Raw genomic sequence first — 72,089 nt, 5'->3', positions numbered from 1 at the left:
CTCCAGTAACATGCACCCCACCATGATGATTATGAGCCAAACTGCAGAAACTATAAGCCACTCTTCAATTAAATGTTTCATTTTATAAAAGTTGCCTTGGTCATGGTTTCTCTTTATAGCAACAGAACAGTAACTAAGACAGTACCATTTATTGATAAATTATTGCCTATTCAGCATTATATTTCCTTCCTTGGTATAACACTCTGAGATATGCCTTCCTACAATGTGCTTTCCTTTTCTATACATATTATTCAACCATATTCTAAAATCTATTTTAGGTAATATATATATTATATATATATATAATATATATAGTATTTATTCCTGGAGAGGAAACTATAATTTTCGTGTTTGTCTGTGCTGCTACAAATTCTGATTATTATCTTGAAGGAAATAATGGGCAGTTAAAGTAGGTGCTAAAAGAACAAGTGTCATCTTGCAACATAATGCCCTATCATTGGAAGTGATAATAGTTTTTAAAGCTATCATAAGCCCGGTTCTCATACCAAACACGATAGCAATAATTAACTTCATTTAACATCCTTTTCTTCTGGAAGAACCTTCAATGTTGTCAGAAAGAGAGATATCATAGAAGCTTTTACTACCATTTTTCTATTATTATGATGATTCCTTTTAGATTCACAATCACTTTTATATTATCCTATACCTCACCACATTACGTGATGCATTGCCTTGTAGGGATTAGTAATGTCTTAACACTAACAGCAGGAACCAACTATTTCTAGTCAATCTTCATTCAAAGTCTCTACCAGTAAATGTCTGTTTGCAAGGGACACTTAAAAACCGAGGTATACTCAACTGTAGTTTTCTTACAGTTATATCCTGAGAGTTGTATCTTAGTTTCCTTCAAATAACAGCTTGAGTTGAATGTTAAATGTTTGTACTTGGTACTGCTAATCTTTATTATCAACTCAGGCATATTTAAAACTGGCTGTGCTTGTGACATAGTATTTGAAGATAATTAGGTCATATGGGCACCAGTTCAGTGAGTGGATAACTCCCTTGATATAATCATAATAGATGACATTATACAGAGGTGCTGAAAAGTAAAGCGGAGACACAGATAAATGATCAGGCCATTAGGGTTGTATATTTAAAGGCTACACAATGCCTTCAATTCTTCCTGCATTTCCTTTTCTCTACTTTATGGGCTAACTATTCACGATGTGAAAGTTCTACTTGCTCACACCCACCCCATTGTGAAAACACGAGCAAAAATAGAACTTTCCTCCTTTTAGTTGTTAATGTCAGGTATTCTGTCACCACAAAGAGAAATCTAACTAACACAATATTATAATAGAAAATTCAACTCAAAGCACATAAAAGCAGGAAGCAGTGAAAAAATAAGAAAGGGAGAGGAAACATGGATTGGTGAATTATGAAGCTACATATCAACAAAAATATAACAAAGCTCTCAGAGCTCTTTGTCATTCAGGCATTTCTAGCTAGGCTTTTAGAAAGAGAGAGAAACAATAATGGACTATGGGTTGTCTGTCATCTCTATGTAAGCTGTCTGAAGATCACTTACAGTGGCTATCCCACATCTTCTGCATTTCAGCTTCTGAGCCCTTTCTGGTAAATTCTCAGAAGAGTGACATATCATTCTATGCTTTGGCATTTCACCCAAGATTGTTGGAGGTGTGGGGATAAGTTTGAGCAGTCAGACCTGAAACACTGGGAATCTAGCATGAATGAGTGCTATAGCTTCTGGGATTCTAGGACTAATGCAAGTGCTAGAATCTTTCTAACACTCTTTCTTGGAAGGAGTGTATTTAAGCTTATTCTCCTTACTTTGTTATTTCTATTTGTTCATGGAATCACTCAAGTTCAGGGGTGGAAAAAATAAAGTTCAGATCCAGGCATGCAGCCATTTTTTCATATATATATATATATATGTATATATATATGTATATATATATGTATATATATATGTATATATATATTTAATTCACTTTTTATCTCTGCTGTAGCTCCCTTCCTGATCACCTCCTAGTCCCATCCACCCACTCTTTTCTCTCCCTATGTTCTTTCTCTAGTCCTCTGGTAGGGGAGGACCTCCTTCTATCTGACCCTAGCTTCTCAGGTCTCACCAAGGCTGACTGCATCATCTTCCTCTGTGGCCTGGCTAGACTCCACCCCACAAGGGGAAGTGATCAAAGAGTTCATGTCAGAGATGGCCCCTGCCCCCCTTATTAGGGAACCCGCTTTGAAACTGAGCAGCTTATGGGCTTCTTCTGAGCAGGGGACTAGGTCCTCTCCATGCATGGTCCTGACATGAACTCAGTGGTTAGCTCTTTGATCACCTTCCCCTGAGGGGCAAGCAGCCTTATCAGGCCACAGAGGAAGACAATACAGCCAGTCCTGATGAGATCTGATAGCCTAGGGTCAGATGGAAGGGGAGGAGGACCTCCTCTATCAGTGGACTGTAGAAGTGTCATGGGAGGAGAAAAGGGAGAGAGGGTGAGATTGGGAAGGGATGAGGAAAGGGACTACAGCTTGGATACAAAATGAATGAATTGTATTTAATAAAAACAAATTAATTAAAAATTATGTGTTTAGGGTATCTGCCCACATATGTGCATAAATGTCTGCTGAGGTGAAAGGAATCAGAATACCATTGGAAGGAATTACTAAAGATTATGAGCCACCCCAAACGGATGCTAGGAGCACTCTGCACTTTCAACCACTGAAGCATCTCTCTAGCCCCAAGTAGTACCTTTCTTAAGCAGAGAAAAAGCAAGACGACAGCTGGTTACACTTGAAGTATCCTTCTGAAACAGAGATGGACACTCTCTTATTCTCCCAGTGCAATTTTTAAAATCTATTTGGGATTATTTCAGCCTACTCTTATGTTCAATTTAAAGAACTGTTCTTTAATTAAGTCTATTAAAATTGCTTAGTTTAATTGGATTCTGAATTCCCAGAGTGGAAAGAAGCCAGTAGATGTTCTGGTTGTCAAGATATAAAGAGAAAAAATTTGTCATGGAAACTTTATCTTTTTAACTGTATTTCTTTACATTTTCATGAGACTTTCATGTTATAAACAGAAACTGAAATTATTACCTACCATCCAAATACATATCAATATTTCAGTCAGAAAGAGGTCATCTAAAATATGTTACATACTTTAAATTAAACAAATTAGGAGTCTAAAAATAAAATGTTCATTTAAACCATACATATCAGTAACAAAGAATTCTGGATGACCATTTTCACATCTATCTTAATAATACAGAGTAGAAATTGACCAATTAATGCCATCTTATCCATCTTGCTTATAGTAGAGGATAGAAAATTAAATAGTGTCAATCCTGAAATACAACATTGACATTTACCAGAAACAAAATCAATTTTCTCATATTAAAAAATAATTAAAATCAGTAAATGGATTTTTGTGGAATTTATTATTTTAATAAATACTTAGGTAGTATTTTTGTATAATGAATGTTATGCCTGACATTGATTCTTCAACAGTGAAGTAAATTACTAGTCATTCACTTTAAGTGTGAGAAAAAAAAATTGAAACAATCCAGAGAACTGAACTTGGAAGAAAAGCAAACACTATTATTCTGATGCCACGATAAAATAGCATTGCTACAGGAATCTCCTCCAGTCATGAGGAGGAATGAAACATCTACAACAGAGCAACAGTGGATCCCTGTCCAGCAGAGGGCAGAGGGACCAGAATTAACACCTCTGACCTTGTTTTATCACCCAAAAGGAAAAGATATCTAGACAGTGAGGTTTGGAAGGGCTGTACAGTTCTGTTACTGGTACTCTGGTTAGACATTGAAGGCAAAGCAGTGAATGTGGGCTGAGTCTCAGTGGCATGTTTTCACCCACAGTCTCTGTTGCTAAGCACTTTACTGAAAGGAGAGAGAGTTGCTGGCAGGAGGCAGGAGGTCTGCCCTGTGATTTTTCACAATAGGATACAGAGAAGCTGGGTCCACATAAACTTGGTGGACTGAGAAGACATAGTTCCAAGTTTTGGTAGATTAAGGTACTTTGAAATCTCTGGAGCAGAAGAGACAGAAGAAGAGGGGACACTGGTCAGTATATGCACTGAGGAAATAACCAGAGGCCTAGAAAAGGGCAGCTGAGAGAAAGGATGAGGACCTTGTTCACTGGTAGGGATAGAAGTCAGTTCCTCCAGCCAGCCTGTAGACATTTACTGGTTCAAGTGAATTGGGCAGAATACACAGAAAACTGCAGCCTCATTAGTGAGTAATAATGAGCATTAGGCTAATTAGCTTCTCCAATCTCACTTACCAAGATTAAAAGCAAGAAACTACTTTCTTATAAAAATAAAACAAAACAAACATGCAAAAAAGACACTGTATCCAGTGTTTACAACACCCCAGAACAAAAACTGGAGAATGTTTCTAAGAATAAAGTGATAACATTTTTTCACTAAGTAAACTCTCAGGTCTGCTGACATCTTCCATTTTCCGTATTTCTTTTTAATATAGAAATCCAAGGGCTGTTGGAATCTTCCATATGCTGATCCTCTCGCTGCTCTTGGACTAGTTGTTCTCATACCTGTAACTTTTCTTTTGTCATAGGCCATTGTTCTACCCCAAAACATTTGTCAGTTAACCACTTTAGTGGATATTCTGTTAGAATGCAATAGAATTTTAAAATATGCAGAAAAACAGTAAGTATAATCCATAATGAAAAGAATCATCCTCCTATGTCAGTGGACCTAAAGAGGCACAGATACAACGATTAGCGCCAAAAACATTGACAGTTATTCTATTTTTATTAAATTTTTATTTTTTTTATTTATATTAATTACAATTTATTCACTTTGTATCCCTCCTGTACCTCCCTCCCCTCCTCCCAACCCCACCCTCCATTTCCCCACCCGTGTCCCTTTCCCAGTCCATGGAAAAGGGAGGTCCTCCTCCCCTTCCCTCTGATCCTAGCCTATCAGGGCTCAACAGGAGTGGCTGCATTGTCTTTTTCTGTGGCCTGGTAAAGCAGAAAGGCAAAGAGGATGGACATCAGAGGAGGGAGAAAACAGCGAACAGGACAAGAACCTACACAGAGGGCCTCTGAAAGGCTCTACCCTGCAGGGTATCAAGGCAGATGTTGAGACTCAGCCAAACTTTGGACAGAGTACAGGGAATCTTATGAAAAAAGTGGGAGACAGTAAGACCTGCAGAGGACAGGAGCTCCACAAGGGCAGTGACAGATCCTGAAAGTCTAGGCACAAGGGTCTTTTCTGAAACTGATACTCCAGCCAAGGACCACTCATGGAGATGGCCTGGAACCTCTGCACAGAGGTAGCCTATGGCAGTTCAGTACCCAAGTGGCCTCCATAATAAGGAGAACAGGGACTGTCTCTGACATGAACTGATTGGCCTGCTCTTTGATCACCTCCCCCTGAGGGAGGAGCAGCTTTACCAGGCCACAGAAAAAGACAAGACAGTTATTCTTAACTACATTCCCTATATCTAATGTAAGAATGTTTCATAGAAATGAGGAAGATGTATTTAAATACCAAGTTCATGTCATAGAGATTAAGGCATCTAAAAGTGACAAGAGAATTACATTTGAAAAAAGTAGATACATTTGTCCTTGTCAAAGGAAACTTCCTTGTGATGTTTGACACTAGATGGCTCAGTAGGTAACAGTTTTTGTTCTGCAAGTATGAAGATACAAGTTCAAAACCCCAAAGCCCATGGTTTTGCATGCCTGTAACCCTAGCATCATGAAGATATGTGTGTATATGTGTATATGTGTATGTATGTTTGTTTGTGTGTGCACACACATGATCACATGTGTGCCTGCACAGAAAGGAGCTAAGGAAGATAAAGTACCACCAGCATTTATATCTAATGTGATATGCATTTGAGTCCCTAAAGAAGAAGAGCAAGAGAAAATTATTAAAATGTTGAGGACACAACTGCTGAGGTTTTTCCAAATATTATGAAAAGTGTAAACATACAGATCCAAGGATCTCAATGGACCCTTATCACAGAAACATAGGAAGAGAAGCAGCTATGCTTCAGGAATAATTTAAGAACATTTTTCATGAATTTCTCCAGTGTCTCAGAATATGTGTATCTGAAGTCTGCAAGCAATGGTACTTGCATGGATCATCTGCACAGAGATGCTAGCTCCATCTTTCAGCAACTTCTCCATCAGGCTGTGTCAGTGACTCTCTGTCTGTGTAGTACCAAGATGCCAGAAATAAGGCCCATCAATACTTTTCACAAAGGCTGTACTTTTCCCTTAAGAAGACTAAAGCAGTACTCATGGCCCACCCTTTGTTTATCTGAACAGATACCAGACTCACACTCCAGATTCACAAGGCTCTTCCATACCTGGATTTGTAGATTTCCAGCAGTTGCTACATGTGCAATCCTCTTCCAGCTATCCGGGAGTTTCCCAGAGCACAGGCATGGAATCGACTCAATGACAACCAACTTGGTAGTGGTACGTTTTAGAACAAGAAAACAAAACATAAAATATAAGACGAAAAAAATGAAGGGGCTCAGAACCCTGTAAAGTTTGGCAGCTGCAGGGAAGTATTACAGAATTAGACAGTCTGAGTACATGCCAAAGTTAAGAACAGCATGTAGTCTGACAGATGACAATTCAGATGAAAGAGGAGATGCCCTAAGAGGTCATGCAAAGTATATTAACTCCCATGTGCAGTGACTGTTAGAAGGTTCCTGGGGCAGATGCTGTTTCATGAGTGGGAGCTGAAGACAGGCATCCAGAAGCTTATCCCTCTTTTACTGGCCTTGAGCTAGGAAAACAGCCTTGCTTTCTGCTGCTTTTCAGAGTTCCATCTTTCTTAGGTCCCTTGTGTCATGAGACTCTTTTTTTTAATTCTTATTAATTACACATTATTCACTTTGTATACCCCCTGTTGTTCCCTCCCTCCTCCCATCCCAATCCCTCCCTTCCTCCACCCTCTGCATGCATGCCCTCCACAAGTCCACTGATAGGGAGGTCTTCTTTCCTTTCCTTCTGATCCTAGTCAATTAGGTCTCATCGGGAGTGGCTGCATTGTCTTCTTCTGTGGCCTGGTAATGCTGCTTCCCCTCAGGGGGAGGTGATCAAAGAGCAGGCCAATCAATTCACGTCAGAGACAGTCCCTGTTCCTATTACAGTGGAACCTACTTGGATACTGAACTGCCATGGCTACCTACATCTGTGCAGGGGTCTTAGGATATCTCCATGCATAGTCCTTGGTTGGAGTATGAGTCTCAGGAAAGACCCCTGTGCTCAGATTTTCTGGTTCTGTTGCTCTCCTTGTGGAGTTCCTGTCCTCTCCAGATCTTACTGTTGCCAAATTCTTTCCTAAGATTCCCTGCACTCTGCCCATAAGTCTCAGCATCTGCAATGATAGTCTGCATGGCAGAGCCTTTCAGAGGTCCTTTGTGTCAGGCTCCTGACTTGTTTGCTCTTTTCTCCTTCTTCTGATGTCCAGTCTCTTTGCCTTTCTGGATAGGAATTGAACATTTTAGCAAGAGTCCTCCCACTTGATTAGTTTCTTTAGGTGTACAGATTTTAGTAGCTTTATCCTATATTATATGTCTGTATAAGTGAGTATATACCATGTGCATCTTTCTGCTTCTGGGACAGCTCACTCAGGATGATCTTTTCTAGATCCTACCATTTACCTGCAAATTTCATTATTTCCTTGTTTTTTATTGATGAGTAATATTCCATTGTGTAGATGTACCACAATTTCTGTATCCATTCCTCCACTGAGGGGCATCTGGGCTGTTTCCAGCTTCTGGCTATTACAAATAAGTCTGCTACAAACATGGTTGAGCAAATGTCCTTATTGTGTACTTGAGCCTCTTTTGGGTATATGCCTAGGAGTGGTATAGCTGGATCTTGAGGAAGTGCTATTCCTAGTTGTCTGAGAAAGCACCAGATTGCTTTCCAGAGTGGTTGTACAAGTTTACATTCCCACCAGCAGTGGAGGAGGGTTTCCCCTTTCTCCACAACCTCTCCAGCATGTGTTGTCTCTTGAGGTTTTGATCTTAACCATTCTGATGGGTATAAGGTGAAATCTTTTTTTTGAGTTGGAATTTTATTGTTTATATGAGTGACACATTTGTGGTTGTAATACAAACTTATATTGAGCTGATGACATTTAGACTATCTCTTATGTTTTGGTAGAAATTCATCTATGGTTTTTTTTCTCTCTCTCTCAGTTCCAGGAATGCCTTATGTAATTTCTGTTGCTTTCCATTCTTCTGTTTATTTTCTTGTGAGCTATTTGGAGTTTTATGAGTGTCTCTGTTTTCAGTGTGGAGACCTTGCCACAGCAAATACAACACACAAGAAAAGGCAGCCATTGGAAAAGGATGATTTTTCCCATTATGTGGGATAGACAAACTAAAATTGCCATCAGAGACAGTGAATTTAAATATGAGAATGTATAAAGTTAATCAAAATATTGTGTTATTAGTAAAACAATATTAGTAAAAGTAATATTAGTAAAATAGTAAAAGTAATTAAAATATTATTTTCAAGAGTAAGTACAAAATGGAAATAAGGTGAAATCTTAGGGTCATTTTGATTTGCATTTCTCTTATGACTAAGGACGTTGAACATTTCTTTAAGTGTTTCTTTTCCATTTGCTATTCGTCTATTGAGAATTCTCTGTTTAGCTCTGTACTCCATTTTTTAATTGGATTACTTGATTTGTTGATATTTAACTTCTTGAGTTCTTTATATATACTGCATATTAGTCCTCTGTCAGATAGAGGGTTGGTGAAGATCCTTTCCCAAACTGTAGGCAGTCGTTTTGTTCTGACGACAGTGTCCTTTGCTTTACAGAAGCTTTTCAGTTTCATGAGGTCCCATTTATTGATTGTTGCTCTTAGAGCCTGTGCTGTTGGTGTCCTGTTCAATAAGTTGTCTCCTGTGCCAATGAGTTCAAGGCTCTTTCCCACTTTTTCTTCTAAGCGGTTTAGTGTGTCTGGTTTTATATTGAGGTCTTTGATCCACTTGGATTTTAGTTTTGTGCAGGGTGATAAATACGGAGCTTTTTGCATTTTTCTACATGTAGACATCCAGTTAGACCAGCACCATTTGTTGAAGATGCTGTCTTTTTTTCCATTGAATGGTTTTGGCATCTTTGTCAAAAATCAGGTGTCCATAGTGTATGGATTTATGTCAGGGTCTTCTGTTTGATTCCATTGATCCACCAATCTGTTTCTATGTCAGTACCAGGCAGTTTTTATTACTGTTGCTCTATAGTACAGCTTGAGATCAGGGATGGAGATACCTCCTGAAGATATTTTACTGTAGAGAATTGTTTTAGCAATTCTGGGTTTCTTGTTGTTCCATAGGAAGGTGAGAATTTTTCTTTCCAGGTCTGTAAAGAATTGTGTTTGTAATTTGATGGGAATTGCATTGAATTTGTAAATTGCTTTTGGTAAGATGACCACTTTTACTATGTTAATCCTGCTAAGCCATAAGCATGGGAGATCTTTCCATCTTCTTATATCTTCTTCTAATTATTTCTTCAGAGACTGGAAATTTTTTTCATACAAGTCTTTGACTTGCTTGGTTAGGTTCACAACAAGATACTTTATGTCCTTTGTGGCTATTATGAAGGGTGTTGTTTGCCTAATTTCTTTCTTGGCCCTTTTGTCTTTTGTATACAGGAGGGTTACTGATTTTTTTGAGTTAATTTTGTATCCAGCCACTTTGCTGAAGGTGTTATTCAGCTGTAGGATTTCCCTGGTAGAATTTTTGGGGTCACTCAGGTATAGTATCATATCATCTGCAAATAGTGATACTTTGACTTCTTCCTTTCCACTTTGTATCCCCTTGATCTCTGTCAATTGTCTTATTGCTCTAGCAAGGAATTCAAGAAGAATGTTGAAGAGATATGGAGAGAGTGGGCAGCCTTGCCTTGTTCCTGATTTCAGTGGGATTGATTTAAGTTTCTCTCCATTGAGTTTGAAATTGGCTGCAGGCTTGCTGTGTATTGCCTTTACTTTGTTCAGGTATGTGCCTTACATTCCTGATTTCTCTAAGACTTTAAACATAAATGGATGTTGGATTTTGTCAAATGCCTTTTCTGCATCTAGGGAGATGATCATGTGGTTTTCTCCTTCAGTTTGTTTATGTGGTGGATCACATTGATGAATTTCCACATATTGAACCACCCCTGCATGCCTAGGATGAAGCCTACTTGGTCGTATTGGATGATATCTTTGATGTGTTCTTGGATTAGGTTTGCAAGTATTTTGTTGAGTATTTTTGCATCGAAGTTCATGAGGGAGATTAGCCTGAAATTCTCTTTCTTTGTGGGTCTTTGTGAGGTTTAGGTACCAAGGTGACTGTGGCTTCATAGAATGAGTTTGGTAGTGTTCCTTCTGTTTCTATTTTGTGGAATAGTTTGAAGAGTATTGGTGTTAGCTCTTCTTTGAAGTCTGGTAGAATTCTGTGCTGAAACCATCTGGCCCTGGGCTTTTTTTGCATGGTAGACTTTTGATGACAGCTTCTATTTCCTTTGGGGACATAGGACTATTTAATTGATTTACCTGGTCTTGATTCAGCTTTGGCATTATGAATTGGTCAAGGAAATTGTCCATTTCATTTAGATTTTCAAATTTTGTGGCATATAGACTTTGGAAGTAAGACCTAATTATTGTTTGGATTTCTTCAATGTCTGTGGTTATGTCCCCCTTTTCATTTCTGATTTTGTTGATTTGGATAGTTTCTCTCTGCCTTTTATTTAGTTTAGCTAAGGGTTTGTCTATCTTGTTGATTTTCTCAAAGACCAAGCTCTTGGTTTCATTGATTCTTTGAATTGTTTTATTTGTTTCTAATTTATTGATTTCAGCCCTGAGTTTGATTAATTCCAGCCAACTATTCCTAGTCATGAGACTCTTATCTGACTCAGAGTTCTATTCCTCTGCTGCTTCAAGTTTTTGACTCCTCTCTGATGCTCCTGAACTGTATTTCAGTTTTCTGATCTCCTTTGGAACTTGTTTTGTATTTATTTCTGTCTTGCAGAAGTGAAAAACATCTATTCTAATTGTTCTTTCTTGATTCTTGAATCCATTCCTTTATAGTCAGGTTAAAATGTAACTTCCTTGTTTAAACATATTCTTGGTATACCTTGAAACTGGTTGTGGGTTGGAGAAGGCAAATTTTGCAATTCACCATTCTCATCTCTGTCCTTGCTTCCATGTTCTAGTTATGTAGCCTCTCCGAAGCAGGATGACTATGAAAGGCTTAAGTTGCTGAGACAGGGTGAGGAGCACAGAGAAGAGAAATCATTATAGGGTTACCATTAGCTCAATAATTTTGAGAAAATTAATGTTTTACACAAGCAGGCCAGTGAAACTCAATCAACCTATTTTTTAATTGTAACTTTATTATATTAGTCTTTTCTTTTTCCCCACTTCAAACCCTCCCATATACCACCTCCCTGCTCTCCTTCAAATCAATGGTCTCTTTTTCCATTAGGTATTATTAGCCCAATGGATACATCTCCCATATACTCCTCCACCCAAGTCTCAGAGCACAGAAGTGGGAGCAGAAACATTGTAAGAGCCAAAGTATTAGGGAACTTGCTCTGAGATTGTGTCTCAAAGTAACATCAGAAGCTGCACTCATAAAAATCTCACCAGCATGACTGTTCAAACATGAACTGAACAAGGGTGACACCAATAGACCTGTTAACCTTCACAGGGACAAGCCCATGAAGCCTCAACACAACATAAAGAACTGCAGACAACAGAGTAAAACTGGGAGCATTGGGAGTGGGAGAAGTTGGCCTTCTAGTAGGGGGGAGGGGGACACCAGTCAACCCATCTTAACATTCTTTGTTTTCTGATCACTTACGTTTCTATGTAGTACATATATGTAAATAAATGTGTATTATATAATTTTTATTTAAATATTTAATATGTATTATAAATTCATATGTATGAATAAAAATATGTGTAAATATATAAATAAAAAGCAATGGATGAAGACAGCAGAGTTCTGATTTAATGATGGGTTCTGGTAGGGAGAATTCTGCTAGAATTCCAGCTGCTGAGGTCCTGTGTCTCTCTGGAGTTCTCCAAGATATCTCGGCAAAATGCTAAATGCCATGGAACAGAATTTGGAAGCCATTAGATGATGTGTCAGATTTGCCTGAACCCAAAGTCATAAACTTCTTTTCTCTTTAATGATATCCTAGATACTCATAGTTTTTGAAACTGTAGTAAAATATTGTACATCATTTTTATGGCAGCTCATAAGCACAGCATGACTGAATGAGTCTGTGACAGGGTTTAAGCCAAAGCTATGTCCTCAACAATGGGCTGAGACTTTAGTCAAGCCACACAAGCCTGTGTATTCAGCTCTAAGGTTAATATCTCAAGGTAGAAGCTCTACAAGTTCTCTTGTAGATGGCCAATTCTAGAAACTACTTTTCTCTGATTATCTCAATCGGCAGCTCTTCTGAAATGACAACGTTGTGGAATAAATTATGTCATAATGAGTGGGTGGGCAGTACATGCCCTTGCAGCGAGAACACATTTGAGTTTGTTTGCAAATATACAAACTTCACATTCCTCTTTTTGAGGTCCCATTTGTCTTTTGGCATTTTGATGAGTAAACCAACTCCAAACCAATTTGTAACAGGCAAAATATGTTATTATGAGATATTTGTTTTCTGAAATGATCACACTCATAAAGCCTTTCTTTTAATCTTTCCCCCTCCTTCACATATTTTAGTCTGTTGTTCCTGATTAGTTACCAGAAAGCTGCAAGTTGGGGATAACACAGATTTGAAGCAGAAAGATGTGAAAGTCGCCATCTACAAAGCAAACCAGGAGAAAAAGAAGGCAGGGCAATGGTTAGAAAGATAATGACCAGAAGAAACCATCATCAAACTCTCATGCCAAAAATAGCCAGCATGCTAGCTCCAGATGGAAAAAGAATGGTTCGTTTGCCATCTGCTGAGACAGAACGGCACACACAAACTGTGATTTAAAGTCTTCAGAAATAGAATTAAATAACGTATGTCAGAATTAAGGGAATCGCTATACACTCTTTGCTGAGGCCTTGGGGTGCATCTGTGTGGGTGTGTATCATTCAGAGAGTTAAAGCTAAATCTGTTGATAACTAGGAAACAAATGTGAGATGTACTCAGAGGCAGTGAATAGAAGACTTTAAGGGACAATCATACCTTATTGAATAGGGATGGAGGGAAACTGATGCTTGCCCTAAGGCAGCAGCTGTTTTTGTTTTTGTTTTTGTTTTTTGAGGCTAAACACAGAACTTCTGTTTTCTGAAACTTTAAAATTCAGATGATGTCTGTGTTGCATTTTATTAAAAGATAAGGACCACTTCAGAAAGCCAGATGAGGAAAACACTGCTGAAGAATTGTTCTTGAGATTCTGCAATCAAGCTCATTCTCCTGGGGTCTGGATAGAGAATCAAAGGATGCTGGTACATTCCATTGCTATCCTCCCATTCTTGTGGGCTGTATGCTTAGGAAGTCATGAAGGATTTGCCATCAGAATGATTTAGCTTTATACTTCTTTTGCCTGTTTTCACTGACTTGGTTGCCTTGGGCAAGCTTCTTTACCCATCCAGTCTCAGGTATCCCCATCTATAAGATAATCACTGCAAAACCATGGAAAAGGCTGAAAATGCTGTTGTAATTGGTTTACATAAATTATTCATTTAATTTTTACAACAGTCCTAGAAAGATGGCCATGAATTAGTCCTATTTTTGCAATTCGAGGAAATCAGCCACAGAGAGAATAAGTCTCTTGGCCAAGACCTTATAGCTAACAAGGGTTGGTGATTTAAACGCTGAAAATTGAAAAGTGCCCAGATTGTATTAGTTTCTGGTTTATATTAGAAATTTAACAATTGTTGGCTGCTACTCTTTTTCCTAGGCAAGAGTTGGAATATTTAATGAATATTTTTTGAAATACGCTGATATGTAGTATAGCCATGCCATGTAGTAATAGCGAAAATTTATCAACTGATTTATGTCTATTTTGATTTTCAATACATAGAGGCATTTAACATTATACCATACAGTTCTTTATTCTCTGTCTTCCTCAAAATGATAAAATCTTTATAAGGGCATGGATTATGCTTCTCTTGTTAACCTCTGTTCTTTATTCTTTTCCGTCCTAGACACATATTCCCTGAATACATGAATAAATTACCCGTTTTAAAGTTGAAAAATTATGGCATAGAGTTTTTAATAAACTGCAGCAAAGTGCAAAGGTATAAAGAAAACAGATTCATGAAGATACATTAAAGTCATAGTGCTATGTGGAAGAATGGAAATGCACATGAAATCCAACTCTGGCTTTCAAGTGGTCCACAAAGCAACAACCAACGAGAGAGCCTTACACAAAAGAACCCTGTGTCTTTAGACACAGACTATTCATCTAATATGCACTGGATACCTGGAAGTTACAAAAAGTACCATTTTAAGGATAGCCTTTATACTGAAACAGCCTATAATTTATTAAAGTAAAGAACAACAAAAAAGTAATGTTAACACTTAAAACAAAAGGAACAGGAGCTCCACAAGGAGAGCAACAGAATTAAAATAATCTGGGCACAGGGGTATTTTCTGAGACTGATACTCCAACCAAGGACCATGCATGGAGACAACCTAAAACCCATGCACAGATGGCAAGCCCAGTGTCCAAGCAGGTTTCCTAGTAATGGGAACAGGGAATGTCTCTGACATGAACTCAGTGGCTGGCTCTCTGATCACCTCCCTCAAAGGGGGGAGCAGCCTTACCAGGCTACAGAGGAGGACAATGTAGCCAGTCCTGATGAAACCTGATAGGCTAGGGTCAGATGGAAGGGAAGGAGGACCTCCCCCATCAGTGAACTTGGAGAGGGTCATGGGAGGAGAAGAGGGAGGAAGAGTGGGATTGGGAGGCGATGGGGAAGGGAGCTATAGCTGGGATACAAAATGAATAAACTGTGATTAATATAAAAAATAAAAATATAAAAAAAGGAAAAAGTAGACTTCATTTTAAGGCAATGTCGTATGGTGTAAGGGAAACAAGGAGAAATTTTTAATTAAATTTTTGTTTTTTATATTAATTACAGCTCATTCACTTTGTATTCCAGCTGTAGCTCCTACTCTCCTCCCCTCCAACCCTACCTTCCCTCATCTCCTCCTATGCTCCTCTCCAAGTCCATGGTTAGGGGAGGTCTTCTTCCCCTTCCATCTGACCCTAGCTTATCTGCTCTCATCAGAACTAGCTGCATAGAAGAAACAACATAGATAATGTTTGACTCACAATGAGAAATGGATCTTTACTCTCTGGAAGGTGGAGTGTAGGTAACAGTGGGGTGAATAGGCAGAGAGAAAGGCCAAAGGATGAAGAAAGGCATAGTTATCATTTTGAAATTTTACATGAGAGAAAAAGTTGTAAAAAGGGTCTTGATTGCTAAGAAAATTGGAATTTATCTAAAATAAGTTACTGGTACTGGGAGATCTTTTTAAGAGGAAACTAGTATCTGTCAAGCAGAAAACCATGGGATACCGAAGGTAGATTTGAGACTTACAAAATGTAAGAGAAGATGGCAGTTGCAATGGTCAAAGAAATTGAGAATGAGAAGTTGGACTAGAGGAGAGCCATTGAGAAAACAGATGAAGAGAAAGAGGTATTGGAGTCAAGAAGTTCAATCCTACACCTTAGTTTTCCAGGTTGAGAAAAAAAGAATGAGGCTAAGACATGACATTTGAAAATTAACTCTGTAAGATAGTATTTTAAGAGAATCTGTGATTACAGAAGTAAAGCAAGCTGTTGAAATCAGAGGAAAGAGGGGGTCTGAACTTAAAGTTGGAGAGGAAATATGTTATTTTTATTCTTGGGGAGACATGAACATACGGCGTTCATTCACTATAAGGCACTAAGAACATACCAAAGGAAAAGAAAGCAAATATCCAACTACAAGAAAATATTCTACTCGAGTTTGGTTTGGTGATCTAATGACTTTACTGATGTTATTTACTGACAGGAGCATAGGGTACACACAGGCAACTTCATCACCAAAAAGCCCACACTAGCATGGGTAACAAATCACAAAAGATGCATTCCTAAACATATCACACAATTTGTAGTAAGATCTACCTTTCCCCAGAGTAATTTCTTACTGCTTACATAACCTTGTGGAGGATCCTTGTGAGTCTTGTTATTTTCATAGCCTCCTAAGACTGCTAATATATTTTTTTAAGACTGGTAAGTTCTTACTATTTCCTAATTCTTACATAAAATTCCATTCACTCTGCCCAACAGTTGCCCATCAGGCTCAGCATCTGCTTTGATAGTCTGTAGGGCAGAGGCTTTCAGAGGCCCTCTGTGGTAGGTTCCTAGGTTGTTTCCTGTTTTCTTCTTTTTCTGATGTCCATCCTCTTTGCCTTTCAGGATGGGGATGTAAGAGCTGGAGAGAACAGGGCATCCACAAAGAGAGCAACAAAACAAGAAAATTTGAACACAGGGAACTTCCCAGAGACTCATACTCCAACCAAGGACTATTCATGGAGATAACCTAGAACCCCTGCACAGATATAGCCCATGGCAGCTCAGTCTCCAAGTGGGTTACATAGTAATGTGAAGAGGGACTGCCTCTGACATAATCTGACTGGCCTGCTCTTTGATCACCTCCCCCTGGGGGGGGAGCAGCCTTACCAGGCCATAGTAGAGGACAATGCAGCACTTTTGATGTGAACTGATGGACTAAGATCAGAAAGGAGAGGAAAACCTCCCCTATCAGTGGACTTGAGGAGTGGCATGCATGCAGAAAGGAGAGAGAGGGTGGGATCGGGAGGGGAGGAGGGAGAGGCTTATGGGAGGATGCAGAATGAATAAAGTGTAACTGATGAAAAATTAAAAAAAAAGAAAAGATAATTTAAGAACCTTAAATGACTTTCAAAAGTGGAGGAAAACATGGAGTTAGTCAATTTACATGGATGGAGCACGTCTTTCCCCTGGGGACAATGGTCTCCTGAACCTACTCAGACCTCGGACACCATCACTGCTAGTTCTAGAACTGATGCAGGATGTTCCAACAAGGGGGTTAAGGCTTCTCATAATATTTCCTATAAGTCCACACCTGTTTGTTTATAACCCCCATTTTTATTCACTGTTAGCCAGATAGAGCCAAATAATTGTGGTGATGATACTTGCTTTTTTGCCCAATGCTGGAATGCTAGTGAATTTAGGTATGCCCTGGTTACTTGCATGCCTCGCTGGGTGCCTGTGCCCGTTGATGCCCCTCAGGCTATGACTCTCTTCAGACAGAAAAGGGATCTTGGAACTACAGCCACCATTGTTACTGCCATCTCATTGGCGGCTGTTGGAGCTACCACCGCAGCATTAGCCAGGAGTCATACTATGCAGACTGCTCATACCCTAAATAATCTTTTAGCCAATGTAGCTCATGCCTTAGATGTACAAAAAGGAATAAATGCTCAACTAAAAGTAGACTTGATGGTGTTCAATCAGAGGATTGACCTCGTGCAGGAGCAAATTGATACCCTATGGCAAATCGCTCAACTTGGCTGTCAATGGAAGTATGCTGGACTTTGTGTCACTAGCATACAATATGAGAATTTTTCCTGTGCTGCAAATCTGTCTAAACAATTGTCTAGCTATATTTTAGGTAATTGGACTGGAGAATTTGATACTACGATGGAGCAGCTGAGAGTGGCCATTGTTATGGCAAATTCTACCAGAGTAGACGCAGACTAGCCACAGGATTATCATCATGGATTGCTGCAGCCATGAATCATCTGAAGGAATGGGCGGGCATGGGAGCGTTAGCAGGCCTTCTGGTGTTGATCTCCTTGGTTTACCTGTGGTGTATATGCAAGATTAGAGTCTCGCAACAGCGTAATGCAGCCATGATCATTCAGGCCTTTACAGCCATTGAAACAGGACAGTCTCCCCAAGCATGGTTGGCTACCATAAAAAGCTAAAATGTTACGCTCAGGATGCGAGGCTAAACACACCACTCAGGGTCAGCTGCTTTCGACCCAGAGAAGAGCATGTCTGATTGCATGGGGGTTGATGCCCCATGTCCTGCCTCTGAGAAAAAGGTATCAGACGGGTCTGATGCTCTTTGGGTGGATGACACCTAAATGAACATCAGTACAAAGTCCCAATTTATTTCTAATATCAGAGATCAGACCTCTACTCTTGCCTGATGCGTCTAAAACAAAAAGGGGGAACTGTAGAGAGCTGCGTAATGCCGTGCCTTAAAGATGGAGCTGGTTTCCGCCTTCCACCTTCCCGATGGTGAGTGCTCTCTGTCATAAACAACTCCATATTTGGCTAAGGCTGAGGATCTGGCTTGCTTCCGTGTATGTGGACCTATCTGCATTGCCCACAAGGCACACTGGGGTTGGCTACCCAGAGGCTATTTAAGCTGTGGACTGGCTTTCCCCAGGGTCAGAAGATTGTTCAAGGTTCCTGAATAAACTGCATTGAGAAGAACAAAAAAAAAAATGATCAGAAAGAAGGAGAGGAGGACCTCCCCTGTCAGTGGACTTGGGGAGAGGCATGCATGCAGAAAAGGGGTGAGGGTGGGACCGGGAGGGGAGGAGGGAGGGGCTTATGGGGGATACAAAAGGAATAAAGTGTAATTAATAAAAGTTAAATAAAAATTAAAAAAAAAAGACTGGTAAGTTGTATTAACTTCTTGAACCCCGTGAATTTCCTTAGCTGCCTGAATCTGGTGATCTTCCCTCCTCCTTTTAGGAAGCAATGCTTCAATTCAAAGTAAAAAGCTGTATAACAGGAAAGCAACTATGTCATTTTAGAGGGTTCCAGGCTGAGTCAGGGTAGCCTGAACTAGACATAGAGCAGAGTCTGCAAATAGATTTTACCAAATTCTTCTGGTTTTCCAGCATTTTCCACATCCTGGCACAGAGGAAAAATATTAACATTTGCATATATATATAGTGAAAACCTATGTGCGTAAAACTCTTCAGTTAGACAATCACAGAACTCAAGCATGTGCTTCACCCACTGCTCAGTAGATGCTTAATTAGAACCACCTAGGAAGCATTTACAGCACACACTCTGAGACACTTTGGGAGGCATTATCAAGTAACATTTAGACTCTAAAAATATTGTTTTCAGATAAGTATACAGTTCTTCATTTACAGGGAAACACTTCATTTGCATAGACTTCCATGTGGACTTAGTTTTTCCATCTATGTGGGTACCGTTGTGGGGTATTTCCAGAAGAAGAAAAAACAATATACTAAAACAATAGCATAATCTAGTAGCATAATCTTAGAAAGATGCTTAGAATCACCACTGGGGCTCATGTCCTGGGAAGCGCATCATGGAAATATATTAAAGAATCCTTGTTAATCCTTTCTGCCTGAATTTGAAATATTAACAATCTTTGGAGAGCTGAGGAGATGTATAAAATTAAAATTTTTAATTATTCTCAATAGAAGCTCCTCATGGCCCCTGTAAAAGATAAATTACTCATGGGTCATGTTTTTCAAAGTATTATGCGTTCTTGAGAATGCCATACATGTATACAACACAATAAAATTATGTCTATCCCAATTTCTCTCCCAGCCATTTCCTTCCATATGTCAGTCAATACATTTCCCCGTCCCAACATCATGTCTTAAAAAAATAACCCATTCCATCGAATTAGTGTTGTGACATGTTCATCGGTATGGAGCCCGTGGCTGGAGTACGAGGAACCTACTAGTGGATATAAACAATATTAAATAGACCCAGTACATTGTATTCATATATTTATTCATTTCTATATGTATGTGATGATAATAATTAAAGAAACTATGTCTTTGAAAGGGAGGTGGACTAACAGGAGACAGGGAGGGAGGTGATGTAATCTTTGATTAAAAATAAAATTTGAAGAAGAGTGGTTCTCTCTCCCCCAGCAACTGTCACCTACAAATAGCTTCTCAGTAAGGGGTGGGGCCTGGAGCCCATCTTTCCCATCTGGTACTTTGTCATTTGTTGGTAGAATATAGAAACAAGTATCAGGGAAAGATTTCTCTGTTTAAAATTTATTTCCTACAAAGCATTATCTCATCATTCATGTTCCAATGAGGTCAGATATATGGTTGGTTATCACTATGGATCAACTCTTTCTTGATGAACAAAACCAGAATAACTGTCTTCCCTAAAACTGTGGCTATTGGGTAAAGTTCAGTGTGTCTGGTCCTGAATCAAAGCACTTTTTGAACTTCTTGGAATAGTGAAGCATAGAAAATAAGTATAGATAATCTCTGATAAGTCTTAACATACATATGTGTGTGTTTACCATTTATCTGAGATCACAGTATTCATCTGTATTCTAGCATCTTCACCAAACGATAATATTAGATTAAGTCACTGGGTTTCAAAAGACTCCATACTGATAATTTTTTGAGGTTCTTTGTTGGAGATTATGAAGGATGCTTGGAGGCAGAGCCAAGAGCAGAGAGAAAATACAGGTGATCTGCTTTAGCTTTGGGAGAAAAGGATTTTCTGGGTGGTTGCTCCTCTAGGCTAATTCTATTTTCTTCTGACTGGGAATACTTTAACAATAAACACAGAAATGCATGCTTTTTCTAGGAGTATATAAAGTCCTTTGGGTACATGTTCAAGAATGATAGAGCTGGGTCATATGGAAGATGTAATTTTAATTCTGTGATGATATTCCGCACTCACCTCCATAATGGATATATTAGTTTACACTCCTACTGTCAATGAGTAAGGGTTTCACTTTCCCCACAGCCTCAACAGCAGTGTGTGGAAGGGCATAATGGTAAGTCAGGAGTTGAGAAAGAGAAACAATGAGAATAAATTTTGTGTGGAAATGCCACAATGAAGCATAATACTGTATATGCTAGTGTTAATATTTTTCAGCAAAAAATTAAAAGTATAAATATATAAATAAAGGAAGAAAGGAAAAAAGGAAGGAAGAAAAAGGGGACCTTTCCTCTTTACTGTATTGAAAGCATCCCAGAATATTTTGATCTGAATGAAAGGATTACTTTAAGCATCTTCCTTGCTTGCATTGCTTGGAAACAGAAAAGAATGATGATAGATTTCAGTAGCTATGGCATCCAATTTTAAGTTCTTGCTCCAGAAGGCTAAACTCCATTTAAATTTTTGAGCATCCTAAATTAATATATTTTTAAAAAAATGAACCTCTTAAGATTCCCATACAAATTATTTTGTGGTAAATTCTGTCATTGTTTGATGCAGTTCTTATCTGAAAATAATAGATCTAAACTCTAGCCTACCAAATTTTATCTTTTGAGAATATTCAAGCCTCCTGTTGTTTCTCCAACACAGAACATTCTCACATATTGTTGATTAAAATCAAAGAATGTTTCCCCTTGATCTGATAATTATACTTTGTGATATCTATTCTAGAGACAAGCATAAAAGAACCTTACAATACAGCTGGGAGCTTGTTGGACTGGGTAAAAATTAGAAACAATATAAAATAACAACAGAGAACAGACTAAAATCTAGTGAGTGTTGTGTGGGGTTAGATGGTTAAAAAATTTAACCATGTCTACTTGTAACTGCTAGAGAAGTTTCTCAAGTAGTAATTGCACATCTAATAAAGCAACAGCAAGATGTTGCATGGATTACAAAAAAAGTACACATGAAATACAAATTTTATTTTTGTGTGCTTATATATAACTGCATATGAAAAATATGTATTTTGAAGAAAACAGAAACAACTCATTAAACTCAAATAATGTGTCTTTCAAGTAGTATGTGAGGATTTGGAGTGGAGCAATGTTTCGAAAGAGACTAAGACACAAGTCAGCTGAACTTTATCTTTAACCAAAATGTTTTATATGTGCATGAGAAAATGACTCCTCTCTGCATATACCTTAATGATTGCAAAAGCAATAAAACAACTAGATAAAGAAAGCTGGAAGCAAATAGCACCAACTTGTGGACGGCACTCCGTTCTGTTCATTAGGAATGTATATTATTATTCCTTACATCCTATTTTGACTTCTTAATTTAGTGACCCAACACTCATTCAAACCTATATAATTACTTAAAAACTAATCTTTTGTCAAGTGGTGCTGTCATTGCATAGGCATTGTTTAGGCAAACATGAGATTTCATGAATAGTTTTCCTGCCATACCTAGAAGACACTGTCTTGAAGTAGGCGTTCTGTAACTATAACTAAAGAACAGATAATGACTTTGATAGAGGAGAGATGAGGAGAGAGGGTGTAAAAATTATATATATATATATATATATATATATATATCACAAATGAAATTCTAAAAGAATGATTTCAAATTAGAACAACAGCCTAATCTTTGTGTTAAGGTTGGTCAAGCATCTTCTAGGCTTTGAATTCAGTCTCTAGGGCAAACCTCCCAAGGCATACTTTCTTTAAAGCTTGTAGTACATTATCTTGACTTTGACTGATTCAGTTACCAGTGGTCACCTACCACGACTTACTTTCGGCAGCACACCCTGTGTTTATTTGGTTGTTGGCAGCAACCTTAGCAGATGCAAGCTGCAAACCAATATGAAAGCAATGCGCACCAGGCTTTCACATGTATGAGTGGTAGGTTAGAATGAGTGGGTGTGTCTTAGAAATACACTGGACATGCAGAATCCAGAATTTCTTTTCTGTGAAGACTGGGAGAGTGGGAGTGTAAGTAAATAGAGTCATAGGGGAAAAAAGAGAGAGGCGGGGAGAAAGGGAAGACATAAGTACAGATAAAGGGAGAGAAAATATAAGAATGTTTCTCACACAGAGAAGATTATTAATGACTAGTGGATAATAAAGAGGCCATTTGCAGAAATTGAGAATAAGAGAATCATGTCGATAGGACGCTGGGATGCTGCACACCAAGGGAATCAGCTGCACATCGAAACCACAGTGTGTGGAGATTGAGGTCTCCAGCATATCTCAAGCAATCTTCCCATGTGATGCCTAATAAGGGAATACAGAATACATTTTGCTTGTTAAATTTCTTAGAATAAGTTGGTGACAAGAGAGCTTGTATTCAGTCTCAGGGAATTGCTAAGGTCCAGGAAAGCACACTGTGCTGCCTGATAATTTGACATGAGGACAATGACCTGGGAAGCTTTGAAATGGTGTGCCATGTGTGACGGGAAGAATCTATACATTCAAAACCAGCTTCTCTTCTGGACAGCTTCTAGGATAGGGATCAGGACATTGTGTTTTGATTGCAGAGTCCACCACTGAGCCTGCCTACTAAATTATGAACTCCTTGAAAACCAGACATAACATTTTTCATTAGGGTAATGGGGAAGGCAGGTATAGATCTTGACACAAGCAATGTTTATAACGTGATGAATAAGTTTATAAACTGATGAATTAGTTGTGGCATTTCTAATTGCAGTTGCCCATTCTTGTCATTCCAAAATTCCTTTTTGTCAAAACTATGCTGCTTTTCAAAAGTCTTACTTTCCTTTACTAGGTTGTTTGCAAAATGAGAATAAACTGCCAGTCATTTATTGACATGAATCATTTCAGATGTAATGGCAGAGACAGTCTCATCTTCAAATATGAACTAAATGGTATTGGCTGTCTAAAAGGTAGTAAGTTAACTATTTACTGCCCAAAGAAGAATTGATTGCCTTTTGCAGCTATTTTCTTTCTTTTTTTTTTTTTTTTTGCTGTGAACGTTGCACTTTCTTTTTTTTTTCTTTTATCATTATTTTTTTTTATCAGTTACATTTTATTAACTCTGTATCCCAGACGTGTCCTGATCCCTCATTCCCTCCCAGTCCCTCCCTCCCTCCCTCATCTCCACCGTGCCCCTTTCCAAGTCCACTGATAGGGGGGACCTCCTCCCCATTCATCTGATCCTGTTTTATCAGGTATCTTCAGGACTGGCTGCAAAGCCCTCCTCTGTGGCCTAACAGGACTGCTCCTCCCTTGGGGGGTGGGGAGACCAAAGAGCCAGTCATTGAGTTCCTGTTAGAAATAGTCCTTGTTCCCCTCTCTTTGGGAAACCAATTGGTTACTGAGCTACCACAGGCTACATCTGAGTGGAGGTTCTAGGTTATATCCACACATGGTCCTTGGTTGAATATCAGTCTCAGAAAAGACCCTGTGCCCAGATATATTTGGTCCTTGTGGAGCTCCTATCCTTTCCCCATCAGACTAACTCCCCTTCTTTCTTATGATTCCCTGTACTCTGCCAAAGGTTTGGTCATGAGTCTTTGCTTTGAAAACACTTTTGCAGCTATTTTCAAAAACATTCCCAGAGATAACAGAATACCATTACTTTTATGGACACTGAGTCATTAACTAGGAGAACCAAATGTTTTGAATTGCCAGAGCTGAGATGAGTTTTCAATACTTATAAAGAGAAAAGATAATAAATCTAAAGTAGGAGTCTAAAAATGGAAATGGGGGGTTAGGGGGAGTAAAGGGTAACATAAGAAAGGCAAACTGTTGCAAGATTTCTCATGTGTACAATATAGATTTACATGAATGCCTATTTGACAGAAGAGCAGAAGGGTAAATATTATTGACACGATGAGTTAGGGTTGCAGAATGGCAAATATAATGCAAATTTAATGAACTGTGTATAAAATATCACAATAAATGCATTTGGTTGTTAAGCATATACATATTTAATTTTTAAAATGAGTAAGGAAAGGAAAGGGGAGATTGGGGAGTAGTGAGATGAAAGACACAAGCAAAAAAGTAAAAGAAAGAGAAAAATACAGTTTCCCAGATAGACGTGGGAAAAGACACATACTTAGGAAAAATAAAACCTGCTCTATTTAGCAGCTGCTTTTCCAGGCCCTGGACAGAGTTTTGAAGGAGACCCATAAAAAAGTGTGGCCCTTCTTTGATGGAACACTCAAGCAAAGGGAAAGAAGGAAAACAAATGGAATGTGGTAGAAGCCAAGAGTAGTGAGAAGGTAGAATGAGCCCTCAAAAATTGTGTGTAGGTTGTAGGGCAGGGCAGACAGATGCCTTTGTTCTGAAACACAAATATATGCAGGTCTGGAACAACCAGTCAAATGAAGAGAAGGTAGGTATGAGGAATGATGATGGCTGAAGTCTGGGACATAAACACCACTTTGAATTTGATGCTGAGAGCTCCAATTTCGATAGAAGGGAGTTAAGTATTCATCTGAGTGCAAGAACAACTGGAAAAACCTTTTAATGAAACAACTAACTCTGGGTTTTAGAATAAGGAAGGGCTTTGGAGAGCTAGAGAGAAACAGAAAAAAACCACAACACACATAGACAATGACTTTGTGAAAGCACAATTTCATTAGTTCCAAAATTAGCTAGATCGCTGTCCTGATCCCAGACACCTGACAGTCACTACACTGTCATGAAAATCTAAGTTTAACATACTGCATTCTTTTTTTGAATTAATTAATTTTATTTATTAATTACAATTTATTCACTTTGTATACCAGCTGGACCTCCTCTCTCATCCCCTCCCAATCCCACTTTTCCTCCCTCTTCTCCACCCCTGCCCCTTCCCCAGTCCACTGATAGGGAAAGTCCTCTTCCCCTTCCATCTGACCATATTAGGTCTCATCAAGAGTGGCTGCAATGTCTTCCTCTGTGGCCTGGTAAGGTTGCTCCCCCTTCAGGAGGAGGTGGTCAAAGAGCCAGCCACTGAGTTCACATCAGAAACAGCCCTGTTCCCCTTACTAGAGAACCCACTTGGACACTGAGCTGCCAGCAGCATAGGCTCTAAGATCAACAATCAATAAATGGTACCTCATGAAACTGAAAAGTTTACTGCACTCTTGCTCTTAGAAAGAGTGAGATAGATTCACATGTTACCAGTTTGATATTCACATAGGCATGCCTAGCCACTGAGTGAAAGACAGAGGAAAAGAGTCACTCAGCCAGACAACAAAACTAAAAGCAAAACTAAAATATACCTAAATAAATAAATAAATAAAACTACTGCCTAAATTTTAGAGTGAGAACCTGCTCCCAGCCTTGGAAAATAGCATCTGATTGTTTAAATATTCCTGCTGGCAACAATACAGTTGTACTTTAATCTGTTGCTGTATCTGAGTAGCCTGTTTGAGATCCTTGTTTCTGTTCTTTGGTGAAAGACTCGCTGGTAACTGCCTGGCTTTTTGGTAGCAGAGGAACATAATCTACTTTAGATACAGGTAACACCAACCTTTTAGAATCTGTCTGGGGAGAGAAACCCTGCAGCAGTGTACAAGCTTGCATGCAAGTGCTCACTGGGAGCCCCTTTGGTTCAAGTCTCAGCTCTCCATTTGTACTATGCCAAGAGCTCAGAAACTTAGGAACCACAGTGACCTTCCTGAGCTCCAGATAGCTGCTTGTTTTTTCCTTTATACTGGAGTCATTCTAGCCGAATGACTAATCTCCCTGAAGTTCTTCCAATTCTCTTCCAATTTTTTTCCAGGTCCTGGGAATGCTATTCCCAAACACATCCAATAAATTGCTTTTATCTTAAATTTACCTTTGTCCTAACACTCTTCTTTGGTATTTGCTGCCTTTATATTGTGGGCATCATCTCCTCTTTGTCATAGTCATATGTCAGAGCTGAATCATATGCCCATGTATATTATGACTGTGTAGTAACACTGTGAAATGCTTAACTTATGGCAGCACTATTCTGAGTGCTTATTGTTTTCTTTAAATGTTTTCCTCACAACAGTCCTTTGATAAATAAACTTAACATCCCAATGTTTGTGGTGAAGAAACTTTGGCAGAGAAATTATACATGGTCAAACCAGAGATAGGGTATTGAATTCATGTTTCCTAACTCTACATCATCATCCCTCTGCTTTGTCTTCAGTGTTCAAGTCAGTTCATCTTCCAAAGAAGAGATTTGATACATTTGCTTTCATTCTGTGGGCTACAGTCTGAAGGAACTAAAGGCCATCCTGAGTTCATCATTGCTAGAAGACCCAGAAGAATTTGCTATTCTAAGTGTTGTGTTTCAAAATTCTGATGGACCCAAATGACTACAGTGACTTATAATTCATAAATAGCTACTATTAATGATATTATGTGGAAGTTCAAAAAGCTGTTTCAAAGCCAGGTAGTCATGGCCCACACCTTTAATCTCAGCACTCAAGAGGCAGAGTAGGGTGGGTCTCTGAGTTTCAGGCGAGCCTGGCCTGCAGAGTGAGTTCCAGGACAAAGTTACACAGAGAAACCCTGTCTCAAGAAAGAAAGAAAGAAAGAAAGAAAGAAAGAAAGAAAGAAAGAAAGAAAGAAAGAAAGAGAAAAAGAAAGAAAGAAAAAAAGAAAGAAAGAAAGAAAAGAAAAGAAAACCAAAAGAAAAAAGAAAAGAAAAGAAATGACATCATATTTCCTCTAAGATATAAGTACAGACTCCCTTGGAGAGATAGGTGGTTTCCCTGTGATAAGAGGTGCCCAGGCTTATGGAAGAGAGCCTAGGAGTGTACCCATATGCTTGACTCTAACAAACAATATCAGATCACAAGGCAATAATTGTTAAGTATTTTGATTAATTAACTTTCTTAGTTATAGTCCAAGGCCACACAAGTTCTCTATTGTTCCTGCATACAAGTATAATGTGATCATAATTAAAAATCACTCCACTATACATTTATGATAAATTTTCTGATAATACCTTTATGTGATTCTGTGTTGTAGTCCTTGAATGTGATTATCATCCAGTGCTCCTTAGATGGAAAACTATAAATGTGTCTTTATTGCATGAAGAATTTTAATTATTTTACAAGTATTGTAACTTTTGGATTATTGTTGACCTGCTGAAAACACTGGAGGGGCTGCTAGTGGCTCCATTTCTAGAATTGCATCCTTGTCATTGAAGTTAAGCACTCACTCTGATCTCTTCTACATTGATGTTAGGATGTTGTGGGACTGAATTCAGATATAGCTTCCACTGACTCAGGAATCTGTGATCAACTATACCCTGCCTTTATATCAAACATATCTGGAAATGAGCCTTGTGCTAATATCCATCTGATGTTATTGACTTAGCCTATTCTCTAGCCAGTGGAAGATACTGAAGAAACTCAGGTTTCAAAGATTCTTCCTGGTAAGACATTTACATAATTTTCTGTGCTGGTATGCTGATTTGTGTCTAGTTGACTTATGAGAACATTAATTGGTTCCTAGAAATGTAAAGAAGGGCATGAGCTAAGCCCTCTCTCCAGTCAAAATTAAAATATCACCAGAATGTTTGAAATTTAAAACGTTTGTGAGAACTAATGTTCTCATAAACCCCAAGGAGCTGCCAGATCTTCAGGTTACCTGCTTTGAATTTTCTCACTCAAACTCTGATAATTTTGCCCTTGCGCTTCCTTCCGAGTATGTTACAACACTAAAGACTATGTTTCCTGGTGACACTCAGATTACAGCCAGAAGTGTTTATACTTTTCCATATTTTTAAAGTTTTCTTCAATACACATTCTGATTTATATTAAACCCCTTTCAATTTTAATTATACTGAGGTTTCCACCAGCAGCTCCATAATCAAGGTCACTTCAAGTTCTCTGCCAGTACACTGGTCTGTATAAATAAGATACTATTATCTGACTCATCAGGTTTTGAAAATTAAATAAACTAATTCTTGAGTAAATTGTGTATCTGTCCTTAAGGCCTTTGAACACAGCCACAATTGCACCCTCTTCTTCACAATGAAAAGTAGTATATGCCCATCAGACTTTGCCAAACAATTTTTTTATCAACTGTATTACTGAATGTCGATTTATTGATACTAAATTCCAAAAACCACTGATGAGAAGGGATTTATAGTCTAAGTGTGTCTTGGCTCACTTTTGTCAGTTTATATTTAAAAATTTTAAAAACTCACAAATAAAACATCACCCAGATAAGTTAATACAATCACTCAAATACTTGTCCAGTCACAAAATACGCATCTTGATGAACTCCTAAACTGGCCATTCTTAAACTATGTGGTCTTGCTTAGGATTTTATATTTTCACTACCAATTACATGTTTTGTGTTCTTATCTACAAACAAAAGAAAACACCGTGTCTGGACTGAAAATTGAAAGACAACTAGCTTTGTGTAGTCTTTCATGACTCTTGCCTTTTTGTCTTCGTTCCATCCTTCCTCATCCCTTAATGTCACTCTTTCTTGAATTTTACTTTACTTAGCAATGTAACCAATTCACACAGCACATTTTTTCCTTGCCTACAGTAAACCTAAACAAACAAACAAGCAAACAAACAAACAAACAAAAAGGTAAAAGAAGAAATGTGCTTGTTTGAAAACTAGGATTCATATAGGGGATGTTTTCACAAGATCTATGCTTTGAAAGTTTGAAGTGATGGAACCTTTAGGGGGTAGGACCTGGGAGGAAAAACTCCATTGAAAGATGCTCTTGAAGAGGATACTGAAACCTTGGCCTTTCCTTTCTCTCTGCTTCTCAGCTACCATGAAGTGAAAAGGCTTCCACTACACAAGTACCCACTGTGATGTATTACGCTGTTACAGGACCAAAACAGCAAACCAGGGAACTTTGACTAAATTTTCTAAAATTGTGAGCCCAAATAAACCTTTCTTTTTCATTAATTCATCATCTTAGGTAATTAGTTACAGTAACATAAAGCTAACACATAAAATAGCCAATCTGTTTACCCATATCTCCAAGGTGAATCCCGAAATGACCATTTCACCTTCTATAGATATGGTATGTATGCATGCAACATGTATAAACATACATGCAACAATGCACAGTTACCTCATATCTAAAGAGATTGGTCTCTAGTATCCCCCGACAATATCAAAAGCTGACGATGTCAAATCCTTCATTTAAATTACATTGTGTTTACATATGATCTTTCCAGAGTCCCACATATATTTTAAGCCATTTCTATTTGACTGATAATGCCTAAAAAGATAAATATTACATAAATAGTTGCTATGCTGTGCTATTTAAGGAATAATGATGAGAAAAATATCTATGTGTTCAGTACAGACTCAAATGTTAAAATTATCTTTTATTTTTAAGTTTAGTTTTTATTGTGTGGGTTGGTTGGGTTGTAGGAGTATGTGTATCCTCAACATGCCCACAAAGGGCAGGAGACAAATCCCAAGAGTCAGTTCTCTCCTGCTACCTTGTGGGAAGTGTTGATGGTGATCAAACTCATGTCATCAGGCTTGGTTGTGGGCTCTAAAAGCTTCCAGCCAAAGGTGTTACTTATACTGCACACCTTGAGTTAATCAAAATGATCTGTGAACCATATCAGGCTGCAAGTGCATCCAGATGCCCTGTCATCTATCCATAACAACAAGTGGAAGGACTTAGCAAACATCACTTGCAACTAATGCAACATGTAAACTTTGCTCTTGACAACATCCATTACAGCTGACATTTTCCACGTTTCTGTCTACCAGCTAAGAGCTGAACATCAAATAGCAAAGCCCAGGCATGTAAATTCCGTAAGGTATCCTTAGCTCCTTGAAGAGTGTCAGGAACAGAACAGTTGATCGAGTATATATGTTGTTGTTAAATGTTTTTTTAAAAGCCAGAGGGTCCCTATGCAAAAACATGTCCTGAGAGCAAGATAAATGTTGGCCAATATCTTAAGAGTCCTTGTGGAAGTAGGAGAGGACAAGCTTTAAATATTCCTTGGCTGAACTTACTTACCTATCCATTTCCTAACTGCTCAGCAAGCACCAAGGACAGGCTCCCTACAGGCATTGTGCTTAGTGATATGGGCAACATGAAGAGTGAGACACAGATTTTGACTTCAAGGTACCAACAGTCTAGTTAGGGCAAGAGACAAGTAAACAGGTGACTGCAATGTAAAGATCCACACCAGAAAACAAAGAAAGGACAGACTTCTCTGGACTCTCACATGGTGTACTGTGCCCCATTCCTGGACGACATGATGAAAACACACTTTTAAATAATGTAAATTAGCCTCAAAATATCAATATTTTTCTTAAGATCTTCCTTCTAATAGTGTTGTCCAGATTATCCATCAAGAGAAAATTCCAGTGTAGAGTTACAAAGGATGTCTGACTAGAAGTGAAGAAGATATGGGGAGTATGGCAAATCCCCGTGTTGTGCAAAGCAGCGAACTGTAGGAAAGAAGGGGAAAAAACGCCACTTAACATCTGCAGCGTATCCAATGCTAAAAATACATGCTGCTCGGCAGGGTGCCAGATGTTCTTTTTCATGGATATTTTGATACAAGAAATGGCCAAGACAGAGAATGAAGCAATCAGTGAAAAAAGCAGCCTACCCCAGAGCCACCAACTCTTAACCGCAATCTTAGACTATGTAGCCTGTAAAGAACATGAGGAATGGCAGAAGGGAGACAAGGTATTATTGATGGGTTTGTGATGATTATCTAATTTTGTACATAACACCTGTACTATCTGTTTTTTTTATTGTCATATTGAACAACTGTGAGAATGTGACCCTCAAATGTCTTGTTCACAGAGAATGGGTGATTTATCACCCATTCTTTCTATATTACTTATTATATATGTATCAGAATATCTGTACTCAGGCCAAGTCAAACACTGACTAAGCACAACAGAAAGACTCTTGTGTCAGGTAGCTAAGGATTGTGTCAAGGACTCTATCCACTCAGTATATTTTTTTTAATTGCTTAGCTGTCTGGATGCTTTCTCCAACTCTCCAGAGCTGATGAGCCTGTAGTGTAGTCTCACAACTCCTCTGCCCTCTCCATATCTTCCATGTCTCCTTCACAGGCGTGTCTCTCATAAATCCCTTTCACATCTAGGAGCATTTGCTCCCCAGATAACCAGAATCAATACATATGTGCATGCACATGAGTGAGTGTATGTGTTTGTGCACATATGCCTGTGTGTGCCTGTTTGTATGCATTTTCCAACTCGCTGAACATTATTTTGCTTTCTCTGTGGTGACCTAAAGATGGATGTAATAGGAAGTAAAGATAGTAATCTTTAATTTACTCTAACACTGAATCCTAGATGCGTAGTTGAGTGTGACATAATCTCTACAGGTTTATATTCATCTGTGGGGAAATTAATAAGGCACACAACAGGAACTGTCACTGTAAAGACATCACTTTATTCAGCAGCATTTATCAATTGTAAAGTTTTTCTCTAAGTCTTCGTGTTGTTATGTTGCTGATACATTTATATCATTTAAAATATGATAGATTTTTCTTTTCAATAGGAAAAACTAGCCACATAAATCTTCACTTCTTGAGACTCCCTAAAATAACAGTAATTTTGTTATGCTTTAAAAAATATATTTAATTTGTGTGTGTGTGTGTGTGTGTGTGGAAACTTTCAGAAAATGTTTCTCTCTTTCTGCCAGTGGGTCTTAGGAATAGAATGCAAGTCATCAGACTTGGTGGCCATCACTATCCAAAGAGGCATCTCATTAATCCTAAATAATGTTTATAAAACATGGAAATATGAAAAGGTAAAGAAAGGCCATGGAGTTAGCTTAGTAGGTAAAAGTCCTTGTCACCCAGCCTAATAACCAAGTTCAATGCCTGGAAACTACATTTTGGAAGGAAAGAACTGAATCTGCATGTTATCTTCTGACTTTTGTGTATTTATCATGATACACATGACTACACACAAAATTTTTAAAATGTAAAAAATAACTAAAAGGGTAAACAAAAGAAGAAATAGTTGGAGAAACAGTCAAGGACAGATATGCAGATATTTTGAGAAAATAGAACTTGCAGCAGTGACTGCTGGAGCCAAGCAGAAAAAAATTACAAATTTGAGCATCAAGAGAGTCTTAAGTAAGGATACTCTACTTCATTTCCAGAAACATCACCTGAGTTAACACTGGAGGAATGAACACACCAAAGACTGGGATGAGATGCTGAGGAAAAGAATTGTCAAGGGAAAGTATGTGGAGAGCCAGTTATAACAGAGAGCTAGAGTCCATACTAGCATTACCAGCACAGAAGAATGGATATTTCTTTCTTAGAAAAACTAGATGGTGAAACTTGAGGCCCGATGGACCAAGAATAGTAAATGCTGAGACAGAGACAAAGTTTGAAACAAGATTTTAGGACACTGCTCCTACACAGAAGTGATGGAAAACTTCTAATGATTCTTCTCAGATAGAATCATAATGTAATATGTTTTGTAGAAATCTACAAAGCATACACAGAATGAAATTTCGTGATAGGTAGAAGTGGCTACAGTGCTTTTGATTCAGATAATAAAAACACTATATATATAGTTAATTAGTTTTATATATATATAATAAAACTAGAAACATTGGAAACTAATTATATATATATATTTGATAATTATATGAAATATAATTTGATAATCATAAAAAATAATTTAAATGTGGGTATAGGTTTGGAACTGCAATAGCTAAAGGTGGAAGCATTTTGTCCCACACCATAGGGGAAGCTTAACTTGTCCTGAAGAGAGGGTTGGTGGAAATTTGCATGTACATGTAATTATGGAAAGGACTGAAAGGAAAAATAAAAGTACATAGACTATGCCATCAAATGTCCATCATTAAGTGCAGGATGATGGTAGGTATATGGAGGGCAACGAATGGCTGTTGAGGCCTTAGGAATAAGTGAAGAGTACATCATTAAACCCAAGGAATGGCCATCCTGGCTATGTGGTGACGCAGAGTTTTCACAACACAGAGTGAAATTCAGGACCTCTAAATGGTGAAGTCCAAACGAAATTAATACCTCCAAAGAGCTAAAAGACAATGCTGCTCATTTAAAATAAGAACAGGAGGCTGTTCAGCAAAATGATCAGAGAATTAGAGGGAAGCTCTTGACATACAAAACCAAGTCATGGAGAAGAATACATAACGAGAAACATTGGAAACCAATGAGTTAAATATATTGAAGGGTTTGGAAGAAAAAATGGAAGGGTGACTGTGAAGGGTGACTTGTCTGCTGAAAAGTAGTCAATAGCACAAAGTATGTTTGAGGTGTAGAGGGTCTTTCCCTTTTATTTTCCTTTTATTCTAACCTTTCTAGTAATATGCCAGTTGTCACTGTAGATGAGTAGAAGACTTATAGGCTTAACAGATAGCTCAGCCTTTGCCAACTAAGGCTTGTAAGTAGAATTCAATCCTTGAAACCTACAATTGCTAGAGAACAAACTCTCACAGATTACCTCTTCCCTACTGTCTTAGGGTTTTATTACTATGAGGGGACTCCATGACCAGGGTAACTCTTATACATAAAACATCTCATTGTGGCTAGATTACAGTTTAAGAGTTTCAGTCCATTACCACCATGGTGGGAAGCATGACAGTGTGCAGGCAGACATGGTGCTTGGAGGATCTGAGAGTTCTACATCTTGATCCAAAGGCCACATGAGACTGATTTCCTGGGCATAGCTGAGCTTAGGAAAACTCAAAACCCACCCCCACATTGACACACTTCCTCCAACAAGGCCACACCTCCTCCAATAAGGCCATACCTCCTAATAGTACCACTCCTATGGCCAAACATTCTAACACATGACTCTATGGGGGGCCAACCTATTCAAGTCACCACACCTCCACTCATACATACATGTGCAAACACATACACACACAATAAATACATATTATCAAAATTAAAAGAGAGTTATCTTTTAACAGCAAGTGCTTTATTGAAGCAGATTCCCTGTGAAGGATAGCATGAGGTTTTTTTCTGTCTGGGATACAGAGAAGACCACCCCTTTTTGAAAATCAGTCTCTACTCCATGATTCGCACCAGAAGAGAAACAGTTAACCCATGCATGAGACTGTCATAATGAATTCCTTCTGCAGTCCTCTAGTGTCATTAGAAGTTAAGGTCAGTTTAGCCATGGGGAGCACTAAACATGGACATACAGGCATTTCTGCTCAGGATAACAGGCACATCCCTTCATCTTTTGTGTAATGAATACAGATCACCAAAAGAGGATGTTAAAAACAGTAACACTGCAAAGATAAAACCCTACAGGGCTTTGTTGTTGCTGTTGTTCAAACTGCTGTGCATTTGCATATAAACTGAATCTATTATGACTTCATCCCTTTATTCTCCAAGGCAATTCATTCTCTCCCTGAGCAGAAATCTCAGAACCTGACAAATGTGGTAGAAACTCATAGATCAGCAACTTCTAAGTCAGAGAATGCAAGTAAATGTAGAACAGTGAGGCTGTGTTTTCCTTGTGACCGCTGCATATCTATCAAATACAGGTTCCGAAACCAGACTGGACAAGTTCAATCCTGATTCTACTGTTAATTAACTATGGTGACTCGTTTAATTCATTAAGTGTGGTATTTCATTTCTATGCCTTCTAGTCATCTTTCAAAATGAAAAAAAAAAATGATTATCTCTTAGAACTGTTGTGAGGATTAAATGGCTGAATTTACCTGAAGTCATTATAAATGGGTTTTTCATATAATAAATATCCAATAACACAATATTGTATTGCCAACAAAAGGGAAATAACAATGCAACTTCTTATGATTGTCATTGAGAGCCAATAAATTGTAGATATGAAATTCACTTTTAATCTACAAAGTCCTAAGAGAATGTAGGGGAAATCAATTTCCATATTATTTTATTTCATGTCAGGGTGATTAGTGTCTCAGGAGCTATGGTTTTCATTATCTTCAACCCAAATGGTACAGATTTATAGGGTTCCAGCTTCTTACAATAATTTTAACATTACCTCATATTCCAATACTCAAAGAGTCATTGTTTTTCAAAGTTATTTTTAAAGCTAAAGATAGGTCAGTTGATAAAGTGCAGTACAGGAAAAATGAACTCATACCATAGACACCACAACAAAAAAAAGCCAGGCATAGTGAACAGGCTAGTGATAATGGTAGTGAGGACACAGAGATGGAGGCTCCGTGTTAAGCCAGCCTGACCTGCTTGGTGAGTTCCAGGCCAGTAAATGACCCTGTATCAAGAACAGGGTGAACAGTATCTAAGGAATGGCACATCCACACATGCACATACATGCATACACACAAAGAGCTCAATTTAGACATAGTCTGGAGAATGAAATATTATTTTTTGTTCTCTTCATTTTTTAACTAAATTTTTATTATTTATATTAATTACAGTTTATTCACTTTGTATCCCAGCTATAGCCCCCTTCCTCATTCCCTCCCAATCCCACGTTCCCTCCCTCATCTCCTCCCATGCCACTCTCCAACCACTGATAGAGGAGTTCCTCCTCCTTTCCATCTGACCCTAGCTTATCAGGTCTCATCAAGAGTGGCTGCATTGTCCTCCTCTGTGGTATGGCAAGGCTGCTCTCCCCTCCGGGGGAGGTGATCAAAAAACCAGCCACTGAGTTCATGTCAGAGATAGTCCCTGTTCCACTTACTAAGGAACCCACTTGGATACTGAGCTGCCATGGGCTACATTTGAGCAGAGGTTCTAGGTTATATCCATGAATGGTCCTTGGTTGGAATATCAGTCTCAGAAAAGACCCCTGTACCCAGATTTTTTGTTCTCTTTCTTTCTTTCTTTCTTTCTTTCTTTCTTTCTTTCTTTCTTTCTTTCTTTCTTTCTTTCTTTCTTTCTTTCTTTCTCTCTTTCTCTCTTTCTCTCTTTCTCTCTTTCTTTCTTTTTCTTTTTAGTTACAGTTTATTAACTTTGTATCCCAACTGTATCCTGCTCCTTTATTCCCTCTCAATCCCACCCTTCCTCCCTCATCTTCTCCCTACCCCTTTCCAAGTCCACTGATAGGGGAGGACCTCCTCCCCTTTCATCTGACCCTAGCTTATCAGGTATCTTCAGGCCTAGCTGCAAAGTCCTCCCCTGTAGCCTAGCAGGACTGCTCCTCCCCTCGGGTGTGTGTGGGGAGGTCAAAGAGCCAGCCATTGAGTTCATGTGAGAAATAGTCCCTATTCCCCTTGATCAAATATATCTGGCCACAGGGGTCTTTTGTGAGACTGTATCCCCAACCAAGGGCCTTGTATGGATATAACCTAGAACCCCTGCTCAGATATAGTCCATGATTTTTTGGTTCTTTTGCTCTCCTTGTAGAGCTCCTGTCCTCTCCAGGTCTTACTATCTTCCCATTCTTTCTTTCTTAAGATTCCCTGCATTCTGCCCAAAGTTTGGTTATGAGTCTCAGCATCTGCTTTCATGTACTGCTGGGTAGAGTCTTTCAGAGGCCCTCTGTGGTAGGCTCCTGTTCTGTTTCTTTTTAAAATCAATTCAAATGAATTGTGATTATATTTGGTGAGAAATAGTAACACAACATATTAATTGGCTATCACTATCAAAGAAAAGTAACATTTATAAGAAAATAAACACAATACATCAATAATCTCGTCAGTTGACAATTATTTTTTTACCTTACAAAGCTTTTTAAACAATTTCTATGTGTTTCATGTCTTCATCCAATAGACAAACTGGAAAGAAGGCAATCAGACCTCACGGTTCAGCCCCATGCCATTGTAAAGTCCCTCTGGCTATAGCCAGTTTGTTAGTATATTCTCTTTTGCCCATCTACTTTTCTTGGACTTGCTCTGTTTCCCCTTGTGGATGTTTCCCAACAAATTTATAAAGTAAAATTTGTGAAAAATACCTAATGGATTGTTACAAAAGGAAAAGAAATTCCCTGCTTTGGTTCTGAAAAATAATTGCTGGCTTGAAAAATATTGACCTTGTAGTTTAATAAGCTGCCCCACTGGGAAGATGTGTTAAAGGGTGAAGTACCACTGTCTCTTACTGCTAGGGACATTGCTCGGAGAAGTCTGAACTGGCATAAGGCAGCAAGGCAAATGGATGTGCAGAATAGATCCCAAATGTAGAACCACATAGATATGATCAACTGATCACTGACAGAATATCTGGTAATTCTTGGAGATAGCACTAATATCCAATAAATTGTTCTTGAATGACGAAGATTGGATGTACACTTTACAAAACAAAACAGAGACCCTTAACCTTTTTCAGAGATTACATGCTAAGTTAACTTCAAGTGGATATAAATGCAAGGGCAAACATTAAATATGTTACTGAAGAAGAAAACACAGGAGAAAATCTTGGCAGTACATTACAAAATGCACAAACTATCATAAATAAGAAGAGTTTGATAGGTTGTATTGCATTGGTAATTCCTTTTGCTTTCCCAAAGAAACCAGTGAGATGATAAAGAGCAACATCCAAGTTACCAAACATACTTGTCACAAGCATGTTTCGAAAGCACTTGTACCCTGAAAATAAACTAATGCCACATAACTCAACTGTAAGATTTCTTTTCTTTTATTTTTATAATTAAAATACATTTTATTGCAAAGGAAAGTTCACATAGTTTTTGTTTTAAATCATGTTTTATTTTTATTTTTTTATTCTTTTTTTATTGCTTACAAAGTTTATTTCTTTACATTTTTTTATTTTATTAATTACACTTTATTCAAATAGATATATTATTTGTACAGTATTTTGCCTGCGGGCACCAGATCTCATTATAGATGATTGTGAGCCACCATGTGGTTGCTGGGAATTGAACTTAGGACCTTTGGAAGAGCAGCCTATACTCTTAACCTCTGAGCCATCTCTCCAGCCCCTCAACTGTAGGATTTCTAAATGGGCATTGCTTTCTGCTACATGGGGCATTATTAATTCTGCTGTTTACTTTTTACTGGGTTGTAGGCTGCTGTGCATAATGGCTGCTAGCTCAATGTTGTGCTGCTAAGCATTTTCATGATGCATACATCTGTTATTCACTCACTTGGATAGATCTTGTGATGCCTCATTTTGTTATTATAATAAAGTAGTTATTGATAACAGTTTGCTTGACCATTCTTACTAATCACAAGTGAATCAACACATAAGGATTCTTCTTGGATATTCACATGTAGGGGGTAAATGACTTAAGCAGAGAATATGTGTTTGTGCTTACAATATAATTTCAATTATTTTGTTTGCAAAATGGCTATAGCTCTGTCAATTTTGTTAGAAGTACTGTGATTTTTCTGCTACAGTAAATCCTTTCTGTGACTTGTTTTCATCGCCTGTCCTTGCAAGTCCTTTAGATCAATGTGACAAAAGTGTTTGATAACTATGTGTCAGGAAATGTGATAAATCTATTGTATTATGCTTGGGGAAGTTTTCAACGTTTACAACCATCTGCCTCTTGTGAAATATGTGACCTATGAAGCAGTGCTTCTGACCTTGCAGACTTCCTGAATTGCTGCTGGGGTTTAATAGAGCAATGTATATTGAAGACAGAATACGTGCTAAGTGCTTTCTTATTGTGGTTTTGATTGCAGAGAGACTGTAATAGATGCACTGACATTACTTGAAGATGCTATAATTGTCTATTTTCAAAGTGCAATAAGTTTATGAAAATGAAAACTTAAGAACAAACAGGCTTAAGAAGATGACTAGCTTTAAGACTAGTAAGCAAAGATAAATTTAATATAGTTCAACAAAAACAAATAACCTGAAAATGGCATTCAAAAACTGATTTACTGTAGAGTGCAACTGGGGATCACATCTAGAAAGTCTGATTCTATCGGTTACATCCCTCTCCTCTACAGCCACAGTGCTCAGGTGACATTCAAAAGTGATGAAAGATGATAATATCGTCACACACACACAAACACAAATAAAAACACAAATAAAAACTTCAAATGATCATGGGAAAGGGGGAAATGAGAGACCAAAAAGATTAAAAATTAGCAGCTATTATTAAGGCCTGAACTATGTGGGTGGAGAAGTCTAGTAATGCCCTGAGGGGAAGGACCACCTCGCTGCGTTCTTTCCCCACCCACTAGAGATACAGTTGCTAGGAAATTGGATCCTCCCCCTAGGGAGGGACACCTGGGCATTCTGGGATGGACCAGAATCTATAAATCACCCCACTAACCTGGGGACGGGGCGCTCAGCTCCCACCGCTTCGGCGGTGGGGCTGCCTAGGCCCAAGCTGCAGCTTGTAATTAACAATAAAAAGACCCTCATGTGTTTTGCAACGAAAAAAAAAAAAAAAGAAAGAAAGAGCACATCTCTCATGGATTCCTGCAGAACTGACACCAAGTTCTTAAACTTGGGGAGAAGAAACAAGATACAAGATGAGCTATTAAGCCAAAAACAAACGAGTATATTCTATTCCTATTTGTTAGGATATGTAAGCAATGAGTACTTCTAGTAACAATTATTAAACACTAAATTATTAAATTATTAATTATTAACCTATCTTCTTTTCAATTATTAAACCTACCTTCTTTGTGAATTTGGAATCTTTTTGTTGGAATAACATAGTTCATTGCTTATTAAAATGTAAAAATTCGAAACATAGAAAGCTATTTTAAAAGGCAATCGTGTGCCTCTCTGTGAGTGTGTGGGTGTACATGTGTACCCTGGTGTGAATATACATCTATATGTACACACACGAAGGCATGAGGAAAATTTCAAGTGCCGTAATATTTATTTATTTACTTGTTTATTTGTTTATTTATTTATGACTTTGTGCTGCTCTCCCTTGTTCTGGGGTGGTAAGCCACTGATCCTTAGGAACAACTGAGCAACAGTGACAAGCTAGGGGTTCTGTAGCCTATGAGCATGAATGGAAATAATCTTCCGGGATCAACTGCCAGCAGGCAGATCAATTTTATTCAAGGGGAAGGAGGGTTATATTATTCCATTGTGGACCTCATGAAACTGAGAAGCTTCTGTAAGGCAAAGGACACTGTCATTAGAACAAAATGGCAGCCTAGAAATGGGAAAAGATCTTCACCAATCCTACATCTGACAGAGGGATAATATCAAAAATATATAAAGAACTCAAGAAATTAAACACCAACAAATAGAATAACCCAATTTTTAAAATGGGGTACAGCTCTAAACAGAGAAATCTCAACAGAGGAATATCTAATGGCCGAGAAGTACTTAAAGAAATGTTCACAGCATGCATGCAGAAAAGGAAGGAAGGGGAGGAGGGAGGGGCTTATGGGGGATACAAAATGAATAAAGTGTAATTAATAATAATAATAATAAAAAGAAAAAAGACAAAAAATAAAATAAATAAAATAAAATCTCTAAAAAAAAAAAGAAATGTTCACAGTCCTTAGTCTTCAGCAAAATGCAAATCAGAATGTCTCTGAGATTCCATCTTACACCAATCAGAATGCCTATATATGTGATCATTGTAATGGCACATGCTGGCAAGGATGTGAAGCAAGGGGAATACTCTTCTAATGCTGGTGAGAATACAAAATTATACAACCACTGAGAAATTAATATGGACTTTCTCAGAATATTGGGAACAGATCTACCACAAGATTCAGCCATACAATTCCTGGGTGTATACCCAAAGGATGCTCAGCCATACCACAAGGACAATTGCAAAAATATGTCCATAGAGGCTTATTCCAGCCAGAAACTGGAAACAGTCTAGATGTCCCTCAACAGAATGAATAATGAATAAAGAAAATGTGATATAGTTACATAATGGAAGTTTTATTTTTATTTTTTTTTCTTGTTGTTAGCCTGGCCTTTAAAGGCTGAGCCATCTCTGCAGCCCTGAGAGTGTCATTATTTTTAATGCAGTATTTTCATTAACTTTTTGGGGATTTCACACATGCATGCAATGTATTTTGATCATATTTATGCCTTTCTCTTCCATCAGACTCCTCCCAGATCCACACCTCACCTTCTCATGCCCTGAAACTTTATGTACTTTTTTAAGCTACTATATCCAAGTCCAGATTGTGCTGCCCACACAGTCAGAGTTTGCTGCCATCCACCCCAGCTTGATTGACTTACCGGGAAAGAACCAAATGCTAATAGAAAATTGACTTTGCCTCCCTCAGAAGTTATCAACTGTCAATGGTCTCTCAGGAGTGGGGCTTCATGATTTCCTGCAGACTCCATACTGGAATGGTGTCTTGTCTGTATGTCTTGTTCTTTGCTGTCTTCTCCTTCTCCTTCTCCTTCTCCTTCTCCTTCTCCTTCTCCTTCTCCTTCTCCTTCTCCTTCTCCTTCTCCTTCTCCTTCTCCTTCTCCTTCTCCTTCTCCTTCTCCTTCTCCTTCTCCTTCTCTTCCTCCTTTTTTTAATTCAGGTCTTGTTCAGGTAAGCACAGCTTCTGTGAATTCATGAAAGCAATGTTCCTACCATGTTGAAGAAATACTGTTTTTCTTAGATCTCCCCAATCTCTGGTTCTTACAATCAGCCTCCCTCTTCTTCTGTAATGGTCCCTGAGTCTTGTGGGGAAAGACTTGTCGACATAGCAAAACACAGGTGATGTGAAGGAAGAAAGTGGAAATAATGGGGAGAGAATTATAAGTGCAGGTCTTGTGCATATTGTCACATTGTTGTGAGGTCATATTTGTGACTGCCCTGCTGTGTCCACAAAACAGCGTTTCCTTAATGTTGTCCACCACCTCTGGCTTTGAACAGTCTTTCAGTCCCCAATGTAGGCACTTAGAGTTATAAACTCCCTCTTAGGACTGCCTTCATTGTGTTCCATATACTTTGGGTATTGTGTTTTTATTCCTTTCTTGATTTCTTCAGTGACATACTTGCTACTCAATAACTGTTTATTGCTTAGATATCAATAGTTTATATATTTTTAATAACCTCTCTTGCTATTGATTTCTAGCTTTATTCTGTTGTGATATGATAGAATGAGGGATGTTGTTTCAGCTTTCCTGTATTTATTGTAGCTTGAATGTTTTCTAATATGTGATGACCTGTTTTAGATAAGGTTCTATAGGGTGTTGAAAAGAAGGTCCTTTGGCTTGTGGGTGGAATGTTCTAGGGAAGTTTATTAGGTACCCATTGTTATTTAATATCAACTTTATTTAATTCATTTTTTATACAGTTTGCCTGTGCAGTGGTGAGGGTGGAGTATTGGAGTAGTTTACTATTACTTGTTTATGTTTAATCTCTGATTTTAATCTAGCAATGTTTACCTTATGAAATTTTATGAGCCTAAATACAGTAGGTATATATTTAGAAATGTAATTTCCTCTTGTGGATTGTTCCTCAGGTGTTCTTCTTCTGTTAATACACACATTTTTTAGACAGGGTCTATTAGTAAATAAACTTGGCTGGCTGATCAGGAGGCCCTAGGGATCATCTTATCTTTCTTTCCAGAGCGAGATTAGAAATCTTAAATCTCCCCGACCCCTTGTTTTTGTGGGTTCTAAAGATCTAACTCAGTTTCTTATCCTTGCTAGACAGGCACTCTATTGACTGACTTGCCTCCCCAGTCCCTTAAAAATGCAGTATTAATATTAAGACTTCATTACAATAAGGCAAAAACAAAGAACGAAAATTTGAGCTCATGTATTAGAATGTAATTAATTTCTGAAAGAGGCAAAAAATTTTAAAAAGGTGGAAATTTTTTAAAAGAAACAATTGGAGGAGATCCAAGATGGCAGTGCCAACCTTGCAATATATCTGAACAGCAGCTCAGTAGTGAAAGCAGAGCGACTGACACAACGTACTTGGGACACCCAAACCAAAATATCTGTGTTTCTCTGGTGAGAGGAGACCCACAAAGAATCATGATGGTCCAATTTCAGCTCATCCAACTAAACCCAGGAAAAGTTGCCCAGCACCTGCCTTGGTAGGACTGCAGCCCTAGACCACCCACTGATCCCACCATCTGAGGATACCTTCTGGGTACCAGCAGCTAGAGGCTCAAAAACTTGGGAGGCCACTCTCACCATCCCATGGAGCTCCAAACTCATGTGCCCACTTTCACTGTCCCATGGACAATTTTCAGCTATCCACTGCTCGTGGCTTCAGTCTCATGTGCCCACTCTCACTGTCCTATAGTATGGATACCTTCCAGTACCAGGGGCAAGGCTCCAAACTAAAGTGCCCACTCTCAATGTCACCTGGGAATGATGCATACTGGTACTGGGGGTGAGGCTCCAAACTCAGGCACCCACTCTCATCATCCTTGGTTATCAGTTTCAACTTAAGGCTTTCTGATGCTCAATACTCACAGCAACAACCCCAGACCCTACTCCAAAGCTCAACACATCTCCCTAAAGAGACAAGCAAGGCCTCTGAGCTCACAGTTTCTCTAAAATGGCTGCATCCAGCAAGCACAGCGTCTAAACACGGTGACTGAGCACAGTACCTGGGCTCATTAACCTCAAAGCAAGAAAGGAATTGGTGGGCAACTGGAATTTACTTGGCCAAAAAAGGATCCCTGAACATCTAAGGAATCTATTTGGTCCCCAGGATCATACATCTGAGGAGAGCCTTGGCAAGTCTCTGAGATCTCCCTGCCAGTTCAAGTTCATTCCCATCAATCTGAGAAGGGCTTCTGCAGGAGCATCCAGCATCCTGCCCAGGGCTCTTCCCTTATCTCCAAGAACTCCAGTAGACAACAGGCTCTAAGAGTAAACACCAGATACAACTACATGGCTAAAGGACAGTGTAGAAAGACAACCAACAAAAACCAGAATAAAATAACATCCTCAGAACCTAGTTATCCCAAAGCAAGCAGACCTGGATAACCTAACACAACTGAAACACAAGAAAATGATCTTAAATCCATGTTTGTGATGATGATAATGGAGGAAGCAAATAAAATCTCTAAACAAATACAGGAAAATACAGTCAAACAGATTGAGCCCTTTTAGAGAGTAAATAAATAAATTACAAAAAGAAATAGAGGAAAATGCAACCGAACAAGTGAAGTAATTGACAAATCATTTAATGAAAGGCAGAAAAATACCAACAGGTGAAAGAAATAACAAAACAGCTCAAGATCTAAAGCTGAAAATAGAAATATTAAAGAAAGCTAAAAAAATCTGAAAAAATTGAAAAAACTGAAAAAATCCTGGAGAGGGAGAACTTAGGGAAGAAAACAGAAATCAGCAACAGAACACAAGAGATGAAGGGAAGACACAATGGAAGATATCAATGCATCCTGTAAAGAAAATGGTAAATTCAAAGAATTCTTGACACAATACATCCAAGAAATCAAGGACACCATGAAAAGGAGAAACCTAAGAATAATAGAAATAAAAGAAAGAGAGGATTCCCAGGTCCAAGTACCATAAAATATTTTCAAGAAAATCATTGATAAAAATTTCCCCAATCTTAAGAGAATCCTATATGCATAAAAAGAGACCTACAGAATACCAAGTAGCTTAGACCAGAAAAGAAAATCTTCCTGCCTCATAATAATCAAAACACAAAATGAACAGAACACAGAAAAAAAATTTAAACTACAAGAGAAAAAGGCCCAGTAATAAATAATGGTGAATCTATCAGAATTACACCTGACGTCTCAGCAGAGACCATAAAAGCTAAAAGGGTCTAGGCAGATGTCTTATAAATCCCAAGAGACCACGGATGCCAGTCCAGACTCCTAAACCCAACAAAATTGTCAATCATCATGCATATAGAAAACAAGATAGTCCACAAGAGAACCAAATTTAAACATTATCTATGCACAAACCCAGCCCTACAGAAAATACTAGAAAAACAATCAATCAAACAAAAAAACTCCCACCGGAGAAAGTTAACTACTACCCTCCCCCCCACCACACACACAAACCCACTGGATAGAAATAACTTCACTACAGCAAACCTACAAGTAGAAAAGCACACAAACACTCTACCTCAACAAACATCAAAGTAAAAGGAACAGTCACTGGTCTCAACATCACTGGACTCAAACTCTCCAATAAAAAGACACAGAATAACAGAATGGCTGCATAAACAGGACCCGTCATTCTTTTGCATAAAAGGAACACACCTCAGCAAAAATGATAGACATTACTTGAGAGTAAAGAGCTGGAAAAATGTTTTCCAAGCAAATGGATCTAAGAAGCAAACTGATGTAGCTATTCTAATATCTAATAAAATAGACTTTAAACCAAAATTAATCAAAAGTCATAAGGTCACTTCATACTCATCAAAGAAAAATTTTACCAAGACGATATCTAAATTCTAAACATCTACACCCCAAATACAAGGGCACCCACATTTGTAAAAGAAACATTATAAAGCTTAAGACAAACATCAATCTCCACACATTAATAGTGGGAGATTTCAGCATCCCGTTCTCAACAAAGGATAGGTCAATGAAACAGAAACTAAATAGAAAAATAATCACACCAATATATATTTTAAATCAAATGGACCTAACAGACACCTATAGAACTTTTCACCCAAGCATAAAAGATATATATTCTTCTCAGCACCTCATGAAACTTTCTCTAAAACTAACCATATAGTCAGTCACAAAGCAAGCCTCCACAGATAGCAGAAGATTGAAATAATACCTTGAATCCTATTAGACAACCACAGACTAAAGCTGGATCTGAACAACAATAGAAATAACAGAAAGCCTACACATGCATGGAAACTGAAAAGCTTGCTACTCCATGGGTCAGGCAAGAAAGAAAGAAAAAAATTAAAGCTATCCTAGAATAAAATGAAAATGAGGACACACCATATCCAAACTTATGCAACCAATGAAAGCAGTGCTAAGAGGAAAGTTCATAAGACTAAGTGCCTTCATGAAGAAATTGGAGACTTATCATACAAGCAACATAATGACACACCTGAAAGCCTTAGAAAGAAAAGAAGCAGACACACCCAAGAGGAATAGACAGATAGAAACAATCAAATTTTGGGCTAAAATCAGTAAGTTAGAACAAAGAGAACAGTTCAAAGAATCAATGAAACCAAGAGCTGGTTATTTGAAATAATCTACAAAATAGACAAACCCTTAGACAAATGAATTAAAAGGTAGAAAGACAATATCCAAATCACCTGCACAATAGAAGAGGGCATGAGATCTCATTAGAGATGGTGGTGAGCCACCATTTGATTGCTCAAAATTGAACACAGGACCATTGGAAGAACAGTCAATGCTCTTCTGAGCCATCTCTCTAGCCAGACATATTTCTTTTTTAATGTATAATTTAATTTTTTAAGTTTTTTATTAATTACACTTTATTCATTTTATATCACCTTATAAGCCCCTCCCTCCTCCCCTGCTGATCCCACTCTCCCTCTTCTTTCTGCATGCATGCCACTCCCGAAGTCCACTGATACGGGAGGTTCTCCTCTCCTTTCTGATCTTAGTCTATCAGTTCTCATCAAAAGTGGCTGCATTGTCCTCTATTGTGGCCTGGTAAGGCTGCTCCCTCCTTAGGGGGAGGTGATCAAAGAGCAGGCCAATCAGATTATGTCAGAGGCATTCCCTTTTCCCATTACTATGTAACCCACTCGGAGACTGAGCTGCCATGGGCTACATCTGTGCAGGGGTTCTAGGTTATCTGCATGAATAGTCCTTGGTTGGAGTATGAGTCTCTGGGAAGTTTCCTGTGTTCAAATTTTCTTGTTCTGTTGCTCTCCTTGTGGAGACCCTGTCCTCACCAGCTCTTACTATTTCCCACTTCTTACATAAAATTCCATTCACCCTGCCCAACAGTTGGCCATCAGGCTCAGCATCTGCTTTGATAGTCTGCAGGGCAGAGACTTTCAGAGGCCCTCTGTGGTAGGTTCCTAGTTTGTTTCCTGTTTTCTTCTTCTGGCTTTCAGAAGCCCTCTGTAGAAGGTTCCTAGGTTGTTTGCAGTTTTCTTCTTCTGATGTCCATCCTTTTTGCCTTTCAGGATGGGGATTGACCATTTTAGTTAGGGTCCTCTCTCTTGCTTAGTTTCTTTAGATGCACAGATTTTAGTGGTTTTGTCCTATGTTGTATGTCTATATAAGTGAGTATATACCATGTGTGTCTTTTTGCTTCTGGGACAACTCACTCAGGATGATCCTTTCCACGTCCCACCATTTACCTGCAAATTTCTTGGTTTCCTTATTTTTCATTGCTGAGTAATATTCCATTGTATAGATATACCACAATTTCTGCATCCATTTTTCAGTTGAGGGGCATCTGGGCTGTTTCCAGCTTCTGTCTATTACAAATAAAGCTGCTACGAACATGGTTGAGCAAATGTCCTTATTGTGTACTTGAGCATCTTTTGGATATATGCCTAGGAGTGGTATGGCTGGATCTTGGGGAAGCGCTATTCCTAGTAGTCTGAGAAAGCACCAGATTGATTTCCAGAGTGGTTGTACAAGTTTACATTCCCACCAGCAGTGGAGAAGGGTTCCCCTTTCTACAGCATGTGTTGTCACTTGAGTTTTTTATCTTGGCCATTCTCATGGGTGTAAGGTGAAATCTCAGGGTTGTTTTGATTTGCATTTCCCTAATGGCTAATGAGGTTGAACATTTCTTTAGGTGCTTCTCTGCCATTCAATATTCCTCTACAGAGAATTCTCTGTTTAGCTCTGTTCCCCATTTTTTAAGTGGATTACTTGGTTTGCTGCTTTTGAGCTTCTTTAGTTCTTGACATATAGTGGATATGAGTCCTCTGTCAGATAAAGGGTTGGTGAAGATTCTTTCTCAATCTGTAGGCAGTCGCTTTGTTTTGATGATGGTGTCCTTTGCTTTGCAGAAGCTTTTCAGTTTCATGAGGTTCCATTTTTTGATTGTTCCTCTTAGAGCCTGTGCTGTTGGTATTCTGTTCAGTAAGTTTTCTCCTGTACCAATGAGTTCTAGGGTATTCCCCACTTTTTTTTTCTACCCGATTTAATGTGTCTGGTTTTATGTTGAGGTCTTTGATCCACTTGGACTTCAGTTTTGTGCAGGGTGATAAGTATGGATCTATTTTTATTTTTCTACATGTAGACATCCAGTTGGACCAGCACCATTTGTTGAAGATGCTATCTTTTTTTCCATTGAATGGTTTTGGCATCTTTGTCAAAAATTAGGTGTCCATAAGTGTGTGGTTTTATTTCTGGGTCCTCTGTTCGGTTCCATTGATCCACCATTCTCTTTCTATGCCAGTACCATGCAGTTTTTAAAAATGTTGCTCTATAGTACAACTTAAGATCAGTGATGGAGATATCTCTAGAAGAACTTTTATTGTAGAAGTTTGTTTTAGCAATTCTGGCTTTCTTGTTATTCCATATGAAGTTGAGAATTTTTCTTTCCAGGTCTGTAAAGACTTGTGTTGGGAATTTGATGGGAATTGCATTGAATCTGTAGATTGCTTTTGGTTAGATGGCCATTTTTACTATGTTAATCCTGCCAAGCCATGAGCATGGGAGATCGTTCCATCTTCTCATATCTTCTTCTAATTCTTTCTTCAGAGACTTGAAATTTTTCTCATACAAGTCTTTGATTTCCTTGGTTAGGGTTACTCCGAGGTACCTTATGTCATTTGTGGCTATTGTGAAGGGTGTTGTTTCCCTAATTTCTTTCTCAGCCCTTTTGTCTTTTGTATACAGGAGAGCTACTGATTTTTTTTTTTTTTAGTTAATTTTGTATCCGGCCACTTTGTTGAAGGTGTTTACCAGCTGTAGGAGTTCCCTGGTAGAGTTTTTGGGGTCACTCACGTATACTATCATATCATCTGCAAATAGTGATAATTTGACTTCTTCCTTTCCAATTTGTATCCCCTTGATCTCCTTCAACTGTCTTATTGCTCTAGCAAGGACTTCCAGAATTATGTTGAAGAGATATGGAGAGAGTGGGCAGCCTTGTCTTGTCCCTGATTTCAGTGGGATTGCTTTAAGTTTCTCTCCTTTCAGTTTGATGTTGGCTATAGGTTTGCTGTATATTGCCTTTACTATATTTAGATATGTGCCTTGTATCCCTGATCTCTCCAATACTTTAAACATGAATGGATGTTGGATTTTCTCAAATGCTTTTTCAGCATCTAGGGAGATTATCATGTGGTTTTTTTTCTTTCAGTTTGTTAATATGGTGAATCACATTGATGGATTTCTGTATATTGAACCATCCCTGCATACCTGGGATGAAGCCTACTTGGTCATGGAGGATGATATCTTTAATCTGTTCTTGTATTCGATTTATGAGTATTTTGTTGAGTATTTTTGCATCAATGTTCATAAGGGAGATTGGCCTGAAATTCTGTTTCTTTGTTGAGTCTTTGTGAGGTTTAGGTACCAAGGTGACTGTGGCTTCATAGAATGATTTTGGTAATGTTCCTTCTGTTTCTATTTTGTGGAATAGTTTGAAGAGAATTGGTGTTAGCTCTTCTTTGAAGGTCTGGTTGAATTCTGCGCTGAAGCCATCTGGTCCTGGGGTCTTTTTGGTTGGGAGACTTTTGATGGCTGCTTCTATTTCTTTGGGGGATATAGGACTATTTAATTGATTTACCTGATCCTGATTCAGCTTTGGTAAGTCAAATTGATCAAGAAAATTGTCCATTTCATTTAGATTTTCAAATTTTGTGGCATATAGACTTTTGAAGTAAGTCCTAATGATTGTTTGGATTTCCTCAGTATCTGTAGGTATGTCACCCTTTTCATTTCTGATTTTGTTGATTTGGGTGGTGTCTCTCTGCCTTTTAGTTAGCTTGACTAGGGGTTTGTCGATCTTGTTGATTTTCTTAAAGAACCAGCTCTTGGTTTCATTGATTCTTTGAATTGTTTTACTTGTTTCTAATTGATTGATTTCAGCCCTGAGTTTGATTATTTCCAGTAGTCTACTCCTTTTTGGTGTGTCTGCTTCTTCTTTTTCTAGGGTTTTTAAGTGGGCCATTAAGTTTCTTGAATGTGCTATCTCGAATATCTTCTTGAAGGCTATGAACTTTCCTCTTAGCACTGCTTTCATTGTGTTCCGCAAGTTTGGGTATGTTGTGTCTTCATTTTCATTGAGTTCTAAGAAGATTTTAATTTCTTTCTTTCTTTCTTCCCTGACCCAGCTGTCTTTTAGTAGCAAGTTGTTCACTTTCCATGTATGTGTAGGCTTTTTGCTATTTCTGTTTTTACTGAGGTCCAGCTTTATTCCAGGGTGATCAGACAGGATACAAGGGATTATTTCAATCTTCTTGTATTTGTTGAGGCTTGCTTTGTGACCAACTATGTCGTCTATTTTGGAGAAGGTTCCATGAGGTGCTGAGAAGAAGGTAAATTCTTTTGTGTTTGGGTGTAAGGTTCTGTAAATGTCTGTTAGGTCCATCTGATTCATGACCTTTGTTAGATATATTGTTTCCTTGTTTAATTTCTGTTTAGTTGACCTGTCCTTTGTTGAGAGTGGGGTGTTGAAGTCTCCCACTATTAGTGTGTGGGGATCTATGTGTGGTTTAAGTTTTATCAATGTTTCTTTCACAAATGTGGGTGCCCTTGTATTTGTGGCATAGATGTTCAGGATTGTGATGTCTTCTTGGTGGAATTTTCCCTTGATGAGTATGAAGTGTCCTTCTCCATCTCTTTTGATTAATTTTGGTTGAAAGTCTATTTTATCAGATATTAGAATGGCTACTCCTGTTTCTGTCTTGCATACATTTGCTTGGAAACCTGTCTTCCATCCCTTTACCCTCAGGTAATGTCTATCTTTGTGACTTAGGTGTGTTTCTTGTATACAACAGATTGCTGGGTTTTGTTTACGTATCCAATCTGTTAGTCTGTTTTTTTTTTAATTGGAGAATTAAGTCCATTAATATTGAGAGAGATTAATGACCAGTGGCTGTTAGATCCTTTGAATTTGATGTTGGCTGTGGTCATACAGTTGTGTGCTTGGTTGCTTTTTGTTTTACTATGGTGGGGTTATTTATTTCCTGTGTTTTCTTGAATGTAGGTAGCTTTCTTGGGCTGTATTTTCCCTTCTAGTGTCTTCTGTAATGCTGGATTTGTTTGTAGGTATTGTTGAAATTTGTTTTTGTCATTGAATATCTTGTTTTCTCTGTCTATGAGGACTGAGAGTTTTGCAGGGTATAGTAGCCTAAGCTGACATCTGTGTTCTCTTAGGGTCTGCATGATATCTGTCCAGGCCCTTCTGGCTTTCATAGTCTCTGTTAAAAAGTCAGGTGTGATTCTAATGGGTTTGCCATTATATGTTACTTGGCCTTTTTCTCTTGCAGCTTTTAGTATTTTTTATTTTTTCTGTATACTTACGGTTTTGATTATTATGTGGCGGGAGGATTTTCTCTTCTGGTCTAATTTATTGGGTGTTATATAGGCCTCTTGTGTTCTTATTGGTCTCTCCTTTAAGTTGGGGAAATTTTCTTCAATGATTTTGTTGAAAATATTTTCTGGGCCTTGGAGAAGGGAGTCTTATTTTTCCTCTATACCCATTATTCTTAGGTTTTGTCTTTTCATATTTTCTTGGATTTCTTGGATGGTCTGTGTCAGAGAGTTTTTGGATTTAACATTTTCTTTGATAGATACATCTATTTCTTCCACTGTATCTTCCACACCTGAGATTCTTTCTTCCATTTCTTGTATCCTATTGGTTATGCTAACCTCTGTAGTTCCTGCTTTCTTCCCTAAGTTCTTTCTCTCCACCATTTCTTCCATTTCTGTTTATTTATTTATTTATTTATTTTTTAAATTTTTCCAATTCTATCGTCAGGTCTTGAGCTATTTTGTTGGTTTCCTTCCCCTGTCTGACTGTATTTTCATGTTTTTCCATCAATTCTTTCAGCTGTTTGTTTGAACAATCCAGTGTTTCTTTTATTTCATTCAGTGATTTAAGCATTTCCTCTTTAAAGTCCACAAACTGTTTGGCTGCAGCTTCCTCTATTTCTTTTCGTATTTTATTTGTTTCCTCTTTTATCTTCTTCATGATCATAGATGTTAGGTCATCTCCTTGAATTTCACTTATGCTGGGATGTCTAGGGCTATTTGCCCCTGGATAACTGGGTTATGGAGAAGCCATATTGCTCTGGCTTTTGTTGGTTGAACTTTTATGCTGTCCTCTACCCATTGGGCTATCTTAGTTGTTTGAAGTTAGTTTCTGGTTGTTCCTGGACTCTTGTAGTAGAGAAAATCCCTTTGGCAGGAAGATGGTTTTTCTTGAAGGAAGCCTTTTCAGCTTTTTGGGTATAGTCACTGGATGTCCGGTGTTTTTCAGGAGTTGCTACAGCTCACCTCAGGCATAGAGACCTGGGTGGTAACTGTGGTCCTGATTATTCAAGAGGGCTCTCCTCTCACCAGGAGAAGTACTGGAGACAGCTGCCCTCCTTCTGAGTTTCTTGCTGTAAATTTAGTTATCACGCTGCTGTAACCTGTGTGTCCTGTGGTTTGGTCGGTTTTGTTAGGGATAACTGGTTGCCCCTTGGAGCAGTATCTGGGGTTTGATCTTTTGTAGGTTTGAGGTTGGGGCTCTGTGCCACAGAACCCAAGAGGTAATCTGTGGCACGTGAGTACTGCTCTCCTGGTAACAGCAGGCTATCTGGGGCACAGCAGTTCCCTGGGTTGGTCCAGTCTGTGGGACCTTTTCTGGGGATATACTGGGTTGCCTAAGTCCGTCCCCTTTGCTTCATTCCTTGTTCCTTGTTAGAGTTTCTCCAGACAGTGACTCTAAGACTCTGGTGTCTTGGGGCAAACAGTTCTGTCTATAAGGAGTAGTTGGTACAAAGCAGGCCTCTGGGCTGGCGGAGTGTACTTCTGCCTGCTAGTCTGCCAGAGCTGCGTTCCCAATAACTCTGTGCTCCCTGTTTGGGCCTGGATCTGTGATGCCTGGGTGTACCCGCCTGTTTTCAATCTGTGGTCTACTAGACTTTCCCAGGCAAAGCCTAGGTGACCCCTACAGTACTTTTTCTTCCTTCCCTGTGGGTCCCTCTCTGGACGGGGATTCCCAGTCTCTTTTGCACTGGGGCGCATATCTCCTCTGTACCAGTGAGCTGGGTGTGCAGCTCTCTGAGCGGCAGGAGCTTAGTTTTGATGGCGGCGGGTGCCTTTGGTCCGCAAGACCTTCCAGGGAAAGACTGGGTGACCTGTGATCAGACTCGTAAATTTGCTTACCTATGTAGTTTTCTTGTGACTGGGTCTCCCAGTCTCAAGCACCCTTGTGCCCACTGATCATCCTGGGAAAGTGATCGGGACACGCAGCCTTGAGGCTCCAGCCCAGAGACCCAAAGCCTGCATTACCCAGGATATCTTCAGGGTTCTGGCTGGGCAGCCCAAGAGTGGACCTGACCGATTCCCATGCCGTGGGAGCCTCCCCTCACCTGGGAAACACAATTGCTGTAGTTTTAGGGCCCAGAGTTCAGTCTCCTGGTTGCTGTATGGAGAGTGCTGTCCTGCTTCTCAGACACAGTGCTCTCCCGGCACCGCCATCTTGGTTCCCAAATCTCTAATTTTATTTTTTTATTATTTGCACTTTATTCACTTTATATCCCCCCATAAGTCCCTCCATCCTCCCCTGCTGGTCCCACCCCACCTCCCCCTTCTTTACACATGCCCCTGCCCAAGTCCACTGATAGTGGAGGTCCTCCTCTCCCTCCTTCTGAACCTAGTTTTGATAGATTCCATTTACCAAAGTTTAATAAAGATCAGGTAATCAATTAAAGATTTCTATAAGGAAATAGAAGCAGTCATCAAAAGTTTCCCAACACAAAAAAACACCCACGGTCAGATGGTTACAGTACAGAATTCTACCAGACCTTCAAAGGAATAATACCACTATTTTTCAAACTATTCCACAAAATAGAAAGAGAAGGAACACTACCAAACTCATTCACAGAAGCCACAGTCACCTTGATACCTAAAACCACACAAAGACCCAGGAAAGAGAATTTCAGACCAATTTCCCATACGAACATCAATGCAAAAATAATCAAAACAATATTCACAAACCAAATGCAAGAATATATCAAAGGTATCATCCACAATGACCAAGTAGGCTTTGTCCCAAGCATGCAGACATATTTCAATATACAGAAATCCATCAATGTAGTCCACCATATAAACAAACTGAAAAAAAAAAATACCTAATCATCTCCTAAGATGCTGAAAAGCATTTGATAAAGCCAACGCCCTTTAATGTTTAAAGTCTTGGGGAGATCAGGGATATCAGGCACATAACTAAACACAGTAAAAGCAATATACAGCAATCCCATAGCCAATATTAAACTAATGGGAAAAATTTTAAATAAATTCCACCATCATCAGGGACAAGACAAGACTGCCCACTCTCTCTGTATCTCTTCAACATAGTACTTGAAGACTTATCTAGGGCAATAAGACAACTAAAGCAGATCCAGGCGATAAAAATGAGAACTGAAGAAATCAAATATCTCTATTCTCAGATGATTTGATATTATACATAAGTGACGACAAAAATTCTACCATGGAACTCCTACAGTTGATAAATACCTTCAGCAAAGTGCCTGGATACAAAATTAATGCAAAATAAACAAAGAAAGAAATAAAACAGTAGCCGTCCTGTATACAAAAAAACAATCAGGCCAAGAAAGAAATTAGGGAAACATCACCCTTCACAATACCCACAAAAAACATAAAGAATCTTGGTGTATTTCTAGACAAGCAAGTGAAATACTTGTATAAAAAAAAAAACCTCAAGTCTCTGAAGAAAGAAATTGAAGAACATATCAGAAGATGGGAAGATCTCCCATGCTCATGTTTCAGTAGGATTAACATAGTGAAAATCTTACCAAAAGCAATCTACAGATTCAATGCCATTCCAAACACAATACCAACACAAATCTTCATAGACATTAAGAGAACAACTCTCAACTTCATAAGGAATAACAAGAAACCCAGAATTGCTAAAAGAAATTTCTATAATAAATGATCTTCTGGAGGTATCTCCATCCCCAATTGCAAGCTGTAATATAGAGCAACAGTAATAAACACTGCATGGTACTGGCATAGAAACAGAATGGTGGATCAATGGAATTGAACAGAAGACCCAGAAATAAACCCACACACTTATGAACACCTGATTTTTTACAATGAAGTCAAAACATACAATGGAAAAAAGATGGCATCTTCAACAAATGGTGCTGGTCTCACTGGATGTCTACATGTAGAAAAATGCAAATAGATCTATATGTACCACCCTGAACAAAATTAAACTTCAAGTGGATCAAGACCTCAACATAAAACCAGACACACTAATCCTGTTAAAAGAAAAACTGAGGAAAAGCCTTGAACTCATTGGTACAGGAGACAACTTCCTGAACAGAACACCAAGAGCACAGGCTCTAAGATCAACAATCAATAAATGGGACCTCATGAAACTGAAAAGCTTCTGTAAGGCAAAAATTACTATCTCTTACGTCCAATGTACATCCCATTTGTCTTTCTAAGTGAGGATTGATCATCTAACCCTGGGTCCTCTTTCCTATTTATCTTCTTTAGGTGTATAGATTTCATTGTTTATCATATCTTATAGGTCTATATAAGTGAGTATATAGCATGTGTGTCTTTCTCCTTCTGGGATACCTCACTCAGAATGATCTTTTCAACATCTCACCATTTGCCTGCAAATTTCATGATTTCCTCTTTTTTGATTGCTGAGTAGTATTTCATTGTGTAAAAATACCACAAGTTCTGTATCCATTCCTCCGTTGATGGACATCTGGGTTGTCTCCAGGTTCTGGCTATTACAAATAAAGCTACTACAAACATGGTTGAGCAAATGTCCTTGTTGTGTACTTGAGCAAATTTTGGGTATATGCCTAGGAGTGGTATACCTGGGTCTTGAGGAAGCACTATTCCTAATTGTCTGATAAAGCACCAGATTGACTTGCAAAGTGGTTGTACCAGTTTACATTCCCACCAGCAATGGAGGATGGTTCTTCTTTCTCCACAACCTCTCCAGCATGTGTTGTCAGGCCTACTGCAGAGGGCCTCTGAAAGACTGTACCTAGCAGTGTATCAAAACAGATACTAAGGCTCATAACCAAACCTGTGGCAGAGTGCAGGGAATCATATGAAAGAAGAGGGAGTTAGTATGATGTGGAAAGGATAGGAGTAGAAGCTCCACAAGGATCAAATATATCTGGGCACAGGGTATTTTCTGAGAATGACACTCCACCAAGGACCACGTATGGATATAACCTAGAACCTCTGCTCGGATGTAGCCCATGATAGCTTAGTAACCAATTGGTTTCCCATAGTAAGGGGTACAGGTACTATTTATGGCAGGAACTCAATGGTAGGCTCTTTGACCTCCCCATCCCTGAGGGAGGAGCAGTCCTGCAAGGCTACAGAGGAGGAGCCAGTCCTGAGGATACCTGATAAAACAGGGTCAGATGAAAGGGGAGGACGTCCTCCCCAATCAGTGGACTTGGAAAGGCGTAGGGAGGAGATGAGGGAAGAAGGGTAGGATTGGGAGGGAATGAGGGAGTGGGATACAGCTGGGATACAGAGTTAATAAAATGTAACTAATAATAAAAATAAATAAATAATTACTGTCAACAGAACAAAACAACAGCCTAGGAATTGGGAAAAGATCTTCACCAACCCTACATCCAACAGAGGGATAATATCCAGAATAAATAAAGAACTCAAGAAATTAAACACCAACAAATCAAATAATCCAATTAAAAATGGAGAACAGAGCTAAATTGAGAATTCCCAACAGAAGAATGTCAAATGGCAAGGAAACATTTAAAGAAATGCTCAATGTCCTTAGTCATCAGGGAAATGCAGATCAAAACAACTCTGAGATTCTATCTTACATCTCTCAGAATGGCTAATGTCAAAAACTCAAGTGACAACACATGCTAGAGAGGGTGTGTAGAAAGGGGAACCCTCCTCCATTGTTGGTGGGAGTGCAAACTTTTACAAAACTTTGGGAATCATTCAGGTGCTTTCTCAGACAATTGGGAACAGTTCTACCCCAATACTTAGCTATACCACTCCTGGGCATATGTTCAAAAAATACTCGACCATACAACAAGGACATTTGCTCATCTATGTTCATAGCAGCTTTATTTGTAATAGCCAGAATCTGAAAACAACCTAAATGTCCCTCAACTAAAGAATAGATACAGAAATTGTGGTATGTTTACACAATAGAATACTGCTCTGCAATTAAATAGAAGGAAATGATGAAATTTGCAGGCAAATGGATGGAACTAGTGACAACCAGACAGACACACATGGAATATACTCATGCATATTAGTCATATATTACAAGATAATCATACTAAAATCCACACACCTAAAGAAGTTAAACAATAAGGACCCTAGGGAGTATGCTTAATTTTCATTTAAAAGGTAAAATAGAATAGACACTGGAAGCAGTTGCAGAGAGGTATCGGGATGGGAATCTGCTATAGATGTCCTCTGAGAGAGTCCATCCAGCAGGGACTTGAAGCAGATGCTGAGACTCACACACAAACTTTGGTTAGAGCACAGGGAATCAGATGGAAGAGTAGGGAGATAGAAGGACCTTGAGGGGACAGGAGGACCACAAAGTGACCAACAAAGCTAACAAATCTGGGTCCAGGTGTCCTGCAGAGACTGATTCACCAAACAAGGACCATGCATCGAGAGTACCTAGATTCCCTGCTCAGACGTAACCCATAGGTGGCTCAATCTCCATATGGTCCTTCGTAATGGGAGCAGGGTCTTTCTCTTACATGGCCTCAGTTAACTGATCCTTGATCACTTTTTCCTGGTGGTCCAGCCTTGACAGGACACAGAGAAGAGGATGCAGGCAGTTCTGAACAGACTTGATAGGCTGGGGTCAGATGGTTGGGAAGAAGGGCTCCCACTTTCTTTGAACTAGGAGATGATGATCGAGGAGAAGAGTGAGGGATTGAGGGGGACTCGAAGAGGATGAGGGATAGGGCTACAATCAGGATCTAAAGTGAATAAATTATAAAAAATAAAAATATTTTAACCAAAAAAAAAAAAAAAACCCACAGAAAAATTCTCCAAATTTGGTTTAAAAATATTAATTGCCTCACACCCATCAGAATGGCCAAGATGAAAAACTCAAGTGACAACACATGCTGGAGAGGTTGTGGAGAAAGGAGAACCCTCCTCCACTGCTGGTGGGAATGTAAACTGGTACAACCACTTTGGAAATCTATCTGGTGCTTTCTCAGACATTTAGGAATAGTGCTACCTCAAGACCCAGCTATACCACTCCTAGGCATACACCCAAACTTTGCTCAAGTACACAAAAGGGATACTTGCTCAACCATGTTCATAGCAGCTTTATTTGTAATAGCCAGAACCTGGAAACAACCCAGATGTCCATCAACGGAGGAATGGATACAGAACTTGTGTTACTTTTACACAATGGAATACTACTCAGCAATCAAAAAGGAGGAAATCATGAAATTTACAGGCAAATGGTAGGATCTAGAAAAGATCATTCTGAACAAAAAGGGGGAACTGTAGAGAGCTGCGGAATGCTATGCCTTAAAGATGGAGCTGGTTTCCGCCTTCCACCTTCCCGATGGTGAGTGCTCTCTGTCACGAACAACTCCACATTTGGCTAAGGCCGAGGATCTGGCTTGCTTCCATGTATGTGGACCTATCTGCATTGCCCCCGTGGCACGCCTGGGTTGGCTACCCAGAGGCTATTTAAGCTGTGGGCTGGCTTTCCCCGGGGTCCGAGGATTGTTCAATGTTCCTGAATAAACTGCATTGAAAAAAAAAAAAGATCATTCTGAGTGAAATATCCCAGAAGGAGAAAGACAAACACGGTATATACTCACTTATATAGACCTATAAGATATGATAAACATAATGAGATCTATACACCTAAAAAAGATAATTAAGAGAGTGGACATGGGGTAAGATGATCAATCCTCATTTAGAAAGACAGATGGGATGTGCATTGAACGTATGACAGGAGTCTACTGAAGGCATCTGAAAGACTCTAGCTAGCAGTGTTTTCAAAGCAGATACAAAGACTCATGACCAAACCTTCGGCAGAGTACAGGGAATCATAAGAAAGAAGGGGAGTTAGTATGATGGGGAAAGGATAGGAGCTCCACAAGGACCAAATATATCTGGGCACAGGGTCTTTTCTGAGACTGACATTTCAACCAATGACCATGTATGGATATAGCCTAGAACCTCTGCTCAGATGTGGCCTGTGGTAGCTCAGTAACCAATTGGTTTCCCATAGTAAGGGGAACAAGGACTGTCTCTAACAGGAACTCAATGGCTGGCTCTTTGACTTCTCCACCCCCCAAGGGAGGAGCAGTCCTGGTAGGCCACAGAAGAGGACTTTGCAGCCAGTCCTGAAGATACCTGATAAAACAGGATCAGATGAATGGGGAGGAGGTCCTCCCCAATCAGTGGACTTGGAAAGGGTGGAGATGCGGGAGGGAGGGTGGGATTGGGAGAGAATGAGGGAGCAGGATAAAGCTGGGATACAGAGTTAATAAAATGTAACTGATAAGAAAAATAAATAAAATTAAAAAAAATATTAACCAAATATACACAAGGCTGAAAGAATCCAGGGTAGTACACTAACAAAAAAAAAAAAAAAAATCTCACCTCAAGTACTATTAATCAGACCAATAAGAGCCAAAATTTTAAATACAACACACAAAAAACCCACAGTTCATTATATTTAGAAAAAATTAAAACACATTCACTTGAAGTCTCGTTAGAAACAGGAACATAAGACAGTAGAATGATGTATTCAAATTCATGGGTGATAGAAACAGTGAAGTTTGAGGAATTGGTCCATTTCTTCTAAGACGTAGGATTTGTGACTATAAATCTTTTTATATTCCTTTTTTGTTACTTGATTAATGGCTGAGTAGAACATCAATAGTACCATTTTTTCTCCTGAAGTTGATTATGTGTGTCTTCTCTCACTGCATTTATTCTCTATTCTTAGAGATATTAATCATTTTTTGATGTTTCAAAAGGACCAACTTTTTAATTTAATTTTATATTGTTTTATCACTTTTAGATTTGATTTCTGATGTTGTCTTACCTCTTCCTACTTTCTTTAAAATAATTTTGCCCATTCTTCCTTAGTTTTTGAAGGAAAGAACTCAGATTGTTGAGCTGAAGTAGTACCTTATTTTCAACATAGACTTTTAGTTCTGTACGTCTCCCTTCTAGGACTTCTACATCCCTTTAGATTTTGGTGCACTGTGTTGTCATTTTTATTCAATGCTAAGTAATTGGTGTTTTCTCTCAGAAATAATTTTGAAGCTAAATAGAAAATGTAAAGACCCTGTTTATGAGAGTGGTCTAGAGTCTTGGATTGAGACACTTTTATGTTTTACTCACTATTGTAAAAAGGGGTCTTTATACATGCATGGTAAATAGCTCGGGTCATAAACATTCTTTTGGATTTACTTGTTCTGTATTGTTCCCCAGCCCAACTGATATCAAGGGGAATACAGGACTAACACTAGGAGGCACCGATGAAACTCGGGGGTCCTTGGGAGTGTCCACAACCAGCTTCAAAGATAGACAATGAGGAGGAAGAAGTAGAAGAGACCATAGGAGAGACGAAAGACACACTGAATTTCAAGGACAAAGGTCACATGACCACAGGGCCCAAAGTGAGCTTTAGAGTGATTGGCTGTGTTCCCCAGTACACAAATCCCTTCATGATCCACTGGCTGGAGATGAGATGAAAGGCAATTTTCTAGGGTTTGAACCTGTGTCCTTTTAGATCATTGACTCCATAGAAACTTTGGCTTGAATATTCAGTTTCTCTCATTTTCACTGGAATATGTGCAGCATCTCTATCATGTCAATGATTGCTGGACTGATTGTGATATGGCGAGCGACCGTACTGTGTAAGGATTACTATAGCAATTACCTTTGCTATGGTTTGTTCTTTGACATCCCGTAGGATTCAGGCTTCAGTATCCAGACACCTTCTCCCACCTTCTCTGAGAGCACAATCTGTCTCAGGGGCTCTCTTGCTCTCCACTGGAAGAGCTCCTTACTGGGAATCACACTTCTTTTTCCTTCACTTTCTTCTCAAAGAGGTCAAAGTAATTGTTACCAAGTTTCAAACCATATCACTCTTCTCAAAAATCTTTCAATGACTCCCCTCATTGTTTACAAGTCCAGCATGTCCCCCAAACCTCTAGAGCAAGCCTCTGTTCATATAACTGATAACAGCTTGCAACTATCTATCTATCTATCTATCTATCTATCGATCGATCGATCGATCTATCATTCTCACATATTGCACTAGGCTGCAGTCTCCCATCCCTTCTCTCCTCCCAGGCTCTCTTTCTCCTTCTCTCCTCTCCCACAGATCCACTCCTCATGTTACCCTCCAGAAAAGAGCAGGCCTCCCAGGGATAATAAACAAACATGGCAAAACAAGTTATGGTACAACTGGACACATCCCCTCATGTCAAGGCTGGATGAGGCAATCCAGTAGGAGAAATGGGTTCATAGATATCTCCAGCTTCCACTGTTAGAAGTTCCATGAGAAAACCAGGTTAGAGAACCATAACATATGCAGAGGACCTAGCTCAGACACATATAGGCTCCCTGGTTGTCTCTGTGAGGCCCTATGAGCCCTGCTTAGTTGAATTTGTAGGCATTGTTCTTGTGGTGTCCAAGTTGAATCAGTCATTGCTGGCCACTTCCAGTGGCACAGGTCTCAAGTTGGACCAGTCATTGGTTGGCCAATCCCAGAACTTCAGCACCACCCTTACCCCAGTACATCATGCAGGCAGGAAAAATGGTAGATAGAAGATTTTATGGCTGTGTTGGTTTCCCAGTCCCTCTACTGAAAGCCTTTCCTGGTTACAGGAGATGGCCAGATTCCATATCCTCCATTACTAGGAGCATTTGCTAACTGTTGTAAACCTGTTTGATCAGTGGCAACTACCTTCAATCTAATCATCACTGATAGCTTTTCTCAATGCACATGCCTAACAGCAACTCAATAAATGACCCCCTCACGCTGTGCTGCTCAGCCAGTCATGCTTCAGTCAAACCTTTCTCTTAATGTTCATTTCCTTTTTTGTCAACCTCCTCTCCTTTTACATTCTCCTCAATTTGCATTTTGTCCTCCAGCAACAACAAAGCACTAACAATTTTTTCAAATATTTCATATTTTCCCACATCACTATAACTTTGCTTCAGCAACTTTTGCTGAAAAAATAGAAAATTCATGCCAAACCTTTTAAAAAATACATCTTATTTTTTTGAGATTATAATTTCATCATTACCCCTTTACTTTTCTCTCTCCAAGCCCTTCCAAGCAATCCCTTTGCTCTCTTTCAAATTTGTGACCGCCTTTTTTTTTCATTGTTGACACACAGACAAAAGCATATACTCACACACACAAAACACACACATAAATACAGTCTTTTTTGTTTTTACTCCTTTGTGGAGATGAGTTCAATTATGTCTTCATTCCCAGATCGTCTTTCATGACTACCCTCTTTGTGGATTTGAACTGTCCCTACAATATACTTCCCATGGTCCTGAACATATCTTGCTAAGTGACAGCATCTGTCACAGAACACTTGCAATTACTAGTATTTTGCCATCACCAGATGGCAAAACTGTTTAGACAAAGAACGATGTTTCTTCTGCCTTTGAGTTGCCAGACCTTATGATACAAATGCTTTTTTTACAGAAATTCTTATTCACAAACCTATTCATTCCTTCAATACATGGATTCATAAACCATCACCATATTCTAGTAAACACACTATCAGTACAAATGTATCAACAATGGCTGGTTCATACTTCCAATAAAAAGCAGATGGCTTGGAGAGGTGAAGCAATCCCTTTGCAAGGCAGCTAAGGAACTTACTCTAGTATAATAAGATCATGCCTTGTATTTGGATTTAGTTTTTGTAAGAATAAATTGCTTGGTGACAGGTGAGATTTTGTTGAAGACTCTAAAAACAAATTTCTCCCTCCCTTCACATTCCAAGATCTCCTTGGCATTATAACTCAGGAATGGCAGACATTTTAAGATTAGAAGCAAAGAAGAGGCTTGAAAAGAATTTCCAGTTCAACAAGGTGGGTTTTGAATCTAGACTAAATTTGTACCTGAGAAGAGAAAGTGCCTCTTGCTGTGAGTCATCAATAACAACTGGCCTGGATTCACCTGTCATCCTGGCAATGTTCAAAAAGCTTTCACTGCGATGGAAGAAGGTGCTGTGATTGTAAACATCCTACAGGCTGCCTGCCCATCACTCAGGTTCCAACTACAATGTGCATTGGAGAAACAAAAGCTAAGACAATGCTTCCTTCCATCTTCTGTAGCATGATTTATAACTGCCAGTCATAATCCATTCAGAGGAAAGCTAAGCTTTTATTCCTACCTGGCTGGGGATCCAGTTATTCCCCTAGAACAGCTGAATAGAAAACGGTGTGAGAACAGGTGGGAAAGGTGGGAACAGGTGTGTGGGAAAGGTCTGGTCTAGGGACCAGACAATCAGATCAGAAATCGGAAAGGGTTGGGATATGTCCCAGCACTGTTTGGATAGATTCTTTATCATTTAGGCTCCATATTCATAAGGGAGGAAGGCAGAGGACCTGCTAAAAGGCCTGAAAGGGCTTGGGAAGAGAGTATAGGATTAAATGGAGGGAAAATTAGATTTAATTAAAAGCTCTTCTAGGAAAAAAAAAAACTAATAATAAACTTTCTAAGTTTTTAACTGAAAAATACTCCAGAAATAACGGAGATGCTTCATGAGAAGAGCCACTTACTTTAAAGTAGAAATAAATTTTATTGTGGGTGGCAAATACTTGGAGACTTTTAGCTTTCATAGTTAAAAAAGACAAAGGAAAGAGATTCAAGTTTGTGTCACATGAGCAGTTATGTGTACCTAACATAGCACCTGGAAAAAGAAGGTACTCATAAAACCTTCTGAAATCAAAGATGATTGGCAAAAAGTATGGGATATTAGACCCAGTCTTTTTTCATTTTCAGTATTTATTTATGTTGCATAATCTCCCAGAAGTCTCTCAGGGAGAAGAATCATTAACTTACCTTCCTCAAAGAAAAGCAAATCTTATTTTTGTAGTATGCATTATGATTTTTTTTAATTTTTACTGTTTTTATTACTTAAAAATGCCCTTGTAGTAGATTGACCTGGCATTAGACCATTTTTAGGTTTTAATAAGTGTATTTTTTTCTTGAAATCATAGAGCTAACAAATCATGAATGTGGTGAGAGCACAATTCTTTTAGGTTTTCGAGGCCAAAACTGTACTCACAGCATTATATCAAAAGAGTTTATACCTGGAATGTGCTATTTCAGTATGGGTGAACGGGTGTCATGGCCCATACTGAAAGATGCTTTATGACAGAACTTTATGAAATTCATTATTATTTTTGCAATAGAGAGCTGTGTATGATACTGTTCATTGTTTTTTTCCTTTGCACTTCTTTCTGTATACTGTACTTTTCTGCACAATTTTATTCTTTTGGCCACAATGACTTACAATTAATTTTTGTGCCTCTATTGGGTGTCTAGATGCTTTTGATAAATCTCTTCTCTATCTTACAGTAATAAGCTTCCTCCCTATTTTAAGCCATATCGTCACCATCACTTACTCTTTTCTTATACACACTTAGTTTAATTTCGCCTAATACTAATTCATACACCCTGCCTTCTACTTCTATTTTTCGAGACAAGAAAAATTATAGATAAACAGATGACTGATTTTGCAAATATTTGCTATGATCCTTATAAATGTCCAATGTTTGATTATGAGGTGCATTTGTCAATTATTCTATAATCTGCTGGAATGTGGGCTCCTGGAATGGAGAAGCCTGTTTGTTAAGAAAATAGTTCTCTATTTTATGCATGCGAGAAGGACATTGAGTATTTCACTGAGATTCACAGAGAGATGGAATTTTCTTTTAGGGTATTAATTTCTAGAAAGCTTCTGAATAATTATATACACAGAGAAATTGTTGCTGTTAAAGAATCAGTTCTAAAGTCTAACATTTTGGCAAATGCTAGACAATTTCTTCATATTGGATCAAACATCTGACTAATATTAATTTTGAGCACCAATTGTGAGAATATGTTCATTAACTGGGTTATATCACCCACACGCTTCATTTGCTAGAATGAAAATGGTGCCAATTTAGCGCTGACTCTTGCAAATGTGCACTTGTTCTTGGCAAGATCCAACCTGAGTCATATCTCCTTGTTTATGTATTCAGACTGACTAATTCAAATCATCACTGGAAGGAATTAGATTTTAATATGATACATTTGGATGAATATGTAACATTAATTAGCAGAGGCTGTATGTAAGGGTCTGCTGTCTTCTGAGAAACTATAGCAAACCCCTCAGAAATCAGCATTGAGAATTTCCTTTACTGTGTAATGTAAGCGTCATTGATTTTAACTTGTGTTTATTATTCATTAATCCAACAAATTATATGGGATATGACATGCAAGACACTGTGCAAAACAATGTTTAATTCAAAGAACATTAGAACAAAGGCCTTTCCTTTATAACACAGAAAGGAAGCCTCTCAATCAACGAGTTGCCTCAATGTATTTGTAAAATAACAATAGTTGTGAGAAGAAAGATGAAGAATTTATTGGTCCCGTCCTACATAATTACAAAGGGAACCACAGAAGAGGTAGCATTTATACTGAGTGTTGAGAAGAGGGTTCATGTGGAAATTAGGGTTTAGGTTTCTCAAAAAAGTAAAATTGAAACTACTGTAACTCAGCTCTGTCACTCCAGAGTATCTACCCGAAGGACACATGTCTTATTGTAGACTGTACTCCTAGACATATACTCACATGCACACCCACCCCCTCCTTTCCTCCCAGCTACACCCTCATACTCCCTTCCCCATTTCCCTTCTCCTTCTTCTCAGAGAAGATGAAGCCCCCAAGAGGTTCCAATCCACCCTGGCATCTCAAGTCACAGCAGGGCTAGGCAAATACTCTCCACTGAGGCATAACAAGGCAGCCTAACTAGGGGAAGGGGATCTAAAGACAGGCAACAGAGCCAAAGACAACCCCTACTCCCATTGTTAGGGCACCCACATATTGACAAAGCTGCACACATCTGGTACATATTTGTGTGGGGGGGGTCTAGGTCCAGTCCATTCATGCTCTTTGGTTGGTGGTTCAGTCTCTGTGTGCCCCTATGAGCCCAAGTTAGTTTACTCTGTAGGTCTTCTTGTGGTGTCTTTGACCCTTCCAGTTCCCTCTATCCTTCCTTCAACTCTTCCACAAAATTCCCCGAGCTTGACCTACTCTTTGGCTCTGTATCTGTTTCCATCAGCTGTTGGATGAAGCCTATCAGAAGACATTTATGCTAGGTTCCAGTCTGCAAGCATAGCAGAGCATCATTAATAGTGACAAGGGTTGTCTCTCTTCCGTGGAGTGGGTCTCAAGGTAGACCAGTCATTGGAGTGCCATTCCCTCAAGCTCTGCTCCATCTTTACCCCTATACTTCTTATAGGCAAGATAGATTTGGGCCCAAGGTTCTATGGGTGGTTTGTGTGGCTTGACCATTGGGAAATTAAAAAAAAAAGTTAGAAGAATGCAAAGTTTGATCTGATTAAATAATTGCTGGGAGTGACAGAGAAATTAAGATGAACTGAGTTTAAACTGATGACAAGACATGATGTAAAAATGTCCAAGAATTTTTACAGCGTTAACATTAAGCTCATAAGCAGAGCCTCTGAGACAGCTAATGAGCTGTTGTTCCTGTTGCAACCTTTTTCTCCACAACAAAATTCAAGGCAACACTAAGTTGACAACAACAGCTGAGTACCAGATAAGACAACAAATAGTTGGCTAACCACAAACCAATGTATCAAATGTTATTTTGATCACACTATGAAGTTGTAAAACTTGCTATAATAACTCTACCTATCCATGAGAAAACTGAGGTTCAGAAAGTCATTCAACACTTTGTCCTAGGAACCAGAATCAAGTCCTCTGATAATGCAGAGTGATGTCCCTGTGGAAAGAAGACCCGACTTCGCCAGAAAAAAAGGCGCTTTCCAAATGCCTGAAGACATTCATTTTTTTTTAAGCAGGAAACTCTATTAATCATTATGTTTATCCAAAGTTGCTTCCTAATTCAGAAATTTTCTCATTATTTTGATATGTTTTTTCAAAATTAAATTGAATTCACATATTTTTTGACTCAGAAAAAAAAAAGAAACCATGACTTGAAAAAAAAATGTAAAAAAAAAAAAAAAAATCTCTTGATAAGCCTGACCAGGGGACCCCCTCATTCCTTTATATCTTGCCAGTTTCCACATATTAATGTTTCTTGTCTCATAGTCACAAAGCATCAAGCTTCTTAAATTTTACACTGTAAACTCAACCAATATTAGCTCAAATAGAAAGATTATTAGGCATTGCCATGATATTATAGATAAACTTTTCTAGGACAGACATAAAAAAAATAATCAAAATCAAGAAGAAGGACCCTAGGTAAAATGTTCAATCCTCATTCAGAAAGGCAAACAGGATAAACATAGGAAGAGGGTGAAACAAGGAGCAAGTCAGAAGCATACCACAGAGGGCCTCTGAAAGACTCTACCCAGCAAGGTAGTAAAGCAGATGCTGAGACTCATAAGCCAAAGTTTGGGCAGAGTTCAGGGTATCTTAGAAAGAATGGGGAGATAGAAAGACCCAGAAGGACTGGAGCTACTCAAGGAGAGCAACAGAACCAAAACACCTGGGCGCAGGATTCTTTTCTGAGACTGATACTCCAACCAAGGGCCATGCATGGAGATAACCAAGAACCCCTGCACAGATGTAGGCCATGGCAGCTCAGTGTCCAAGTGAGTACCCTAGTAATGGGAACATGGACTGTCTCTGACATGAACTCAGTGGCTGACTCTTTGATCACCTCCCCCTGAGTGGGGAGCAGCCTTACCAGGCCACAAAAGAAGACAATGGAGCCAGTCCTAAGGAGACCTGATAGGCTAGGGTCAGATGGAAGGGGAGGAGAACCTCCCTTATCAGTGGGCTGGGGAAGGAGCATAGGAGAAGAAGAAGGAGGAAGAACAGGATTGAGAGGAGAGGAGGGTGGGGACTACAGCTGGGATACAAAGTGAATAAACTGTAATAAATAAAAAAATGAAAAAAGAAAAAAATAATCAAAATTAAATCAGTGGCAACTGTCTAGTAATCTGTTTAGTGTTGAGAAGGGAGTTCATGTGGAAATCAGTGTTGAGATTTCTCAAAAACCGTAAAACTAGATCTACTTTATTACCCATTTGTGCCACTACTTCCTTAGCATCTACCTAAGGTGTCAATATCTTAGCATAAAAACTGAAGTGGGAGGAATACATCTTTATCTAGAACAGACGGGGTTAATCTGCCTCATTTAGATTACCAGCTCCCTTTTTCCTTATCTATTATAACCACATTTCTTCCTAGGAGAGTTTTAGACTGACAAAATTCAAACTGTCTCATTCCTGGAGGTAAGGAGAAGGCAGAAATTGCCATGAACTAGATATAGGACTTATCAACCTGGTGCATTTTAGTAGAATCCTGCAAAAGAAAAGGAGAAAAAATAATAACTGAAGCTTCTGTTGTCCTAATTTGAAGACAAATTATAAACAAATATTATAAGAAATAAATGTGGTGGTCTCTAGAAGAGAGCTCAATCTCTTTACCTTCCTCAATTTCTTATTTCACCAAAAATAGGGGGAAAACAGATCAAAAGTGAGAAAGCTGAAATGTCTTAAAGATAAAGAATCATTTAGACTCCTTTTTATAGTATTCTGCTTGCTTTGAGGCAGTGAGGTAAATAGTGTTCAGGGATGCTCCTGAACTTGAAGATGGATTGGGGAAACAAGATATTTCAGGGATGGAACTTTGAGGGAAATTTTGTTTTGTAATTCACCTTTACACAGCATTGGAAATGGTATGGTATGGAGGTCAACGAAAAAGGGGTACAGGTTCTTTTTGAACCTCATCTCTTGATTGAATAAAAGAGATAGTATGACCTCACTCATGTAGTGAGATAATTCTATTATTTCCTATTATTAATTCTTGCTGGAAGTAGGATAAGAAGCTTAGGACTTATAAAATAGATGTGTACATCTCTCTTCAGAAGCCTCATGTAAAGAAAGGGCTTGAAGATTTGGGGGATGTATGGTTATGAGCAAGTTATAATATATTATCAACTGACACCTAGAAATGGCTCAGAAAGTCACAACACACCTATCACTGGAGAGAGAACTTCAAGTCACAGGCCTGTCTAGAAAGAAGCATAAGATGGTCTCCTGGCTTTATCTGTCCACCAGAAAAAAAATCTAAAGAATGATATAATACAATAATAATTATTACTGTAATGAGTATTATTAATAATGCTCATTCTAAATCATTATAATGAATTGTAATATAGCAAGCACAGATGTGGCCATTATGCAACTCTATCAAGGACCAGTGTGGGACAAATTATTTTGAATTAGCTGAGAAAATTCTGGTTGCACATCTAAATGGACAGAGAAAATGGTGGAAATGAGGCAAATCAACTCTCCTGGGCTCTCTGGACCTTTATAACAGAGGCTCTGTAAACTCTCACTTGGAACAAATTATTTAACAGTTAATAAAGAGCATTGATGACCAACCCATCTCAGTGGCTAATTGACAAGTCAAGCTGCTCAATGGAGGGGGCTAATAGCTCCCCAGACAGTTTGACTTAAAGGTTAATGCATTCGGGGTTGAGCTTTGAAGCTGTAGACATGTAACCAGAAGTTTCTCATTTTTATATTATGGACAAACACCACCAGGCTTGGGAAGACAGCTGGACATTCACTAATCAAAGATTAATAGAGCTAAAATGGAAATGTACTAAAGCCAGGGTGGCAAAGGGACAGGATGAGAATAGCAATAAAATGTGCACTCTAGAAAATTCACATGGAGTTGTCTATCCCCAACTGATCACACACTAGTTGAATGAACTTGGACAGGTTATTCAATTGCTTCTGACTTTTTCTTCATTTTTTCTGAAGAAAGTTGTAATATTATTTGCTTTCCATCATATATTGCCTAAATAACTAGCATCCCTTCCCAGACTTATGCTTTTTTATTTTTATTAATTATTTAATATTATTGTTTATTTTTTTACAATTTATTCATTATATATCTCAATTGAAGCCCCTTCCCTCAATTCCTCCCAGTCCCACCCCCTTCCCTCTTTCCTCCATCCCCTTCCCCTAGTCCACTGAAAGGTGGAGTTCTCCCCCTCTGCCATCTGCCCATAGCTTATCAAGTCTCATCAGGATTGCCTGGAACCTCTTCCTCTGTAGCCTGGCAAGGCTGCATCACCAGGGGAAAGTGATCAGAGCAGGCAACTGAGTTCATGACAGAGGCAAGCTCCCCTTCCTAGGGAACCCATATGGAGACTGAGCTGCCAATAGACTACATCTGAGCAAGGGGTCTAATCCTTTCCATGCATGGTCCTTGTTTGGTGCATTAGTCTCTGTAGGATCCCCTGGGCTCAGGTATTTTAGTTTCTCTTTGTGGGGTTCCTGTCCCCTTCATGTCCTTCTATCCCCACCCCCATTCTTCCTTAGGACTCAGGACTCCTTGTGTTCTGCCCACAGTTTGGCTGTGAGTCCCAGCATCTGCTTTGATACCCTGTTGGGTGGGGCCTCCAAGAGGACCCTATATAGTAGGCTTCTATCCTGTTCCCTCCCTTCTACCACTTCTTGTATCTATCCTGTTTACCATTCTGAATGAGATTTAAACACCCTCCCTAGGATCTTCCTTCTTGTTTAGCTTCTTTAAGTCTGTAGATTTTAATATAGCTAGTCTGTATTATTCGGCTAATTTGCTTATAAGTGAGTGTATGCCGTGTGTGTCTTTGTTTCTGGATTACCTCACTCAAGATGATCTTTTCCTTTCCTTTCCTTTTTTTTTTTTTTTGGTTTCCTTTCCTCTTTCTTTCTTTCTTTCTTTCTTTCTTTCTTTCTTTCTTTCGCAAGTGAATTTTTTTCTTTTTAACAAATTATTTATTTATTATAATTTATTCACTTTGTATCCCAGCTGTAGCCCCCTTCATACTCTTCTAGTCCCACTCACCTTCCCTCTTCTCCTCCATGCCCCTTCCCTACTCCACTGAAAGGGGAGGACCTCCTCTCCTTCTATCTGGCCCTTGCCTATCAAATGTCATCAGGGCTGACTGCAACATCTTCTTTAGACATCAGAAGTAGGAGAAGAAAAGGAACAGGACGGGAACCTCCCACAGAGGGCCTCTGAAAGACTCTATCCAAAAGGGTATTGAAGGAGATACTGAGACTCATAGCCAAACTTTAGGCAGAGTACAGGAAACCTTATGGAAGAAGAGGGAGATAGAAAGACGTGGAGGGTACAGGAATTGCACAAGGAGACCAACAGAGGCAAAAACCAAAACCAAAATCCCCTAGGCCTGGGGGGGGGATGCTGCTGAGGCCACTACGCCAACCAAGGAATATGCATGGAGAGGACCTAGACCTTCTGCTCAGTTTTCAAGTGAGTTCCCTAGTAAG

This window comes from Meriones unguiculatus, chromosome 8 (genome assembly GCF_030254825.1).
Source record: "Meriones unguiculatus strain TT.TT164.6M chromosome 8, Bangor_MerUng_6.1, whole genome shotgun sequence".
In the NCBI taxonomy this organism is placed as follows: Eukaryota; Metazoa; Chordata; class Mammalia; order Rodentia; family Muridae; genus Meriones; species Meriones unguiculatus.
This window is presented reverse-complemented; position numbering follows the sequence as displayed.